At 30.4% G+C, this 60,948-nt stretch overlaps 4 protein-coding genes across 4 annotated transcripts; 3 read left to right on the top strand and 1 right to left on the bottom strand.

Annotated features, from left to right (window-relative positions):
• The first annotated feature begins 12,545 nt into the window (after nucleotides 1-12,545).
• On the top strand, nucleotides 12,546-25,325 carry LOC135957226 (uncharacterized). Its single transcript, XM_065507929.1, has 5 exons — nucleotides 12,546-12,830; nucleotides 13,991-14,107; nucleotides 24,263-24,519; nucleotides 24,590-24,749; nucleotides 24,821-25,325. The coding sequence occupies exons 1-5, from the start codon at nucleotides 12,592-12,594 to the stop codon at nucleotides 24,981-24,983; spliced, it is 936 nt and encodes a 311-aa protein (XP_065364001.1). The 5' UTR covers nucleotides 12,546-12,591; the 3' UTR covers nucleotides 24,984-25,325.
• A 3,285-nt stretch (nucleotides 25,326-28,610) lies between these two features.
• On the bottom strand, nucleotides 28,611-45,647 carry LOC135956988 (type-1 angiotensin II receptor-associated protein). The gene is made up of 4 exons (XM_065507629.1): nucleotides 45,122-45,647; nucleotides 36,779-36,925; nucleotides 29,396-29,465; nucleotides 28,611-29,317 (listed from the first exon to the last, which is right to left on the bottom strand). The coding sequence occupies exons 1-4, from the start codon at nucleotides 45,176-45,178 to the stop codon at nucleotides 29,103-29,105; spliced, it is 489 nt and encodes a 162-aa protein (XP_065363701.1). The 5' UTR covers nucleotides 45,179-45,647; the 3' UTR covers nucleotides 28,611-29,102.
• A 3,338-nt stretch (nucleotides 45,648-48,985) lies between these two features.
• LOC135957238 (uncharacterized) lies at nucleotides 48,986-50,027 on the top strand. The gene is made up of 2 exons (XM_065507943.1): nucleotides 48,986-49,135; nucleotides 49,230-50,027. Exons 1-2 carry the CDS (start codon nucleotides 49,067-49,069, stop codon nucleotides 49,902-49,904), a joined length of 744 nt encoding a protein of 247 aa, XP_065364015.1. The 5' UTR covers nucleotides 48,986-49,066; the 3' UTR covers nucleotides 49,905-50,027.
• Nucleotides 50,028-55,358: 5,331 nt separating this feature from the next.
• MFS10 (major facilitator superfamily transporter 10) lies at nucleotides 55,359-60,668 on the top strand. The gene is made up of 2 exons (XM_065508176.1): nucleotides 55,359-55,945; nucleotides 58,950-60,668. Exons 1-2 carry the CDS (start codon nucleotides 55,669-55,671, stop codon nucleotides 60,497-60,499), a joined length of 1,827 nt encoding a protein of 608 aa, XP_065364248.1. The 5' UTR covers nucleotides 55,359-55,668; the 3' UTR covers nucleotides 60,500-60,668.
• The last annotated feature ends 280 nt before the right edge of the window (nucleotides 60,669-60,948 follow it).

Raw genomic sequence — 60,948 nt, forward strand, 5'->3', positions numbered from 1 at the left:
AGGAAACAATTGTAAATATTGTACTAAAATTCTGAAATTGTTCTGAAATTTTGAAAAACTACATAACGATTTTTTCCATATAGTGCAAAAATCTGACATAATATCATTCGTTATACCTTGCTTCGCCTGTACACACATATTACATACCCAGAATATTCTGTAGGAGAAACCGACACAGAACCAATTAGTATTTGAAATGGGTAACGTACAAGAGTACCCATAAAATAGAATTAGAATTCGTGCCGGATTTTCTTTATTTTTTGGAAAATAAAACAATTTTATTAGTTTGTGAAACAAACTTCTTTCATAACTTTAACATGAGTCATTTTATTTGACTGCCGTTAAGATTTATTGAAGGTAAAACCTTTAAACTTCTGTGATTTTTAAAGTGAGTAACAATTATTGGAGATTGTGTTATAATTGTAAACAAATTAATGGTTTTTATTGTGCAAATATTCAATTATTTGTATAGGTTTAATACATATTTATTATGCGCAACTTTACTCGGCCGCCATTCAAGAAAAATATCTCGCATTTTATGAATAATTTGTGCTACAATTGACATCCGAACAAAGTCGATGTAGGACCACACAGAGTGGTCGCTATTGTAAACATCAGAAAAGACTTACATATTTAAAACGAACTCCGAGAGATGAGTAAAAGATTTGTCTTAAACGAAATTGCTGTCAAATTTTTAAAAATACGTGTCTAAGTCCCCTTTTACAATGCAGAAATTGAAAGCCAGACATTTTTCTCGTTCTCTTTTGAACTTGCCTAAACCTTTTACAATCCCGAAATTAATAGACAGACAGAAATTTTTCGTTTCCTTTTTTCGTTCTTTTCCTCAGTGTGATATTTACATTGTCAAATGCATTTAAACATTGGTGTGAGAAAAATTATATGAAGCAACAACATGAAAACTGTGAAAAGTGGAAAAGAGAATCAACTAATGTCTAGTACAGATAGTCGTGTACTACACACTCTACCTCTTCAACCCCTCGCCTACAAACTTCGTCTGTCTGCCTTTCAATTTCTGCATTGTAAAAGGGGACTAATTAGTGTCATTTACAAATATCTGATTTACTGTGATAGATTTTAAAAATTCCTTAAAATTTTATACCTCAAATGGTTATTACTGTAAATGTAAAACTTTTTCTATAAAGTGGGCAGAATAAGGAAAACATTTTTGCAAAAATGTTTTCAAATATCCACTTTTGATGCTTGTTTTTCATATCGAGGAACTATATTAAATACAAAGATCCCACAGGCCAGCCAAAAAACTATGAAGACCAAGAATTGGACAAATTACTCCATGAAGATTGTTTTCAAATTCAGCAACAGCTCTCAAAATCATTGGGAGCTACTGAATCAGCAATTTCAAAACGTTTGCAAGCAGCAGTATTTATTCCAAAGCAGGAAAATTGGATACCATACAAACTGAAGCTGAGAGACCTTGACAGACGATTTTGCATGTCCGAAATGATGCTTGAACGCTATAAAAGAAAATAATTTCTCACCGAACCATTACTTATGATAAAAAATGGATCCATTACAACAACCCTAAGCGTAAGAGATCGTATGTGAAGCCCGGTCAAACAGCCGAATCGACACCAAATATCCATGACGTAAAAGGGTCTTGTATATTATGAGCTGCTGAAATCTGTCCAGGCAACTTGTACCGAATGCAACTGATTCGTTTTAAGCTAGAATTTACCGAAAAACACCCAGAATATGCGGCCAGACATGAAACCGTAACATTCCTGTTAAAAACTATTTAGAAATAAGTGGTTGGGAACTTTTACCTGACCCGCCTTATAGTCCAGACCGTGCCCCGTCTGATTACTATTTGTTTCGGTCGATGCAGAACGCCTTCTCAGAGTTATGCTCACTTTGTATCCGAAATTGCCTCTTGGCCTCAAAAGATGATCAGTTCTTTTGGCTCAGAATCCATATGTTGCCAGAAAGTTGGGAAAATGTCATAGCTAACAATGGCCAATACTTTTAATAAATTTATGTTGCACAAATGTTTCAAATTAAGTCATACACCCAATAATTATTCTTTATGTTTCTTATTATCTGACAATCTTGCACTTTGTTGACATTCTCGTTATATACAAGTAAATAAACGATCATGTTCGGCCCCTGGAGATTATGAGTGCCGACCACTGTTATATACCACCTCCTGAATATCGACTAAATGAGAATTCCTGGCTTTTTGTCAAATTTTTCAGCTATTTATGAACCGAATGGTATAATTTTTCAATACTGTTAATCAATAATGTATTTCTGATAGATCTATTCCAGCCCATTTTCCGATGTTCCAAAACAAAATACTCCAGATTATGTCTAATATAAGGCAAGACCTTACTTAGAAAGCAAACGAAAAAATTAACTCGATATGGAGGAACAGGTCGTTAGATTCAAACAAAAGTCATGATTATAACCTATAATCCTAATAGATTTACGGACAAATGTTTAAAAGTTATGTTATGGCATAACAAAGTTAGTCACTCGAAGTCGATTGGAATAGGATATCTCTATTTTAAAAACTATAGTCCGACTAAGAAAGAGTTCAAAATAGAGAAAACGAATTTTTTATGAAAATATCGTTCATATATAATTGGAGTTAAGGAACGAACGAAAGCATTCGTTCGTTACCAAGAAACAACAAGTTGAATCTTTGCCAAATCGTTTCACATTTTCTATTGGATTTAAACATCTTTCTGTAGTAAGATCTTATTCTTTTAAATATTTGGATATTGGAAAAAACACAATAAAGATTAAAAGTTCGTAATTTTGGTGAAAAAGTTGGATTTTTGCTCATCTTTCCGCCTTTTATGAACCGATTAAGATTGACTGAATAGCCGTTCATGGACTGATTTTAATAGTAATACTCTCGGAAACTTGCTTAATATACAGTGTTTGACAAAGCAATGGAAACTTTTCCAAATATTTCATTAGTGGCCTAAAATCTGAAATAATTTTTTAAAAAATTTTAACATTTTTGTAGTATTTTATTTGTATACATACTTTTATTAACTTAATTTAACAAAAAACAAAGGACATAATTAATTAAATTCTAAAAATGAGAAAACAAAATTAAGAGATTTCTTTTTTACGGCATTGACAAAACAATGTAAACTTAGGTATTATTTTAACAAATATGGGCTAAACTTTGCAATAACTCCATATATTGTTGGGTTCCCTACACATCGGCGATGCATTGAACCAATTAAAGAGTCAATGGTCTCCTTTGAAATATTTTGTCATTCCCTTCGATAAATCTTCCTTCCTGGTGTAATTTTGAGTCCTTATTTTACGATCTATAATTTCCCATAGATTTTCTATGGGATTGAGATCTGGCGATTGGCCAGGCCAATTCAAAACACGCACCTCGTTGGATTGTAAACACTCGGTTACAACCCTAGAGTTGTGTTTCGGGTCGTTGTCGTGTTGGAATCTCCAAACTAGGGGCATATTTTCCTCAGCGTATGGATACATAACATCGTTTAATATGGTTCTGTTCTACCTACCTGTCATAGTATCTTTTATAATAGGAATTGGGCCCATACCTTGCCCTGAAAAACATTCCCATACCATAATATTGCCACCGCCAAACTTTACAGTCTGATTTGTGTACTTTGGATCTAATCTTTTTCCCTTTGGTCGTCTTACAAATTTTCTACCATCACTGCCTCTTAAATTGTATTTGGATTCGTCGGAAAAGAGGACAGTATTCCATTTCTGTATCGACCAGTTAAATGATCCCTGGCAAATTGTAGACGAGCAGAACGGTTCTTTTTAGAAATGAGTGGTTTTTTCACAGGACGCAACCAAGACCAGCCTCATTTGCCCTGCGACTAACTGTTCGGGTACTTATTTCTAATTTTAGGCTATTAACAACCTCTCGAGGAGTTATTTTTGGGAATTTCTTGAACTCTCTCGCCATTAAATTATCTTGTCTAGGAGTAGTCTTACGAGGTCTTCCACCTAAATGTTGAGTTTTTACAGAACCGGTCTCACGTTTAAAATCGTTAATTATTTTATTTTATAAGTCTTCACAAATCTTAACTTTAGCCATTTTCGTTAACTTTGAAAAAAAGCAATTATGCGAAAAACTTAGAAAAAGAAATTGTGAAAAATTACCAGAATTTAAAAATAAAATAACTGTAAACAGGATGCTTTTTACATCGTTCTTTTAAATATTATTTTCGTTTTACACTTCTTTCTTGCAGAAGTTTAAAAGTTTCCATTGTTTTGTCAGTAGCGAAATAAGTGAATATTTCTAATTTTGTTCCCTTTTTTCAGAATATAATTAATTATGTTGTTTATTTTTCAGTTATTTTATATAAATAAAACTATACAAGTAAAATACTAAAAAAAAAAATTTTATTTTAAAAAAATATTTTAAATTTTGGGCTACATATGGAATATTTCCATTGTTTTGTCAACCACTGTATATTGCTGTATTATAAATGTCCCCTGATTATTTCGGGGTTTCGTTAAGTCGATTTCATCAGGTATACGAATAGACAACGTTAATTTTGCATACTTTATAGGTTCTTAAATTAATATTGTGGAAATCTCAAATGAATTGACAAACTTATCACCAAGGTGAAGCCTAAGAAATCGGAATATATTCACAAATCACTTTTTAGCATCCAGTACTTAATTAATCAGCAGATTCATTTTATATCCGATTTTAATTTACTTATAATATGATTGGTTTTAGCCGACTGTATGAATTTAATTTTATTCTAATGAGTTTTTTAAAAAGTTTTGAACTCTTAAACCTGTTGCACTTAATAATAACTATACTGTCTGTCATTCAATTACAGTGACTAAACAATTCCACATTAATTACTGGCACTTTTGATCTCTATTGTAAAATTGCTATAGAAATGAAAACATTCCATTGTTCTTGTTCTTGTTTTGTTTTTTTGCTAGTGCAATATCTAAGTATTAACAATGTCGTATATAATTTATATTTTTCACTTCTCATCATCGCCTTATTTGTAAAATTTTAAAAATGCACTGGTTTAAAAAAGACGTTTCTCTCGATTAAGATTTTCATCAGTACGTCCATTAAGCATTCATCTTTCTTTCTATGTACCTCCTATTAAAAGCGAAAAAATTATTGTTTCAATTAGAGCATTTTTGTAATGATTTTAAAGATCATTAACCAAGCAGCCAGCCATTGAATCGATCATGTTCGTTTTATCATAGAAAAAAACGAACCAACAAAAAAAAATGGCAAATATCTGTTATTTACAATTTAGCTGCTGCTTCTTCTGCTTAATTCTTCTTCTTTTATTTATTGTTAACAACAACATTGAACCACAATTAAACAAAAAAAAAAGGTTGTGAAAGTTTTTTTGTTTGTAGTTGTTATCAAATAATGATGGCGAAAAAAGAGAATGAGAAAGAAGGTGGTGGTGTGTTGGTGGCAGTATCACTGTATGCTATTGTTTTGGCTGTTGTTGTTAATCAAAACAAATGCTGTTGTTGTTTTTTTTTGTTTGACGTGTTGCTATTTCTTTTGTTTGTTTTTGATTTTTTGAAGCCATCTTTACGATTTTTTTTCTAACCTGACCTATGACAAGCTGTTTTTAAGTGTTTATGGACTTTGTCAACGCAGATTTACATTTATTTGCATTTAAGCTTTTCATTTGTATAAAATATAAAAAACTTTAATTGCAAAATGTGTAATTAATGTATTTGACTTGAGTCACAGCAGCCAATTGCTGCGTTTATAACCTTGATTTAAAATAAAATCATTTGAAAAATATTGCATAAATTAACCGATTATGATCTGATGGTTGTGCCTACTATATAGATATTGAGTAACTAATACATAAAACTTAATTAAAGCTGGATACAAATTATAAATTTGTAAATTTTATAGCACAAACGTGCTTTTTAAAGTTTATCTCAATATAAGTTTTTTAAAATAATATTTTATGATGTTTGTGTTCGGAAAACTAAAGCAAATATTGTGTTTAGCTCAACAAATTTAATTCATTAACATTTCAACAAAATTGTTAACCTCTACAAAATATAAAAAATATGAAATTTTATATTAATTTGTTGTATAAAGTTTCAAAATTATGTTCAAAATTGAACACGTACAAAAAGTTACAAAATTTATGAAAAATGCTTAATTTTTTTCAAATTAACTATTCGAAATTGAGTTCGAATTTTCAAACATACTTTAAAAGTTAACATTTTAATATGTAAATAATTTTAAAGACTATAAATGTTATTATTTGTGTAATAAATTATGAATTTAAAGATATTTCTAAATAAAATAATTTTCTAGTATTTCCTTCTATTGAAAATTAAGTTTGAATTTTCGAATATAAATAAAGTCAAAATTTTATATCTAAAACTGTTTAATTTTATATTAAATTGTAGAGAACTTGTTTTTTATATATTTTAAATTCTACTCAATATTTTAAAAGTTCGAAATATTTGAACCTCGAAAAGAAACATGCAAAATTTATATTATTTAAATATTTGTTTTAATTATAAAATTAAAATTTCCATAATTTCGATTTTTCGAAAATACTTAAAAACACAAAATTTATGTGTAAAAATGCTTTAAAGATCCGAATATTGTTTATTAAATTGTAATTCGATTCAATATTTTGGAAGTTCGATATTCGAATATTGTAAACACCAGTAAAACTTATATGAAATGGGTACTTTTTTAGAATAGAACTGGACAAAATTAATTTCTAGTAATTTTGAAATATTTAAAATTAATTTCGAAATTTGAGATATTTTCGAACATACTTTAAATATCACAATTTAAAGTTTAAATGTGATTTAAAAATAATTTTCTCATATATTTTACATGAAATTATGATTTTTTTTATCATTAAAGAATAGAAAACCATTTTCTGGTATTTTTCGCACTTTCGAAATTAAGTTCGAATTTTCGAATATACATAAAGTCAAAATTTTTTATTCAAAATGATGTAAATATTAGAAAATTTTAGTTTTTTTTTTTAATTAAGCGATAGAGCCCTGGATTTTAAACTTTTCTCAATATTTTGAAAGTTCGAAATATTCGAATATTGTAGAAACTAGCAAACTTTATATAAAATTATTTATTATTATTTAAACTGAAATATAATAATTTTCTAGCATTTTTTCAATGTTCGAAATTAAGTTCGAATTTTCGAACATACTTAAAAACACAAATTTTAAATCTAGAAATGCTTTAAAGATCAAATAATTAAATATTAAATTGTAGAGAACTTGATTTTCTCATTAAATCTTAATTCTACTCAATATTTTGAATATTCGAAAATTCGAACAGTATAAAAACCTGCTAAATTAATATGAAATTTTTTAGAAAACCTACAAATTTTATATGAAATGTTTAACTTTTTATAATTAAAGTAAAAAAAAACATTTTCTGATATTTTTCGCACTTTCGAAATTAAGTTCGAATTTTCGAATATACAAACATGTATAAAACGTCAACATTTTATATTCAAAAAGATTTAAATATTACAAAACTGGTTGTTTTTTAATTAAGCGATAGAGCACTGGATTTTTCGATATATTTTTAAATTTACTTAATATTTTTAAAGTTCAAAATATTCGAATATTGTAAAAACCTGCAAAATTTTTATAAAATGATTTATTTTGTATAATCAAACTGAAATAACACATTTTCTAGCATTTTTCCAATGTTCGAAATTAAGTTCGAATTTACTTAAAAATACAAAATTTTAGGTTCAAAAATGTTTTAAAGATCAGAATATTGATTATTAAATTGTAGAGAACTTGATTTTCTTATTAAATCTTAATTCTACTCAATATTTTGAATGTTCGAAATATTCGAACAATGTTTTTACATTGCAAAATTTTTATGAACTTTTTTGTTTTTTTTTATAATAAAAAAAAAATTTCTAACAATTATCTCCTTTTCGAAATTGAGTTATAATAAAAACACAAATTTTGTTAATTATAAAGCTTAAAGATCAGAAAATTGTTTAATTATAAATAACATGAGTTTTTCGAAAAGATTTTCTGAAAGTAACAAATTCAGAAGTCCACTTCATTAATATAAAGGCTGAATAAATTATTTCACATTATTTTTCATTCTTGAAATAATTTCGCAATATTCGAATAAATAAAATTTGTGCAACATTTCCTTGAATTCAACCTTAGACTTCATACAAATATTAATAATGTTCCACTTTAACCACTAAAAAATTAATTAAAACATAAAATCAACCAATTGTGAAACATAAACTTTATAACTTGCAAAATTAATTTTAAATGTTAAACATAAATTATGATCTTCAGTTTTTGTTTTAGTTTTGTATGAGTGCCAAAATTTAATAACAAACATTCTGTAATTATGAATTTAATCACAAATTACTTGAAAAATTTGCAAAAACACAACTCACTAACCATGACATAAAGTGAAATTTCTTTTTTTTGTTTTGTTTGTTTTATATAAAAAAAATACACAAATTAAACTAACGTTCATAAAAATCCATCATTAATTTCCAGAGTGTTAAACAATTAAGTAAAATGTGTGAATGCTTTAATACACAACTATTTTTTCAAACGACCCAAAAAGTAAAATATACAATTCATTCATTCAGTCAAATCAAATAATGTTGGTTTGTTGACATTTTTTGTGTATGGCCAAATATTTGTCCATACTTTTTATGTTGGTAGATTTTGAAATGTGTCATGTTTAAAAAAAAAAAAATGTTTGATAAATGATGATTATGAAATCACTGTAATAAAACCCTCCAATAAACATACAAACAAACTGACATCAATTTTAGTAAAGTGTTTTTAGAGATAGACAGCTTCCATAACATACGCCTTAATAATGTTAAGAGATCTGTTTTGACGTATGTAGATATACCTATTTAAATAAATCTTTAAAACGAAATGTTTAAGTAAATAAATTCACAAATTTTATTTGCTTCTTAAACATTTTATCTCTTCAATTTTTTATTGTCAAAAAGGGCGTATTTCCTCTATTACTTTTTCATTTTTATTACCTTTTTTTAATTAGACATAGAAATTGTGCAATAAATTTAAAGAAATTAAACAAAATGTTGGATGTTGGAGATATTTATAAAGATCAGTTATTTCAATGTTAAACTTTCTCAGAAATTTAAACTTTAAATTAGTTTTAAATCTTAGATTAATTAAACGCATCATTTGTTTGGATTAATTTCAAGTGAAAGTTTTACTCTTGCTTTTTTTTGTACATAGTTCTAAATAAAGGTTCGAAAGAATTTAACTTTAAAATGCAGGATTTTTTAAAATTGTTTGCTTTTATTTTGAAACATTTGTACAATATAAATTTATTCAAAGTATTGGCCCTTGTTAGCTATGACCTTTTCCCATCTTTCTCGATTCTGAGCCTAAAGAATTGCTCATGCTTTGAGGCCAAGAACGAACCAAGCCAATATCAAATTCTCAGATATAGCGTTCTGCGTCGATCGAGACAAATAGTAGTCGGACGTGGCAAGGTCTGAATTAAAGGGCGGGTGAGGGAAAGCTTCACAACCAGTTCTTTCTTAATAATTGTTAACAAGTATTGCAACATGTGGCCGAGCGTTGTCATGATGGAATATTACGGTTTCATGTCTGGCCGCATATTCTGGACCATTTTCGCTTCAAACGATCGGTTGCGTTCGGTACACGATCCCAGTGGTCTGGCCAAATTTCAGTAGCTCATATTATATAGTACCTTTTTGGTCTCACCAAATACACAGCATTACCTAAGCGACCTGAATATTTGGCTTTGATGTCGATTCTGATAGTTGGCCGGGCTTCACATACGTTCTATTACGCTTCAGGTTATAGTACTAGATCCAGTTTTGATCGCAAGTAATGATTTTTATAGTGTGCAAGCAGCATTTCGGAAATGAAAAATCGTCTTTCAAGGTCTCTCGGCTTTAATTCGTATGGTACCCAATTTCCCTGCTTTTAAATCAATCCTGCTGCTCGTAAACGTAGCTCCAAATGATTTTACAAGCTCTTGTTGAGTTTGACTATCTTCATGGAGTAATGAATTCAATTCTTGGTCTTCAAACTTTTTTAACTGGCGTGGGCGATATTTGTCTTCCGTGTCAAAATCACCACTTCTGAACCGCACAAACCATATATGTATATACACGTTGAAACCGATATAATACACATTTACCATAAGATTTAGTGAGAAATCGGTATGCTTCAGAGGCACTTTTTTCCAAATTAAAGAAGTAAAGCAAAACTTCCCGCATATGACCGCATTGTTGGCACAAAATTCTTCTCTTCTGGGATGAATAATATTGAAAGTTAGCTTCACAGTATCCTGCTGATTGATTCTCATACTCTCGGCTTCAGCAGCCACAGTATCTTCGATACGTACGGTTTGAGTGCTGTTCACTAAATAAGCCAATCTCAAGAATTTTTGCTGATAATAAAGGCGGTAGGTGCTTCAATTCGGCTAAATCGCACAGTTAGGAGACTCAAGTCTCACTTCAGAAACATTTCACTTGGTCCTTCAGTTTGTAATTTCCACAATATTAATTTGTGGCTCTCTATAAAGGTTCTTCCAATAGGAACTTCTCAACTTTGACAGTTGATAGCCAGCCAATTCGACAGATGTAGCTTCAAAAATATAGCCACATCTGTCGAATTGGCTGTCATTTAATCAGTTTGTTTAGCCAAATCAAAAACTTAGGAATTATGCTGTAAATTGTGCAGAGAACATTTAATCTAAACAAAAACTACTTAAAAGACCCTCAAAATTTATATAAAACTAGTTTCTTATTATTTGCTAATTTTTATTTATTTGCTAATAAAATATCTAAATTTGTACTGCATACTTTAGGGAGCTTTTTAATTACAGTTGGCTGGACTCAAAAAAAAAATCCGAGTTTTACCGGGAATTTTTTAAATTTTTATACCCTTCACCATGAGTGGCAAGGGTATATATAATTTTTTCATTCCGTTTGTAATTTCCACATTTTTCATTTGCGACCCCATAAAGTATATATATTCTGGATCGTTATAGATTGCGGAATCGATATAGCCATGTCCGTCTGTGTGTTGAAATCAACTTTCCGAAGCCTCCAAATAACTTACATACACGATTCATACATCAATATCTCCGAAATTCTTCCGGCTCGGTCGCTATTTAAAATCGAGAAAATCGGTCCACAAATGGCTGAGATATTAGGAAAAAACTAGGACAACATCGATTTTTGACCTATTTTTACCTATATCTGGATCATATAAGTCATTAATATAGACAATATGGATATCTAATGATAGATATTTCAAAGACCTTTGCAACGATGTATATAAGACCATAGTAAGTTGGACATACAATGGGTCAAAATCGGAAAAAAATATTTTTTAACTCGAATTTTTTTTTCATAAACATTTTTTTTTTGTCATAAATTCTTTTTCCAAAAAAATTAAAGAAATTTAAAAAAAAAAATGTTGAAAAAACTTTTTTTAAAAAAAAATTTTAAAACATTAAAAAAAATTTTGATTTTGTTTAAATAAAAATATTTAAAAAAAAATATTTTTAAGTATAATTTGGTGAAGGGTATATAAGATTCGGCACAGCCGAATATAGCTCTCTTACTTGTTTTTTTACAAACCATCTCCGGAAAATTTCGAATCGAATAAAAAAAAAATCAGCCAAATCGATCCAGCCTTTCTCACGTGATGCTATTACATACATGGACCATTTCATTTTTATATATGTATGTATATAGTTTGTATAAAATAATTTGCTGGTTCATTTTTGCAATAGTTCGAAATTGAGTTCGAATTTTCGAACATTCTGAAAAATATAAAATTTTATATCTAAAACCATTTGACTATTAGAAAATTGGTAATTTTTTAATTAAATTAAAGGGAATTTGAATTTCGAATATATTTTAAATTCGACTCTGTATCTTGATTTCATAATAGTTGTGAGTACATTGTCGGCGAAGCCTAATTACGATTAATTAACAATTTAGTACTTTTAAAATTCATCATAACCAGCATAGAAAAAATTAACTAACAACAATTTGTTGCCACCAAATTTTGCCAATTAAAATTGCCTGTCAGTTTAAATTACACATGAAATGAAGACAAAATGAGAACATTAACACCTGCTGCAAACAAATATGTAGGTTTTGAAAGCCATACTGATGGGATTGACAACGCCTGTTCCATTGAATTATTAATGGAATAGACAACTAAATAAAACAATCAACTAATAAATCAACAACAAGAATAGTAAAAGTCATTACAAACTTATAAACCAATAAGGAAAGGAATTTCTAAACGAAAATAACACGTGGAAAACAAATCGAACTCATAAACTATAAACCATTTAACAAATATTAAATAATAAAATCATTTTTCACTTTTCGTTATTCCTCTACCTTTACAGTCTTCAGTCAGCAGTAACTAACGTCTGCAGTTAGTAAGAAAATATTGAAAAAAACGCGCTCTATTTTCTTTGAAATGCTTGAAATTTTAGCGTGATTTTTCGTTTTCGAAAAAAAAAAAAAATAAAACAACAAATAATAATTAATTCGAATCGATTTCGGCCATATGATGAAACCACGTTCCGGTGTCAGCACCATGTCTGCGGCTTGGGGTTATAAACGTCACTTACAGTTGTGCTGTGTGGCAGCCAGTAGTGTTTTCATTTTGGGCTTTCTAAGTACGGCCGGTGCTAAGCCCACCCTAACATTTAGTTTTCCACAAAGTCTGCAGGGTTTTCCCACGTTTACATCGTTCACACAGCAAATTATCGAAAATCGGAGTGCGAGACAAATGAAAACGTATAGGTAAGTGTATAGTAAGTAATATGCAATTTATAAAACTGGTTCGATTTGTATACAAATTGTGGAGGTGGAGATTAAGATTTTGGGTTATAGATTAAATAGAAGTTTAATGTTAACTGTAGATAACTTAAAGCTTAAAATTTTGCAAAAATCCATAACCTTTTTCAGAAACTTTTAAACGAATATTTATAGAGCAGGAAGTGAACTTTTAAAATATTGTTTGCTGAAATATTTAATTTGAACTATTCTGAACTTTATGACAGAGTGACAAAATTAGAACAATAATGCTTTTAATAACAATTTTCAATCAATTACACAGGTCAACAGGCTTCAATAACCACTATATAGATTTGATGCATCGTGGTTACCTAAGTACAAAAATGGTCAAATTTTTGAATTCCATGAATAGATTTTTTTTAAATTTTTTTTTTCTATAATTGCGAATTTTTGTATATGTTTCTCCACATAATTTATGATAACTCAAAAAGGGTTAGTCCGACAATACATCAAAATTTTATAGTGGTTTAAAAAGCCTCTAAAATTTGTTCGATTTTGTTGCCCTGTGTTATTTATCACTTTTTTATAATTGTGTCACTGAATATGGGGGTAATAAGTTACAATATGCCAAAGTGGATCAGTGCTATGAATTTTTATATAAAACTAGTTGACCGCCCCGGCTTCGCCCGGTGGCATTTACTAATGTTAGTTCTTCAAGTTTCTCCAACTCACATACACCTGCCTGTTCTTATTTATTTGCAAATAAAATATGTAAATTTGGACTGCATACTTTAGGGGGCTTTTTTTATTACAGTTGACTGGACTCAAAAAAGCCGGTTTTAGCCGGAATTTTTTTTAAAAAAAAAATCGCTCCAGCCGTTCTCACGTGATGCCATTACATACATGGACCATTTCATTTTTATATACATATATAGATATCTGTTTTAATGAATATTAGTTCATTTTCGTTATATTTAATTGAACCAATAGTTTAAAAGTTCTTTATTTATTTTAATATTTTTCAAATCAAACCACTGTCCCTGTTTTAATTATTTAATAAGTATGCAATTGATATGTTGTTTTCAGTATAAATTATTAATAATTTAATTACATTTTATATACCAATTTAATAATAATTTAATGTTTTATTCATAATTTATTTCTAGTGGAAAACGTTTAACAAACGATTCATTGATAATGATTTATTATCATGATTCGACAATTGCGGTTACCGAATTGGGGCCACAGAAGCTTTTGCTGGGGTGTGAACTGATAGAAATTTAGTAAGTATAATTATTGTTATAAATATTTAATTATTTATAAGACAGAATTATTTGACAACAAACAAATGAAAGAAATACATACATACATATGTACATACCTTGTCCACACGTGAATTTGTCTCGTGTGGGCAACTGTTGCCGATGTTATGTTCTTGTTCGCACAACGATGTCTGCCTCATGTGACATATTCGCACAATAAAACCACCATTTTAAACAATTGCAATGAACATTTTTAACATAAACATCGACACGTATCCCCACACAGAAGAACATGAATAAAATTTATATTCCTAATTCTGCCGGCGATTTGATATTGTGGACAAAAGAGGATAGACATCCCTTTTCCTGTAGTGCCTCTAGTTTTCTAAATATTTAAGTTTTTGTGAGACAAATCTGGGTTTCTGATTAAAGATATATAAACATTATTTGAATGAATTTGAGAAATATTTGTTTAAGACATAATTATGTCATGACAAAATTTATATTCTAGACAAAAACTTCACCAAAAGTCTAGAAATGGTAAATTTTTAATTATTTAAAATAAACTGAATATAAATTTAGTTTGACATAATTATGTCAAAGCAAAACATATGTTAATATATAAATATGTCAAGACATAAATAAATTATAAACCATTTTAAGCTTATTAAAAGTAAATAACAATAGTAGAGTAGTATATTTAAAGATATTTTTAGATAAAATTAAAACAAACTATGTTTATGTCAAGACATAAACCAGCAAAGTAATCCAAAAAACTAGTTTTTATATTAATATGTCAAGACATAAATAAATTATACAATATTTTAAGCCACTTTAAGTAAATAACAGTATTCGTTCGTATGTTTAAAATTACTTTTTGATAAAATTAAAACAAAACATATTTATGTCAAGACATAAACCAAACAAGTGGTGTGATAAACTAGCTCAAAGTTCATTAATAATAAACTAAATTTTAATTTAGATTTATATTATTAAACATTTGAAAAAAAAAAAACAAAAAAGTTGTGTTAGACATAAATATGTTAAGACAATATTTATGTCAAGTCTTTAATATGTTAAGACATAAACAAAAATTAACGTATTTTAAAAAAACTTAGTGAAATAATGATGGTAGGATAATTTAAAAATAATTTTTAAGATTAAATTATGTCAAGATATTTTTATGTCAAGACATAAACTAGTGAAAAAACCTGCAAAAAGGTTTGAAATATTTAAAAATATTTATATTATTAATTATTTGAAAAACAAAAAATTATGTTAAGACATAAACAAAACTATTCCATCTTTTAAACATGTTTAGCTAAATATCGATGGCAGGATGTGTTAAAAATAACTATTAAAATAAAATTACAACAAAATATTTTTATATAAGGACATAAATTACTGAGACTTAATGGAAACTGTTTGGTCAGTATCAAATAGAAATATGTTGAAATGTTTAGAAATATTGGAAATATAAACAAAAATATTAAATATCGAAAAAAATCATATTTTTTTTTTAGATATTTTATGGTTTTTTGTTTATATTTCGACTGCATCGGCTTTGATATTTGAGTAAAAAGTATCAAAAGTATTTATTATTAAATTTTATCTTATAATATTTCCATTAAAGTACTTCATTAGTAGTTCAAACATATTGCATTCATTTCTTTGAGAATTCATTCTTTATGGATTTTATTCATTATTGAATCATTCAATTTGCCTGTAATTCAAACTCTTTACAATCTAGCTTTAGCATTAATTTTTTTCCAATTCAAATCTTTTTCATTTAAAAAACAAAACAAATTGAATGAAACAATTATTTTTATTTAAACAAAAAAACTGAATGAATTTTATTATTTAAATAAAATACTTCCCTTTATTCATATATTTGCAATTTCAATTTCTTGTATTTGGATCAATTTGTTTTTATTAATTTGTAAACATTTGTTTGCCAACTTTTGATTTTGAAATTCCCTATTCAATCTTTGGCTTAAAATCAAACATAAATTAATTGTTTGTTTAAAAACTACCTATTCATATGTTGGCAACAACATTATTTGACGTCTAACATTTGAAGTGTTAACAAAAGTAATTTCAAAATATGGTTGAGTTTATTTGTAAGTTCGGTTTTTTTTCTTCTTTTATTTGCTAAAAAAAAAATTGTAGTTGCCATAATTAGGACGTCTTTTAACATACACAATCGCATGAATGAGTTAATTAGGGTGTGTTGACATTATTTTTTAACTAAACCAAAAATTTGGTACATGAATTGTTGGTTTAAATAATTAGTTAACGTTTTTATGGGGAGTATATTGATTTTGTCATTCCGTTTGTAACACATGAAAATATTTGTCACAGAACCCCACTGATGGACAAAATTCACCGCCATTTCCTCTTTAGGATGTGTAAAAGATCGCCACGGTACGTATTTGTAAATTAGGTTAAGTTAAAAAGACTTGTTTTAACTGAAGTATAATTAAATTGAATTATTGTTTTTGTTGAAAAAATAAAATTTTGTGTTTCAATTATATTTATGACGTGGTAGTCCTTTAAACATTCTGAAGGGAAATGGCGGTGACTTTCGTCCATCAGCGTATTCTGGGTCCTCCTTAGATTCTAAGATGATTTATAAACATATGGATAGTAAGCCATTTGCTTGATTCTTCCTCGTTCTCACGACAATTGGAATGAACCGAGAAGCATTCGTCAAAATATTTTCAACACAGTGACAAATTCTTAAAATTCAGTCAAAATCTTTTATTTGAATAGATTTCATAATGGAATTAATTCCTAATAAAATTCATTCAACCTTTGAATTGTTCAGTTTTTGTTATTCAAATCTAATCCAATTTAAATGAAAATATTTTGTTTTTCATTAAACTAGTTTAGTTAACATTTGAAATAGATTTGAATTGAAAAAATTAATGAGTCATTATTTTTTATAGTATATTTATGAATCTAAATTGTTAAGGGTTTGAATTATAGGCAAATTGAATGATTCAATAACGAATGAAATCCATAAAGAATGAATTCTCCACGGTACGTATTTGTAAATTAGGTTAAGTTAAAAAGACTTGTTTTAACTGAAGTATAATTAAATTGAATTATTGTTTTTGTTGAAAAAATAAAATTTTGTGTTTCAATTATATTTATGACGTGGTAGTCCTTTAAACATTCTGAAGGGAAATGGCGGTGACTTTCGTCCATCAGCGTATTCTGGGTCCTCCTTAGATTCTAAGATGATTTATAAACATATGGATAGTAAGCCATTTGCTTGATTCTTCCTCGTTCTCACGACAATTGGAATGAACCGAGAAGCATTCGTCAAAATATTTTCAACACAGTGACAAATTCTTAAAATTCAGTCAAAATCTTTTATTTGAATAGATTTCATAATGGAATTAATTCCTAATAAAATTCATTCAACCTTTGAATTGTTCAGTTTTTGTTATTCAAATCTAATCCAATTTAAATGAAAATATTTTGTTTTTCATTAAACTAGTTTAGTTAACATTTGAAATAGATTTGAATTGAAAAAATTAATGAGTCATTATTTTTTATAGTATATTTATGAATCTAAATTGTTAAGGGTTTGAATTATAGGCAAATTGAATGATTCAATAACGAATGAAATCCATAAAGAATGAATTCTCAATGGTAAAAATTCAATACATTGAAGTACTAAGGATTTAAGCATATGAATTAATTCTTAAAGAAAGATTTAATGAAAAAGTTAGGAGATAAAACACAATTTGATTTTGAAAACTGAATTAAGAATTAATTCTTTTTAAAATTTTTTTTCAACTTCAAAACCCATGCAATCGAAGTATAAACAAAAAAAATAAAATATTTTTTTTTCCAAAATTATAATTTTTAACATTTTTCTATTTGAAACTGTTCAAACAGTTTCCATTAAGTTTCAGTAATTTATGTCCTGATTAGTTCTATATATATTTTTAGAACATCCTGCTATCGATATTTATCTATACTTGTTTAAAATATGGAATAGTTTTTTTATGTCTTAACATAAATTTTTGTTTTTCAATTAATTAATAATATAAGACAAAATAAATATATTTAAACATTTTTACAGGTAGTTTCGGTAATTTATGTCTTGACATAAAAATATCTTGACATATTTAATCTTAAACATTATTTTGAAAACATTCTACCATCACTATTTAATTAAATTTGTTTAAAATATGATAAATTTTGTTTATGTTGTATATCTTGGCATAAATATTATTTTAACATATTCATGTCTTTTAAAATGTTCGTCCGTTTGTCTGACTGTTGAAAAACACGATATTGTCCAAACAAAAAGAGCTAACTGCCAGGTCAAGGTCTCTATGAGGCTCGATATGATAATTTTTGTTTATGTCTTAACATAAATATTATCTTAATAACATATTTATGTCTTTTAAAATGTTCGCCCGTTTGTCTGACTGTTGAAAACGAAAGGAGCTAACTGTCTGGCCAAGGTCTCTATGCGGTCCGATGTTGAACCTGTGGGAATTAACTTCAGAAAACCTTCCCTTTATGTATATTTATATTAATATTAAGGTTGTTAACTTCATTAATTGTATTTCCTGCGATTCTGATCTACAGATTAAGTATTAATTACTTTTAAATCTCTGATTACAAGTTAATTGCTTAAAACTGATTTAATTTAAATTTAATATATAACATTTATTAGGCATTTATCAAGACTTACTGGAAAGTGCCAACTGAATAATTAATTTTTGGCAAACGCTTCAAGTTTCAGTTCAATTTGAATAGATTTTTAATGAATCAAAACAGATTTCAATTAAACTCTATTGTGTGATATTGTATTGTGTTGTCAGTAGATATTTTTTATAAAGATTTAAATTTAAGCGGAAGTGTATTATTTAAATTATAATTTATAAAATCAATTTATTATGGAATAACAAGGTTTGTAAGCAGGGAGTGCTGGATAGAGGGAAAATGCTTAAAGTATTTAAGTTAAATTTTAAAATCATATCAACAAATTGAATAGGAGTAGAAAACATTTAGTTTTTATGTATTGTTTAACCATAGAGAAACAAACATAGAGCGGAAACTAGAAAAAAACTCAAACTAAAATATTGCTTAAAATAATCACACGTACGAGTGATGTTTTCGTTTTCACATAGTTTTATTTACTAATACCTTCCCACCACTTAGGTTTTTGACAACTGAGTTAGGTCTTTGCCAGCAGAGTTTCCACTCTATGTATATTTCTTTATGGTTTTAACTATGACTATAAATTAGCATATGAGTACTTTAACTTTTAGTTTATTCATTAAATATGTACAACATGTTTCAGTTTGACGAAAGTTTTTTATTATAATATTTATAGTAAATGCTTATTATGTTATGTTAATTATATACCTCAACAAATTTCCTATAATTTCATTATTTTGTAGCCAAAGATTCGAAAGAATTAATTCTTAATTCAATTTTTAAAATCAAATTACATTTTATTTCATAACCATTCCCTTAAAGAATTCATTACTAACAGTTATACTGTCGTTTAAAATTATTTTTGTATGAAATCTGTCAGTATAAATATTAGTTAAGACATAACCAGACTTCGTGTTAATGAGGGTTAGACACTTCATACTTATTCAATTCATTCCTTTGAGAATTCATTATTTGAAGAATTAATTTATTGTAAAATCATTTACTAAAATTATTGCCAAATAGCTTTATAAAACTAATTGAATGATTAAATTTTTCTTCAATTCAAGTAGCAATATTTATTGCCGCAATTTCCATTCCAAGGCGAATTTATACAAGGTGGAGTCAGTCAAACAGCTGATTACTTTTTGTTCGCTTTTTGGTTCTAACAGCTGTCAAAGCTTGTTTTTATATTTAAATATCTACATATTCTAATCTTATTAACAAAATATTTTTTTTTTATATAAATAAGTAAAGCCCTCACTATTCATTTATCTACACAATATTAAGTTTTAATACATATGGGGCATTTCATGTCAAGTGAACCAACTTTTGAAATCGATGTCTTCCGATCGGGATGAAATTTGCACCAAGATTAGTTCTATTGGATAGTAACTCAGACTTAATTTTTCAACAAGATCGGTCGAGAACTCTCTGAGTTAAAATGTCACATTTTGACATTTTGGTCAAACAGGGTTTTTTTCTTATCCATGTAACTTATTACCTATTGTTCTTAGCTAAATGTGTCCCAAATAGTTTAGATAGCTCTTTCTTCAATCTTTCGAAAAAAATATTTAAAACAAAAAATAAAACATTTTTAATATTTTTTTTCCGAAATCAGAAACTTTTTTGACTTTTTTTTAAAATGGGCCCTTTTTTATACCCTTCAGCTTCGTGAGAAGGGTATATATAAGTTTGTCATTCCGTTTGTAATTTCTACATTTTTCATTTCCGACCCTATAAAGTATATATATTCTGGATCCTTATAGATAGCGGAGTCGATTAAGCCATGTCCGTCTGTCTGTCTGTCTGTCTGTCTGTCTGTCTGTCTGTCTGTCCGTCTGTCTGTCTGTCTGTTGAAATCAATTTTCTGAAGGCCCCAGATATCTCCGGGATCCAAATCTTCAACAATTCTGTCAGACATACTTTCGAGAATTTTGCTATTTAAAATCAGCAAAATCCGTCCATAAATAACGGAGATATGAGCAAAAATCCGAGACAACCTCTGAAAATTTCATCAAAAAACACAATGTATTGCATGCTTTGACAAAAAAACAACAAAACGTATGCTTGGGTGTGCAAGCTTTGTGTATTTGGTTTTTTTTGTGTTTTGTTTCTTTTGGAGTTGTTGTTGTTTTTTATACAACTAACCGTTTGTTTGGTTGTGTGTTGGTCTTTTTGACAAAAAAGCAACAAAACGTATGTTTTTGGATGTGCATGCTTTGCGTATTTTGTTTTTTGTGTTTTGTTTCTTTTGGCGTTGTTGTTGTTTTTTATACAACTAAACGTTTGTTTGGTTGTGTGTTGGTTTTTTTGACAAAAAATCAACAAATCGTATGTTTGAATGTGCATGCTTTGCGTATTTTGTTTCTTTTGGCGTTGTTGTTGTTTTTTATACAATTAAACGTATGTTTGGATGTGTGTTGGTTTCATTGCCTTGCGTATTTTGTTTTTTCTTTTGGTGTTTTGTTTCGTTTGGCGTTGTTGTTGTTTTTTGTGTTCTTGATAAATTTAGGATGCTGTACGCTGAAAGTGGGCAATGTACATACATATATACTAATTATAAAAAATAATAATGCATCCACAACAAAGGTGAAGGGTATATAAGATTCGGCATAGCCGAATATAGCACTCTTACTTGTTTTTTCTTAAAATAAAGCTTAGATATTTTCCTTGAACACCTATTTGGTCGCTTAGTGGGATGCGAGTGGGATATCTATCAAAATAAATATTTTGTAACTCAAAACATACAATTTTTGACTTTTTTGCAAAATCAAAAACTTTGTTGTTTTTTTTTTCAAAATGGACCCTTTTTTACTTTTTTTTAGCTCAAACAAAAGCTTAGATATTATCCTTGAAGACCCTTTTGGTCGCTTAGTGGAATGCGAGTGGTATATCAACCAAAATAAATATTTTTTAACTCAAGACTTACAATTTTTGACTTTTTTTTGCAAATACGAATTTTTTTCTAAATGGGTCCTTTTTTTAAAAATTTTGTTTAGTCAAAAGAAAGCTTAGGTCCATTCCTTTAAGATATTTTTAGTCCCTTAGTGGGATGCGAGTGGGATATCTATCAAAATAAATATTTTGTAACGCAAGACATACAATTTTTATTTTTTTTTGCAAAATCGAAATTTTTTCCAATATGGGACCCTTTTTAAAAATTTTTTTTTGCTCAAAAGAAAGCTTAGGTCTTTTCCTTTAAGACCTATTTTGTCACTTAGTAAGATGTGAGTGGGATATCTATCAAAATAAAAATGTTGTAACTCAAGACATTCAATTATTGACTTTTTTTTTTTTGAAAATTCGATTTTTTTTTTCAAAATGGGCCCTTTTTTTTAAACATTTTTTTTTTAGTCAAAAGAAAGCTTAGGTCCATTCCTTTAAGATATTTTAGGTCCTTTAGTGGGATACGAGTGGGATATCTATCAAAATAAATATTTTGTAACTCAAGATATACAATTTTTGTTTTATTTGGCAAAATCAAAAACTTTTTTGACTTTTTTTTCAAAATGGGCCCTTTTTGTAATTTTTTTTTTGCTATAAAGAAAGCTTAGGTCTATTCCTTTAAGATGGTTTTGGTCGCTTAGTGGAATGCGAGTGGGATATATATCAAAATAAATGTTTTGTAACTCAAGACATACAATTTTTGTGTTAAAACATTTATTTTGATAGATATCCCACTCGTATCCCACTATGTATTTGTTTAATTTTTCATTTTGGTTTTTTGACATTTGTTAAGACCAATTGTTGTTTTTGTAGAACTGCCACCACCTCGTATGAATTCGCCTGGCTCTACTGATTGATTTAGCAATTACACAGTGCAACACGAAAAAATATAACCATATATGGACATCACTACGTAATAAAACCGTGCCTCCCAGTTTTACCCAAAGTCATACACTTTTTTATGGGTCCCCCAAAGATTTTTGTCCTCAGTGTCATTTACATACAAACCGTTCAAAATCAATGAAAACAATTAACTACCAAAATTTACCTAAGATCTCAATAAACAACTTTCTAGAACATATCAACTTCCTAAGCTTAGGTAGCCGCAAAAGTGAAAAATATCCGGAAAATTTTTTAATTTCATTTGTTTTTTCTTTACTTCATGGTCTTTTATCACGTAGTGGTGTCCATATATATAACCATATTCCATGACTTAAAAAATTACATACAATGTTATTGCTAAGCAATAAGCTGACAGTCAGTTCAGTTGTCATTAATGTAAAATCCTTCAACACAAAATTTTAGAAAACTACACCTGTGTTTTTCATATATTTTTTCGCGTTGGAAATTTTGTATTTGTGCGGAACGTTTTCTTCACCTAACCCTAGGTCTCCACGTAGCAATATTTATTGCCGCAATTATCAAATTTGATTGAGTCCATAAAATTTGCGATGTGTAGACTGCAATTTCCATATGTAGCAATCAATTGCGCAATGATTGCTTTACTGGTTGCCTGAGCAATTATTTCTAAGCAATAAGCTGTCATTAATGTAAAATTTCTTCTTTATGTGATTCAGTGCGATTAATTCATACATATTAAAACAAAGAAATTAGTAAGCAAAATACACATCAGTTTTTCATAAAACTTCTCGCTTTAAAAATTTTGTATTTGTGACGAACGTTTTCTCCACCCAGAGCAATCGCTGTGCTTTTGTTCTGCCGTCGTTATTGCTTGTGTTTAGCAATACAAATTGCTACATGGAGACCTAGGATTACAAAAAGTACATGATTAAAAGCGAATTAAAGAAGACAAATTATTTCAATTCAATTTGGATTGAATTTTAATTAATGAATTTTATTATGAATTAATACATCAATGAATGAATTCTATTCAAATAAAATCCATTAAATAAATCTAAAGAATTTGTTATGTTGGGAAGGGTTTGCTTGAGTTTTTATACCCTTCATTCATCATCAATATCTACGGAATTTTTCCGGCTCGGTTGCTATTTAAAATCGATAAAATCGGTCTACAAATGGCTGAGATATAAGGAAAAAACCAGGACAACCTCGATTTTTACCTATATCTGGATTACTAAGTCATTAATATAGACAATATGGATATGATAGATATTTCAAAGACCTTTGCAATGACGTATATAAGACCATAGTACGTTGGACCAACAATGGGTCAAATTCTGAAAAAAATATTTTTTAACCTGAATTTTTTTTCACCAAAAGTTTTTTTCGCTAAATATTAAAAAAAATTTGAAAAATCAAACAAAATTTTTTTAAAATTTAAAAAAAAAATTTTTATTTAAAAAACACAATTCGAAAACCATTTTTTTCCAAAAAAATGAAAAAAACAACTTTGGAAAAATAAAATAAATTTTGTTTACCTAAAAATTTTTATTTTGAAGTATAATTTGGTGAAGGGTATATAAGATTCGTCACAGCCAAATATAGCTCTTTTACTTGTTTAATTTTGAATTAAGTTTAAATTTAATACTTTAACTCTTTATATTTTCAATTCTTTACTTGCAGCAATGAACAGGAGGGCAAAATGTTACTACGTAATCTTTCCAGATATAATCGCCCTTTGGAAATCAAATTCAATGAAATGCTTAAGTTAATGAATCAATGCGAACGTGTTGATAAACTTACTTATGCCGCCCGTAATACGGGTAAATCATCCGATACAGCGGTCACAGACAGCAATTCACAGAACAGTGTGGCTTTAAATTTAGCAGCGAATATATTTCCAAAGAGTCCACTGTCCATATTGAGTGGTATTATACCAGGTGAGTTCTAAATGTTTTAAATTATATAAAAACAGTTTAAAAACTAATAAAAATCATCTCTCTTCTCCAGGCACTAAATGGTGTGGCACCGGTGATATTGCTGAAACTTACAGTGATTTGGGTACTGAAATGAATATGGATCGCTGCTGTCGTCAACACGATTTGTGTCCGGTTAAAATACGAGCCTATCAAAACAAATACGATTTAAACAATGATTCTCTATATACAAAGTAAGTTTAAAGACCATAAAATAAATTAATAAATAAATATTCTAACAAGGTTTTTTCTTTAATTTTCCCAGATCCCATTGCATTTGCGATGATATGCTATTTTCCTGCTTAAAAATGACCAACACTTCGGCTTCCCAGCTAATGGGTTCGATTTATTTCAATCTGGTGCAAGTGCCCTGTTTGTCGGGCGAAAATAATCGTTATCAATTTAGAGCGGCCAAAGAGGGTTTCTGAGGATTTCAAAAATTCAGTCTCTTTGGATAAATGGGACTTTAATTGTATATAAAATTTATATTTTTTTTTAAAAAACTAGAACATAGTGTTATACTTAATTAAAAAGTATGTAATTTTCCATGTTATTTTTTGTACGTATTGTATTAAAATTCGATAAAAATAGAAAGAAAAATATTTAATAGTTTAAAAATTGTTGGTTTTAAAAAACTCTGAGTGCTCTGTATGATTTTTTTCTTTTTGTATTTTATTAAAAAAAAACAAGAATTTATGTTAAAATGTTTAACAAATAAAATAAATTATTATTTATTATAAAAATAAACAAAATTAAAAAAAAAAATATAATATGATTTGTGCGTAATTTTTCCGGGTTTGCTATAATGAGTGAAGAAATCAAGAGGGTATAATTATAAACATAAATAATGGGGTAATTTATGATGCCTTTTCAATTTGCTTAATAAAATAGATTGAATTTTGTTTAAGCTGTCACATTTTTATTTTTTGACTATTTATTGACTATGACAATGACCGCTATAATATGTTTACGCCTTACCCCGTGTCTATACTTGATACATTTTTGTATCAGATATAGGGAAAATTTTTTTAGTGTTATTGCAAGTAGTTAAGCCAGTAGTCAATGTATCTCTCTAGAAAGTAATTTTCAATAATGTCCGTGGTGTTCTGAGAGATGTTAATTGGTTACATTATACATCCCCTGTAAACTAGCGTGAAGTCAATTGTCACTTAAGTGTCTCTAAGTTATCTAGGGTGTAGTCACTTTAAAATTTTTGTGAGTAATTCGTACAAAATGCTTTTAAGTATACTGACATCCCATGTAACCTAGCGTGAAGTCAATTGTCACTTTAGTGTCTATAAGTAACCTAGAGTGTAGTCACTTTAAACGGTTTATGTGTACTGCACTTTAATAGTTATTTAACCCACCAGAAGGAATCTATTGGAGAGTTTTCGGAGCAAGGTTTGTTTACAAGCAATCGATTATTCGACTGTCTATGATATGTCTTATTAACTGACTATTTAAAGTCAATTAGCACCCGCACATGTTAAAATAACTATTTATGTAGTGAATCAAGTAACCACTAAGGTAACTGACTCTATGTATGTGAATCCAATGCGTTTACTACTTTGGACCAGCTATCAGACAGACTCATTGTAATAACTAGTCCCGTAGCTAGTTATGTAACTAGTTATCACCCTAAATGATTGGTAAAGCCACTAGTTGGGGATAGTCTCCTATAACTGCTGGGATAATACAAATTTAGTGTTCGAAAAATAATTTTTTGGCATCAGCTCTTTACTTCAAAAGGGTTTCAATGTAAAAATTGATAAAAGTTATCAGATTTGACTCTGACATGTCCTAGGATACCATTCCTGTGTCCTTTAATTCTAAATGCCGAATTTTTTCACATTTATTTATTTTTCACATTTATTTTTTCATATTTTATTGTGAAACATTTGTACAATATACATTTATTCAAAGTATTGTACATTGCTATGACCTTTTCCCATCTTTCTGGCAACATGTGGAATATTACGTTTTCATGTCTGTTCGGCTAATGCTCGCTTCAAAGGAATCGGTTGCATTCGGTACAGGCTCCCTGTGATGATCTGGTCAGATTACAGCTTTGCTCCCACCAAATACAGAGAATTTCATAATATGTCATGGATATTTGGCTTTTGTGTCGAATCGGCTGGTTGGCCTGGCTTTATATACGATGTCTTACCCTTCGGGTTACCGTAATGGATCCGTTTTTCATAGCAAGTAATGATAAGGTGCAAAAATGATTTTCTTTTATAGCGTTCAAGCAGCATTTAGGATATGAAAATCGTCTTTCAAGGTCTCTCGGCTTCAATTCGCATGGTACCCAATTCCCCTGCTTTCAGATGAATCCTGCTGCTCGCAAACATTTTGAAATTGCTAATTGAGTAGCTCCGAAGAATTTTGCAAGCTCTTGTTGAGTTTGACAACAATATTCATGGAGTAATACCAGCAATTCTTGGTCATACACAACAACTAGATAGATAACTGAGAGCCAAAAACCTAACTATGTTGTCAAAAACCTAATTCATGAGAATGTATTGCATGTATTTTGTTTTTGTATCACCCGTATGTGTGAAAAGAGAGTCATTCTTTACTCTCTCCTTCCGTTCTATGCGTTTATTCTATGTTCTTGGTCTTCAAACTTTTTGGCTGGCCTGTTCGATCATTGTCTTCCATGTCAAAATCACCACTTCTGAACCGTACAAACCACCTCTCGCACTTAGAAACCGATGGGAAACATTCACCATAAGCTTTGATGAGCAATAGGTTTGCTTCTGCGTCACTTTTTTTAAAATTAAGGAAGTAAAGCAAAACTTCCCGCATATGACGCTTTGTTGTCACAAAATTCGACATTTTCGAAGCAAAAAAAACTTGGTTGTTTAAATCATGATACAATAGTTGTAGAAGGTAGAATCACTAGGGAGAGTTTTCAATATTTATAATTGAGAATTTATTTTTATAGTGAGTGTACCTGATATTGTTGTGTCATGATTTAAACTAAGTGAGAATAAATGACAGATATCCCTCCAAGAACAGTGACAGCCATTTGATGAATCATCTGATGGGTAGTGCTGATGGGTTTATACATCAGTAGTTCCCTTCATTTTATTAAGGCCAATATGACAAAGCTGATGTAAACATTCGTGTACGTGTGACATGTTTTCTCTTTCCAACTTGTGCCATGTTAGTTAGTTTCCATCAGTCATTTCTTGTTGGGATGTACCCTTCAAAATGACATACAATAAGTCAATAACAACATAAATCTCGTTCAAAAGATACGCCATTTATTGTAAATCCTGCATTTTTCAGTCATACTTCGAATGCTTAGAGACACTAACATGACAATTTTTTCATGATAGATTACATGGGATGTATAAAGTAATCAATTGACTTATATCTGTACTACGAAGAGCACATACGTGTTAAATGACCCAACATATATAAATTGGAGTCAGAGAAGTGATCAGTTATTAGTGACAATTACTGTCTATAAGAGATACATTGACTACTTGATTAACAGCTGCAAAAAATAATGAATTTCTGAACGTAAAAACAGTGAAAATAGAATGCTTCAGAAAACCTAAGTGTATCACTAGAATTTTTCATGGTTATCAAAAATTCAATTCAAAAAGATAAACATTCAGGGCCAAATTCAGAAAAATTAAAAGAAAACAATTTAAAAATTTTTGTATGGAAATCACTCAGTTTTTAAATATTTTTTAAGTATTTTTCATACAAATATTTGAAAATTGTTTTCCTTTTCGTGTTTCAGAATCAGGCCCTAAAATATTCAAAATTTCGTGTAAGATTTTCCCACCACAACTGCTCAAACATTCGGCTGCTTCAACTGAGATTTACGTATATTTCCTAGGAGACTAAACCCCATTTTCTCAATCTCTGGTTATAATTTTTCGTAACGATTAAATTTATTTTTGTATGAGAAGTGTCAGAATATCGTCACGATAAAAAAAATAACCAAATTTTGAAAAAGTGTGGCCAATAATTGAAAATTTAGTTAAAGGATTTAATTTTAAACAACAGTTTGAAGTCAATTAATTAATACTCATAAATTATTATAGAATAATTATTTAATTTTATTTCTTTAACAAAAATAAGTAATTACTAAAGAGAAAATTAAAAAAGATTAAATTTAAAATTTAACATGATTTGGAAGAGTTTAAGTTAATTTTAGTTAAGACCACTTTTAAATTACAATACATATTTTAAAAATTACTTGCACACATGTAGAAGTTTCAATACAACTGAATACAATAAATGAAAATTTAAGCAATTATTTATATATAATTACAATTAATACAATAATAATATATTTTAATAAAATATAAAAGTAGTAATTAATTTCTTCATTTTAATAACAACAATCGAAAGATATACAAAAAGAGAAGAAGAAGACACAAGAATTTTATAAATACAAACATATGTACTAAATATTTAGTATAACCAATTTCATTTATTAATTTTAATTTTGTTTTTAAAAAGTCTTTTTTTTTAAATAGTATTTAGTTATTTATTTTCAATAGTTTTCTTTAAAGAAATTTGACTTAGAATATGCTCGCTACATTGGGTCCTGTCGATGTGGTTGGCACGGTTTGTGTGGGTCTATCAATGTCTTGATAGCTACGTTGCTGTGTTGTGCTGGTGGTGGGGAACACTGAACCCGTAGCACCGCTTCGTGTATTAAATTCACGATACAATAAAACCACACTTATGGGTCTCAAAATTAAATTGATAATGGCAAATGCTATGGCCCAGCCATCTAATTGAGAGAAAAAGAGATAGATTTTGTCATTAATAGATAATTATTTTATGGTTAAATGATTAGGGGAAAACTTACTCATTAGATTGGCATGTATTATAATGCTGACTATATCGAAAAATATGCTGCTGGTATCAATAACAAGGGCCTGTAATAGAAAAACAATTATAAATAATAGAATGAAATTTATTATTTAAAGTCAAATAAGTTGAAAGATACAAATTAAAATGCAGTAGATGTATGTATGTAAGTACATATAGTAGTGAGTTGCTTGAGATGCATAAAGAATTAATTGTGTGATTTGAAATATTTGTAATGTTTGTTATAATTTTACTACTTTATAGTACATCTATACAGAGGTATTAGTTTCAATATGATATTTTAAAATGCATTCCTAACAAGTTTTTTTTCTGGTATTTAAAGCAATTTAACCCTATTGTTTTACCCTCCGTCTTGACGAGCCATCAATCAGTTTCTCAACGATCAATTTCTTGTCTGCACATGAATTTGTCGCGTGTGGACAACTTTTGTCGATGTTATGTTCCTGTTCGAACAACGTTCTCGGATTATTTGTTGGCACAACGATGTCTGCCCTCAAATGTAATTTTCATACAAAAATACCATCATTTTGAAAAATTACAAAATAAATTAAGAACATCGTTACGTTTTCCCCAAACGGAGAACATGAACAAATTTATGTCCGTAAAAAAAATAATAATTTTTCTGCCTTTAGATGAAACTTTTATTTTAGTAAAGAAAGGTGCAAATATCACGCTGGAAAGGCCTTTTAAATGCCTTTCATTTAATACATATAATGTGTATGAGCGTCATATGCGGGAAGTTTTGCTCAGCGTGCAAGAAATGGTTTGTCCGGTTCAGAAGTGGTGATTTTGACACGGAAGTCCCAGAATTGAAGGCATTACTCCTTGAAGATTGTTGTCAAACTCAACAATAGCTTGCAAAATCATTGGGAGCTAGTCAAGCAGCAATTTTAAAACGATTGCGAGCAGCAGGGATTTTGAAAGATAATTTTGCATGTCCGAAATGATGTTTGAACGCTATAAAAGAAAATAATTTTTACTTGCGATGAAAAATAGATCCATTGCGATAACCCGAAGCGTAAGAGATCGTATGTGAAGCTCGGCCAACTAGCCGAATCGATACCAAAGCCAAATATCAGTTAGTATTCATCCAAAAGGAGGGAAATTTGGTACCTTACGAATTGAAGCCGCGAGACCTTGAAGGACGATTTTTTACCGAATCATTACTTGCGATGAAAAATGGATCTATTACAATAACCCGAAGCTTTGGAGATCGTATTTCTATCTATTATGAGCTGCTGAAATCTGGACAGACCATCACAGGTAACCTGTACCGAAAGCAACTGATTCGTTTGAAGCGAGCATTGGCTGAAAAACGCCCAGAATATGCGGCCTGGCATGAATCCGTTGCAATACCTTTTAAAAACTATTTAGAATGAAGTGCTTGGGAAGTTTTATCTCACCCGCCTTATAGTCCAGACCTCGTCACATCTGACTACTATTTGTTTCGATCGATGCAGAACGCTTTGTCTGGGATATGCTTCACTTTGGAACACAGTATCCCATATTGGCTTGATTCATTCTTGGCCTCAAAAAATTAGCAAGTTTTTTGGCTCGGAATCCAGTGTTTTTCATACAAATTTGTTCGACTCATTTTTCTTTCGACATCGTGGAAGAGGTAGAAGGATTTTTAGTCAAGCTTAACTCTTTAATACAATTTGTCTTAAAAGTCTGATTCGCCTCTTAAATTTTCTTGTTCAAAACCGAATGAATAAGTTATTAAAATTAGTTTGCTACATTTTAATGAAATTCCATATCGATTTTTGTTTATATTTTTCTTAAAATTTTGCGTGTTTTCACCCTTTTAAGATGGATTAAATGCTAAAGAATAAAATATATAATAATAATTTATACACACACACCATTTCCACTGCAAATTTAAATATGTAAGTAGTCACTGGAGACTTTTCTTGTTATTCTTTCTCTTGCACCAAGGGATTGAAAAAAAGCAGGAGCGCAGACAACTTTAATACATGGCCACAAGATTCGTAAATATATTTTAAGAAATTTGACTTGAATATTTTATGATCTGACAAACTAAAGAGGAGAGACAAAGTGGAAGGCTTCAGTAGCTATTGGATGTATGAGTTCAAATTTGTAGCTTTTAGTTTGAAACATTTGTACAATATTAATTTATTAAAAATATTGGCCATTCCCATCTTTCTGGCAACATAAGGATTCCGTGCCAAAAACGAATCAAGCCAATTTAGGATATTCTGTTCCAAAGTGAAGCGTATCCCAGAGAGAGAGTTCTGCATCGTTCGAAAAAATAGTAGTCGGATGAGACAAGGTCTGGACTATAAAACTTCCCAACCACTTATTTCTAAATTGTTTTTAAAGGTATTGCAACATGTGGCAGAGCGTTGTCATGATGGAATATCACAGTTTCGTGTCTGGCCGCATATTCTGTTAATGCTCTCTTCAAACGAATCAGTTGCGTTCGGTACAGATTCGCTGTGATGGTCTGGCCAGATTACAGCAGCTCATAATAGATAGGACCCTTTTGCTCCCACCTAATAGAGAGTATAACCTTAGCGTCATTCGTCTGGTTGGCCGGGCTTCACGTACGATCTTTTACACTTCAGGTTATCGTAATGGCTCCATTTTTCATCATGGATCCATGATTCGCTGCAAAAATTATTATCTTTTATAGCGTTGAAGCATCAAGTAAAATCGTCTTACAAGCTCTCTCGGCTTCAATTCGTATGGTACCCAATTTCCCAGCTTTTGGATGAATACTGCTGCTCGCGAATGTTTTGAAATTGCTGCTTGAGTAGCTCTCAATGATTTTGCTGAGTTTGACAACAATCTTCATGGAGCAAAGCCTCCAATTCTTGGTCTTCAAACTTTTTTGCCTGGCCTGGGCGATGTTTGTCTTCCGCGTCAAAATACCACTTTTGAATCGCACATTCCATCTCTCGCACGTTGAAACCGATGGAACACATTCACCATAAACTTTGGTGAGCAATCGAAAAATTTATTTCGAATTTTTTAAAGTTTTTTGAGATTTTGTTCTTTATTACAAGGGCTACAGAGAATAAATCAAAATTCCGAACTTTTTGCAAGATATGAGCCTGAGAAAATTATCACTTTTTTTTTGCAAAATTTTTGAGGGACCATAAAAAAGTGCATGACTTTGGGCAAAACTGAGAGACACGGGTCTTTTATCATGTAGTTTTGTTCGTATATGGTTGTGTTGCATTGTGTGATTCAATAAGGAATTAATTCAATAAAGAATGAACTCTCAAAGGAATGATTTCAATACGTTTCGGAGTACTAAAGAATTAAGCCTATGAATTAATTCGTAATGAATTCTTTAATGGAATGGTTAATAATTTGTATGTATCCTAATCCTGGAACTGAGTTACCCTCCCTCAAATAAAACGCCCCTGCTTTCAATAAACCTTATTTCTATAAAGGATGGTAGGTAATTCATGTGCAAAAATAAATTTACTATTCTGACTCATAGTCTGCTTAAATTTACAACATTCATAAAATAATTTATCTTGAATGGCTGCTACACAATTTATTAATAAATTCCAACAATTAATTTTGATGTTGATGACTCTTTCGAAATGGTGTAAAACACTTAAGGAATGAACAAACACAAAAAATATACGAAAGAGCCCAACTCCTTCCCCTTTTTTATAAGAAGAGTAAAACCATGGCGTTTTAAATATATTTTAGTTGTGATTGCGTGAGCTAGTGTTTGGAATTAGTTTATTAGAAACGCCTGGCTCGCTTCTTAAGTTGTGGTAAAATAAATACAAAATATACAACAAAAAAACACGTTAAAGAATTTCATGATTCAGGTCAGAGTGGTCAACGTTAGGTTAGAAATATCTTTAAAAAAAATAAAGAAATAACCAAAAAAAGTAGAAAATGATGGAGGCATATGATTAATTTATTTTATATGGCCCCTCGCTTATAAGGTCAAAGTTGAATAATAAATTCAATATATACACAAACAAACATACCTACCTATGGTAAATGAAAAGTCTAAGAATTATTTACTCGTATACATGTGGAAATAGTTGTTTGATTAGAGCAAAAAAGGGTGTTTGAAAAAAATTCTAAGAACTTTTATTTAATGTCCTTGTTATTAATTCAAATATACTTGTACTTTTATTTATTTTACTTATTTTACACGTGAAATACTAGTAGTAGTAATGAACTGTGTACAGCGAACGTGTAATAAAGTGGTAAATAATGGAATTGGATTTCCGTTATGCCCCCAACAAGTCGTAAATGGTTTTTACAGCTCTTAACGCATTTCTGTTAGAGAGGCAATTAAACAGCTGCAAATAAGTCGGCTAAAATGAACTTTGATTACAAAGTTTATTATTACTTTTAGTTAAAATTTTAACAATTTATTTAACTAAAGTCTGCTAACAAGAATATTTCAATATAATATATTTCAAACATAAATTCAAGAACATCTTTGGGACCATATTTGATATGTTGAGGTATCATTCAGGTTCTTAAAATTGATTTAAATTAAAGGACATAGCTAAATTTACTTCGCTATCTATAAGGATGCCTCACAGACCTTCGAATTAATTAATGCAATTTAAACTTAATCCATTGAAATCATAATTCAAAATTCGTTTCAAAATTTTTAACTTCTATCAAATGCTTTAATTTGAATAGAATTCATTCATTGTTGAATTAATTCATAATAAAATGCCTTTTCTTAATTCAAATCTAATCAAAATTGAAAAAAAATATTTTTCTTCATTCATTCTGTTTTTGTTTCGAAAAATTTAAATAACAAATTTGTATTCCAAATTTTTTTTAAAATTTCTTTTTTAATTTATTAGTGAAAAAAATTTTATAATACAAAATTTTTTTGGTGAAAAAAAAAATCGGGTTAAAAAATTTTTATTTTGGACCAGCTATCACACAGTCTCATTGTAATTAAAAAGGTTCAATTGACCCCCTGACGTAACTACTTATGTAACTATTTGTCACCCTAAGTAATAGTTTAAATCACAATTTCGGGGCAGTCACCAAAAAGTGCTAGAATGTGATGAAAAACGTTTGATGAATTTCGATTGATTTCAAGATTTTAACATTTTGTTGGAATTTGACTTGAATGCGAATTTAATTATGTATTAAACTTGAAAAATATGTGAAAAAAGATGCTTGACACTGTACTCAAGGCTTGAGTTACACTTGAATTCCAGTAAAAATGCTTATTGTGTTATAATTTTCTAGTAAAATAAAGCCCAAGTAACAAATAGCTAAGAAATTAAAAGGAATTTAGGCAAGAAATGTAATGCAAAAGTATCAAAATTAAATTTTAAATTGTGAGCAAAACAAAAATAATAAATACATCACAACTTTTTACGTTTTCAAAACGTTTTGTTTTCGAAATTGGTTTCTGTAGAAGCTAGAGTATCTGGTGGGAATAGAACCCAGCACCCTAAGTATATTGAGAAAATACAAATTGAAATTCAGAATAGCAAATTAATATTAAAAAAAAACACTTGAATTTGAGAAATCAAAATTTAAACAATTTGCTATTCTGTATTTAAATGATCTCAACATTAATTTCGATTTCTTAATTTCAATTGTTTGTTTTCTTAATATTAATTTGCTTTTTATAACCTTCACCTTCGTGAGAAGGGTATATATAAGTTTGACATTCCGTTTGTAATTTCTACATGTTTCATTTCCGACCCTATAAAGTATATATATTCTGGATCCTTATAGATAGCGGAGTCGATTAAGCCATGTCCGTCTGTCTGTCCGTCCGTCTGTCTGTTGAAATCAATTTTCTGAAGACCCCAGCTTCGGGATCCAAATCTTCAATAATTCTGTCAGACATGCTTTCAAGAAGTTTGCTATTTAAAATCAGCAAAATTGGTCCATAAATAACGGAGATATGAACAAAAAACCAAGACAACCTCGATTTTTTACCTATTTTTGATCTATATCTGGATTACTAAGTCATTAATATAGACAATATGTATATCTAATGATAGATATTTCAAAGTCCATTGCAACGATGTAGATAAGGCTATAGTAAGTTGGACCTACAATGGGTCAAAATCGGGAAAAATATTTTTTAACCCGAATTTTTTTTCATCAAAAAATTTTTATTGTCATAAATTTTTTTTAAAAACAAAAATTTAAAAACTAAAAAAAAAATTTTTTTAAAAAAAATTTGGAAAAGACTTTTTTTTAAAAAAAATTAAACAATTTCAAAAAAAAAATTTTGAAAAACAATTAAAAAAAAAATTAAATTTTGTTTACCTAAAAAAATTTATAAAAATATAGCTCTCTTACTTGTTTGTATTACAATTTGTATTTTCTTACGATTAAATTTGGATTTTTAAATTTCAATTTGTATTGTTACGAATTTGCATTAGCGATTTCAATTTAACGGCCTGTAACAACTGCCAGCAACATTCATCATATCTATAAACATGTCCATCAGTAGAAGTTTGTATTTATCAACAATGTTATTAGCATTGTTTGTAAGTATGGCAACACTAAATGTTTAAGCTGCTAACATTAACATTGAAAGCTCTAGAATTCGAATATACTAGTTTTGTCCGTTAACAACAATCGAATGAAGATGGAACTGTGTATAAATAGTGGATGCGGTTAGTCAGTTTCATCATAGGCGCTGTTAGATTTAACATCAACTGTCTTGTACATTACAAAGTGTAATGTAAGTGTGTGTATTATTGAGAATTATAAACGTGTAATTGTATAAAAACACAGAGTTACTATTTAAACTGCTGTTGTGTAAATTTGAATAAATAAAGAGTTGTTACAATTTTTAAACTACTAAACTGCTTTTATTTGCAATCGAAAGTATCCGGTTTATTTAAAGGAAATAAACCACCGTTTTTAAAAGGTAAAAACGTAACAATATAATTTGAATTTCTCATTTTAAATTTTTTTCGCAATATACATTTGTAGTTTCTCAATTCCAACTTGAAATTATAGGTAAGATTTCCAATGAAGTAAATATCTTCACTTTAATATAGCACCATTAGAAAACTATATATTTTTATAAACAGGAAGTAATGCTATTTTACACAACACTTCTGTAGTTTAACACTTCACCATTCTTGTCATCAACAATAAGTTTATTGAACTTCTTTAATTTACGTGACACACACAGTTCATTATTACATTAGAAATATGTACGAGTATGTTTATTTATGCCACACAATCATTTCCACATGCCACATTTGTAAAAAAAATTCCAATTCCATAAGTATCTACGTAGACTTTTAAACCAATAAATATGTATTTAAATATTATTGAATTTAAGTGATGATTTCAATATTCAATTCTACCAATTGTTACACTTTTATTTAAAGTATTCGTATTTAAAACTTACTATGTGTACGGCATCCACGGAATCCTTGCTGTGCATTGTCCAGAACATGGCAATCATAAACAGGAAGTTATAAAATTCATAGGCTCCATGACCCCACATGCCCAGCATGGCATTTGATATGAAAAGAAAATGTACAAAAGCCACCAACTGCAATAAAAATAAAACAGAAATAAGGATTAATTAAACAGAAATAAAAATAAAAGAATTATAATATAATTAAATCAAATCAAAGTAATTAAATCCACCTTCAATTGATTGCCCATTGCAAACATTTCTGACTCTGACATCTCTAGAACAGTAACAACTTGCAAATGTTAGCAAAACAGCCAGTCAAGCCCAACCACCAACCATGTATAAGTGGAAACAAATTCAATACTTGTTGTCGGTTGCTCCAAAGAAGCCATACAAAATCGCCTCCAATACAACAAACACTAAACCCACTACTAAAATCTAAACTTACTAAGCAGGGGATCTTAAAAAACAACTAAATAAATATATAAGTATTTCTGTATAAAAAAGATGCATTTGAGAGTAAAAATGTGATATGAAAATTATGAGACTGACGGAAACTACAGAAAATTAGTACTAAAATACAATTACGTACAGAGGTACTAAAATACAATCTGTGTATTTTTGCATTTGAAATTATTGTATTTAATAAATGTAGCCAGCAGTTCTTGCTGACTGTCCCGAACTAGTGATTTTACCGATCACAACTAGTTAAATGACAATTAGTTACATATCCTAAGCTGGGGCTCAATAGATTACAATGAGACTCTCTGAGAGCTGGTCCAAAGTTGTCAAAGCATTGGATTCACATACCGGTTACATAGAGACAGTTCCTTATTAGCTACCTAAATGGTTACTTAATCAGATACATAACCAGTTATTCTAACATGAACGGGTGCTAATCGACCTCATGACATCTCATAGACAGTACAATAATCGATTGCTTGTAAAAACTCTACAATAGATTAGTTCTGGTGGGTAAAATAACTACTTTCTAAATCGCAGTACAAACTAAACGTTTAAAGTGACTACACTCTAGATTACTTAGAGACACTAAAGTGACAATTGACTTCACGCTAGGTTACATGGGATGTCAGTAAACTTAAGCAAAAAGTAAACAAAATGTATGAGAATTATATCAACACAAGTTGTATAAAACCAAATTTCAAGTGACTACACTCTGGATTACTTAGAGACACTAAAGTGACAAATAACTTCACGCTAGATTACCTGCGATATTTAAAGTAAACAATTAACTTCTCTCTGCACTACAAAGAGCACACACATGTCAAATAACCCAAAATATATAAATTGAAGTCAGCCCAGTGATCAGACATTAGTGGCAATTACTGTCTATAAGGGCTACATTGACTACTTGCTTAACTGCCGGGTATTTTGTCATATTTGCTTGAACATGTTGCGGTTGTGAATTCATTTGCTTCCATCTCAAACACTAACTAGCATTTTGGTTAAATTAGAGATTGGAAATACAAGTATATATTTTATAATTTTAAATTAACCCATTTCAGGGTTTGTTTGTTATGCATCTTTAGTTTGATTTACAATCAGGGCGGGCTCTTTAAATAAATTACTCATTAGACAGCTGGGAAAATAATGAATCATCAAAGAATGATCATCATTAACCAAATTTTGTAAAAGCATTCAATGGAAGGAAATGTGTCCTGTTTATGTTTTTGCAAAAATCGTTGCGATTGTTATTCTATGGACTTGGCAAAATTGCTTTTTTAGCAATATTTTTTTTGGTAAATATGTAGTTAAATTCATTTTAGTTTTGATCTGTTTTAAGAAAACAATTTAAGCATAATATGGCCCAATTTATTGAAGAGGTCTACAGATTCATAACGGTAACGCTAATTTGGATATATCTATATATTTTGGCTTATTTCGGTAAAGATATTTTAGCGGTAGCTGGTATTTCAATAATAACGTTAATTTCGTTTAATTAAAACAACTTCTGTAGACTCCCAGCTGTTATTGGTGACTATTCGGAAGTAGTGATTTTAACTATCTCTTAGGGTGACAACTTTACATAGATAGACAAGCGACTAGTTTACAATGATACTGTCTGATGGCTGGTCCATAGTAGTCAACGCATTGGATTCACATAGAGTCAGTTACCTAACTAGCTACCTAACTGGATTTAGTTTAGTTAGGAAGTGGTTTGCACTATATGCACTTCCACTCGGAGACTATTAGGTCCATTGTGATTACCTTCAAGAGTCCTATAAAAAGGAAACATATGCATTACCTGAAAAGGGGGATATGAAGAAAAGAAAGAAGAAAAAATGTAGTGTCTTAGAGATAGCAAAAGGAGAAACAAAAAGAAAAATCCAAATTTGCGTAAAAAGCAAAGATTGATTACGAATTTGAATTCAGTGTAGAATAGCTTTTAAATAGCCAACCTATTCCCCTGATAAAACCTAGTATATTACTCAATTTGCAGCCAGCAATACTCCTAAGTTTATCTAGAAATCCGTTAACTAGCCATATAAATCTATGACTCTGTAGTCCCCACTAGAATTCTGAGACTACACCTATCCAACCCAATTAGTGTTTCGGTTGCCTGTGCATCCAGTTTTGCTGAAAAGCCCTTGTACATTTGACAATCCGTCCAACTAATACAGGATTGTTTGGTGGAGTCACGGAATCTTTCAAATATTAGCCTGTAGTTGTGACAAATCGGTGGTCTTACTTTCCTAGTACACATGTATGGCCAGTTCATGTGCTACCTTATTTCCGTGTATGTTACAGTGCCCTCGTACCCAACACAATCTGATTGAGTCGTGTACCAATAACTCTTCATGAGCTCTCCTGCAATCTTCCACTAAGTGACGTGTGCTTTTATCAACTATGTGGCTTTCCAGATCCCGAAGATCTCTGCCTGGAAGACGCTGCACTCGTCAGAGATTCTATATGAGCGTTTAATCATATAACCATCGGCCCTTGTGCCAGAATCCGTCTTGGATCCATCAGTAAAAACTGCACCCCCATCGAACCGTTGATCGGATCCAAGTCATTGATCCCTACTGGGGTTGAGACACCGAAGTTAAATGTCGCGATCATATGATCAGAGATTCCCGTGGGAATAATGTCCTGACCGATAAGACCTGTCTCATATAATATCCTAGTGTGACCTACGCACAATGGTTTCACTAACGAGGACTCAAATAGCCTAAGTAAATTCCTTGCCGCCATACTCTTAACATAATTCTGTATGGGTAGTAAGTTTAACATTATAAGGAGTGCTGCCAATGGCACTTGTTATACACAGACATGCACACCTTTCAGCTACCCTAGGAGAATCATACCGCACAGCTCCTTATTATCACTTGTAGCAAAATATTTAGAATCCGTCCTGTTACCCACCATGAAAGAGCATTTCACGCTCGCCCAATATCAACATGGATTGACAAAGATAACCTCCCAGATCGCAAATGGCCTCAATCAGCAACGGCAGTGTCAACGCACCATCATCGCCGCACTGGATTTATCCAAGGCATTCGATACGATCGATGATTACTCGATGCTGATGATATCAAATGCTGGATAGCCAACTATCTATGTGGAAGACATGTGTTTGTCGAGTTCAGAGGTCAGAAATCAAAATACCGCAAGATAAAAATGGGCGTACCACAAGGAGAAGTACTATCACCAAATGCTCTTCAACATATATCTTGCCAAGCTTCCTGAACCCCCTCCCCAAATGTCTCTAAGCAAACTAAGGTTATCTGCTTCGAAATCCTCGGTGTCCCTTTTCACCTCTTGGACTAAGGAAGTAACATCTCAGTCGAAGGTCGAACTATCCCCATGGTTCAAAACCCGAAAATTTTAGGGGTAGTCTTCGACAGCCTCCTTCACTTTTCAGGTCACGCAACTTACATAACTAGACAAATGCTTTAAAGTCTTGCACTGAATTAAATACAATTTTATATAAAAGAATTAGTTGTTGGATAAAATATTCTATAAAAACCACTATGGATAAGATAAGAAATAAACAAAATATAATAAGTTAAATTAAATTAAAAAATATGTATGTATGTCTGTATTTTGGTTGATGAGCCCGTATCATAAAATTTGTTATGTGCCATGTGTTAAAATATGTTTCAAATAACCCCCACGTATTTATTTTGGAAAAAAATTATCTAAAATTATAATTTTTTTAATAAATAAATCACTGCGTAAAAACCAAGGCGAATTCATTATAAGATGAAAGCGATTCTAAAACATTTTACAAATCCGCATGCAATTTGTTTTTTGTTTATGTTGGCTGAAAGTGTCAAAAAACACTAGTGAATTTGACAGCTTGAGCCTTTAAACATGTGAAGAAACAAATAATCAGCACCACCTTATAATGAATACACCTTGGTAAATACTTTTTGATCCAATTACAATGTGTGGATCATATTATTAGCATTAAAATATATAAATAAACAAATTAAAATAAATATTGAATATTATGAAACATTGTTGATTTTATAATAATTTTTATTCATTTGTTTAGCTAACAATTCATGTTGCATTTGTTAAAAATAAACATTAAACAATTTCACTTCCTTGGATTTCTTCCAAATAAGAATTATAATAATAAGTTTTATATTTGTATTTAATTTAAATATTTAATATGAATGAGAGTGAGAGTTTTCGAAGTAATTTTAGAAAATCCAAAAGACTATATTGAGAAATGTTTATATTTTACTATTTGATCGTTATTGATACCCTTTATGATTAAACAAATAATAATCAAAATGTTAGCAGAAAGAGTATCACAAAAAACAAAATAGAGAAAATGTCATAGTGGTTGTGGTTTGCTTAACACAACCATAGAAAATTGGTTGTAGAACGTCAAAATAACCATACGTTTCGTTATCACTTTTTTGACAACTGTCATTTGTTGCATATCTGTAATAATCCGTGAAGAGTATATTGAAAGTTATGATAAATGTGATACTGAAACAGATGAACAACATGATCTTCAAATTTATAAAGGGCCTTTCATTAAGGGTTTCATATCTTTAAATTTAAAGAAAACAAAGTGCGTGTGAGATATCATCAACATTATCTATTCGTTTGGTGGTGTGCATTCGAAATGTCAAATTTTCCACGACTCTGGCGCATAAATCAGGCTGAAATTAACCGATGGCATGGGTTATGTTGGCTTGAGGCCTACTGTTGTTTGTGGCTTATTCGCATAGACCAGCGACTTACGAAATTCCTTCAAGAAATAAGTTAATGGGGTTAAATCGCTCGATCTCAGTGGCCAGTTCACAACACCTCCACGTGATATGAGCATGCCCTCAAATTGCTCGTGCAGAATTTCCAATATGGCATTAGCTGTGTGGCACGCATCGTCGGTCTGTTGAAACCACATGTCAAACAGTGACTTCTTCGGTATGCATTGGGCCTCATCGTAAAATGGGCGAAGTACACGGAACGTTGCCCGAACAGAACGACCGTGTTACTTTTTTGGAAAGGGGATAGGTTTTTTTCCCTTCATTTTCTATTCATGCAAAGCATTGTGTTAGAACTAGGAAAATAGGTTATGGGAGCGAGGAAAGAGGTAGTAGTGTTTGTGGACATTCCTACATTGAAAATGACCGGAAACACTTCAGCGGGAAGTTTGTTACACATACGTACAGTACGGCTAAAGAATGTATTTTCCCTGTAGTGTGTTGTGCGGTCCACTGACCAAGGGACCACGTAATACACGGGAGGAAAACGTATCAGGAACAAGTTCCCTAATTTCATCAGAACCCATTCAATAGTAAGACCGATAGAACAGTGAAACGGAGCCCACAATCCAGCGAATCAATAGAGTTGGATACCCTACTGTCACCAATAATCACCTGTCCTGAAGTACTGGCCCATACATGGGAGTTGTATTCCATTTTCGGTCAGATATAGGTGGTGTAAATAGTGAGGAGAACAGATGGAGTCAAGTAATTCCTATACCGTTTCAGAAATCCGAGACCTGCGGACATCACATTGTATTCTCATGCCCAGAACATCAAGAGCGTCTGATTCAACAATATTTACACTATCTATAAATACAGATGAAGCGACATGGTCTGTCGTTCGTTTTTGTGTCAACATGCAACACTGCGAGCGTTGAAAGCGGCCCTATTCACACGACCCCATTCAGAGATTATACCGAGAAGGTCCCGATTAAGGGAATCATTCATGTTTTGCCTCATAGCCTCAAACTCCGACAGCCTTGGTCTGTAATTGAATGAATATGAACGGCAAATGTTGCTGTCTGTCATCTGCAAAAGAATACATAGGGTTGGAAGTTTGACGTAGAAGGTCGTTTAGAAAAATTAGGAATACTAAAGGAGAAAAAACGGAACCCCTGAACTTATCTAGAACTCGTTTGATGAGATCCCATCTATAACAACTCGTATAGTGCGATCTCTGATAAAGCTCGATATAAATCGAGAGAAGTTAATACCGACACCAAAAGCAATAGGTTTTGATAAGTGCACTCTATCGAACGCCTTGGAACTATCTAGAGCCACCACTTTTTTCCGGCAAAACGGTGAATGGAACGACATAATTTTTCCAATAGGGAGGCTAGCAAGTCTCCCGTAGAGCGTCTTCTATGGAAGCCATACTGGCGGTCGTTAAGTAAATTGTTAGACTCCAATTATTTAACCAGATGGTAGTTTACCATACTTTCCATAACTTCGGAAAGTGCAGGGTTATTAGACTCTCCCTTTTAGGAATTGGCGAGGCATTAGCAACCTTCCAACATACAGGAAATACGCCGGCAAGGTATGAAATTCTGAAAAGGTTAGCTAACGTCGAAGAGCACTGCTTCAACACCAGCGCTGGTATGCGTTTCAATGCTATCCGCCGAAGGAGAGCGCTGTGATAAATACTAGGTATTGGTAAACTAATAACTATCACAAACTTATGTTGATTGGCAGCGGCTGAGAATCGAACCAAGGCCGTAAATACCATATCATGCTTAATGGGCAAAAGCGCTAACCAATTTAGCCACAGCACGTGTTGTTGAACGCTATATCCGTCCATTGTGATTTGGCAAAATAAATTGAATAAATTACAGCCAATTTACATATGTCAACTATCAACTGTCAAAGTTCGGAAGTCCCTAATGGAAGACCCTTTATAACTCCCATTATCACAATGTATAGTTATGGTATAACCTAAAGTTATACTTAAGGCTTTAACAGACAGTTTAACTATAAGTTAACATATAACCAGACACCGTATTTGTAAACGTATTTCCAAAACTTTAGAGCCGAGGCGGCAAGAGTTAAAATTTAATTTACTAAAACTATCGAGTTAGACTATTTTATCAAGTGTCACAATAATCCAACCTGCACTCCTCGAAACTTGTACAAAATAATGCCACCCTAATAATCATCTCTAATGCAGCCACAAATTTATCAGGATTAAACCCGACAAAGTAATGAAAAGTCTTAAGCTACGTATAAATGACAGGTTGTGAGATTGTCGGAAACATGCTCAGAAAATAGTTAACACAACCATGAAAATTATGTTGAAACAAATGGTTGCTAACCATTTATTGAACATTTTCTGACAACTTTGTAAGAATTTGACAATCGTGTATACGTAGCTTTATTTATACATGATTTATGGACTTTAAATGGATATTTTGTAAATATTTTTATTTTCGTTGAAAACAAATTAAATTCCATTCCGTTTGGCGAACAAATAAAATATTTATTTTTAAAAATAAAACTTTTTTTAACAGAACAACAACACATGAGAACTTAGACATTTGGACAACAGGCACAATTTTCCCAGAAATTAAAAATTTAGCACAAACAAGAAGAGAAGAACACAATTTTCAAATAAAAATGAACACAATTTAAAACGCCATCGGAAATGGCTTGTGGCGGTGGTGTAACAATCTAAAATAAACCCCCCAAAAACATTAAACAAAAAGAGGTCAAATCAAATTCAAAAATAACTGATTGCAATTGCAGCTAGTCACTGAACGACACTGCCCCATAACTACATATAAACGATCAGCGAACAAGTGCAAATAAATACTTAAATAAATAAATAATTTCAAATGGGAAAGAGAGAGCAAGGAAGAGTGCAAATAATTTAATGAATTACTGATCTTCTAACTGACTCAATGACTGACTAATTGTTTATTATGACTGATTAATTTTACAAATTGTTAAATTAATATGCTGCATACCTACATATAAAACGCCCCCTGGTATTGATAACACCATTCAAAGTAAATTATAGCTTTGTGCAATTAAATATTATTACACATATTTTGATTAAGAAATTTTAAGATTTTCAATTAATATTTACCTTAATGCGCACAACGGGAGATCCCATTAATTCGTTGATACTCTCCATGATTGTCATACTTTTAAAACAACAATGACACAATGACTGACTGGTGTTTGAGTTTTTGTTTTAAATTTTCAAGTTGTTGTTGTTGTTGTAGTGATGATGTTATTTTTTATTTATTAGGTTGTTATTGCTTTTTTAAATTTCTATTTTTTTATTTGAATTATTTCTCTCGTAATCGTTGTTTTAAAATATCACCAAACTAATTTTAGTAACTAACAGCTGGTTGTTATTTTACAAAATTTTTTCGAATTTTTTCTATTTTCTCTCTTTTTTAATTTTAGCCTCAAACAATTAACAACAAATTACTAATAAATTTGCACAATATGTTTCAATTTGTACTTAATTCTTTTTTTATATTGTTTTGTTTTGGGTTTAGAAAAATTTAAATGCACATCAAGTGAACAAATATGACGATACCGCGTTACTCTGTTAAATTTGAACAATTAAATATAGTGAAGAGCTCACAACAAACACACACTTGTTGGTAGGCCGTTAAATGAGAACTAACTAAACTGAACCGATTTGAATTGAACTGACTGAAAAGTAAACACACCACAAGTAAAGACATAAAAACAAAAAAAAAAAACAAAACACAGTGAACGAACGAAAATAGAACGAACACAAAACAAAATAGTCTAAAAATGTCGTAATCACAACTGTCTAAAATGTATAATATTTATACGGAGTTTGTGTGTTTTTTTTTTTAGCTCGTCACAACAAGTAGTCCATTTATACGTGGGGTCAGGGTGAGGTATTAACTCCCAGTAAGCAGTCTTTAAAAGAGAGAATTAGTATTTCATTAAGTGAGTATTAAAAACTAGTGGAATGAAATAAGTAAACACAGCGCTAGTAGTGTGTTTTTTTATTCATAAAAACTGTAAACATTTCATAATCTTTGTTAAACATGTGACTGGGAAGATTTTAAACGGGAAATGAAATTAAACTGTTATTATAATTAGAGGCATCTGGCAGCATTGTTATTAAAACTAAAACTGCTATAAACAGTGTGACCAGATGCTAAAAAATTATACAGCAAAACGTTGGAATAAATCCAAAGACGCTATATTGTTTTATCATTCCGTTTGTAACATATCAAAATATTGATCGTAGAGCCATTCTAAGACGTTATAAAATTCTAAGGCGATCTAACTATGTCCGCCCGTCAGTTGTTGACACGAAAGAGCCACGAGAAAACGACGTACGGGGATAAAATATTGTTGATCAGAAACGTTTAGTATTGAAAATATGTTAAAGTTTTAATATTATCTTCTGAGAAAACGATGGATATGTTAATTCTAATTTCATGAGATTACTAGTTGTTTAACCTGGCAATCTTTGGAGCCTCCATCATGCGACTTGCAAGCAAATCTCTCTAGTAGCAATTCTATTAAAAACCAACTAAATTGCATAGTGTGAAAGGGGTCTAAGTTTTAACCTTTTCAAAACGCTGGTTTATTTCCTTTAAATAAACCGGATACTTTTGATTGCAAATTACAGCCGTTTAGTAGTTCAAAAATTGTAACAACTCTTTACTTATTTAAAATGTATAACAACAACAGAATTAAATAGTCGCTCAGTGTTTTTTTTAATGTATACGAATTCACTGGAAAATACAGCACACTTTAAGGCACTCAGTTGATGTTTATTCAAATAGCGTCTCTGACAAACTAAACTCACTACTGCAACCATGGCCACTATTTATACATACGCCATCTCTGGTGAACTTTCTACAATGTTCTTTAACTGTCAAAACTCGTATATTTCGAATTCGAATATACGAGTCGCAGCAAACATTCAGCGTTGCCATACTTACGAACAATGATCAACTCAAAGCTTTTATTCAATGTTAATAATGCCCACAGATATGTTACAGTTTGAGAGGCACTGCTATTTGAAAGCATTATGCAACTTTAAATCAGACGTTCAAAACGTTATATTTGAATTCAAGTACAATTTCGTAACAATATTTTAATACTTTAAAAATATCCCTTAACTTTTTTGAAGCAACATTTTTTTAATTAATAATTTACAATTGCTGATAGAGGACAATTTTTCGATGTCGAAATAACTTAGTCTATGTTTCTGACCAAAAATCGATTTTTCATATGAAATAACCAAAAATCTAAAATCCTTAATAACTTTGTAAACAAGCGTTTAATCAAGAAAAAGAGCTCGATATGTGATCACTCATATTTATGATCAAAAATTTATTTTTCATATGAAATATCTCAAAAATCTAAATTCCTGAATATATTTGTAAATAAGCGTTTAATCGAGAATAGCAGCTCGATCTGTGTTCATTCATATTCATAACCAAAAATAGACTTTTCAAATGAAAACACTCAAAAATCTAAAATTTTAAATAACTTTATCAACAAGCATTTAATCGAGTAACTTTGTGGCTCGTTCTGTCATCGTTCATATTTTTTACCAAAAATCTATTTTTTATATGAAAAAACTCAAACTTAGTAACTTTGTAAGCAAGCGTTTAATCGAAAAAAAGGAGTACGATCTGTGATCACTCATATTTCTAACAAAAAGTCCATTTATAAGACCATTTATTCATCAAAAAGATAATTTTTAATGTCATAACAACAACATGTTTCATATCCCCAAAGAATAGGTAATAAAGTTCAATATTAATTTTTGAAGAATTGTTTGAAGAAAATTTAAATCCTAAAATAACGTTATAACGTTTAAGAAGCATAACTTGAATCTGGCAACACCTACTTAGTGGCAGAGTTGCATGATAAATGTCAGTGTAATTTTAGAAATGGCGGCTACATTTGTGTTAATAAGAAAAATTAATTAATTTATAAAATAAATATTAAATAAAGTGAATATAATATTAAAAAATGTGTAAATTGTTACTTTAAGTGTTACAAAATGTAAATTTCACAAAAAACAAAGGTATGTTGCTTGTATAAAATAAAGAAATTGTTAAAATAAAATTGTTCATTATGCATTAAACACATTCAAGACAGCAGGCTACCAACTTCAATCTGTCAAAAATAAAATGCACACGTTTATATGGAGACGATTATTTTAACGACAGCACAGCTACACGGCCACACGACTACTCATGCCGATGTAGCCGAATTAGGCTAATTTCTATTTTTGTCAACTACAAAACAGAAATAGTGTTGCTAATATAATAAAAAAAATGTAAATCAAATTAGTGCTTAAAAAAATATATTTGTTTACTTAATTAAGAGAAGTTTCTGATAACCATATTGAAATAAATTAATAACAAGTACATAATTGATTATAACCATATATATATTTTTACTCAAAATAATTGTTTCAATCTTAATTACTTTGGAATTTTGTACGGTTATTTTTTATTAAAGTGGCACCACTGAATTATAAATCAGCTGTTTAATTGTAGCTGTCGTCTTTAAAATAATTCAGTAGCTGACACACGACTACAACTGTAACCAGCAGAATTTGTGTTCGTGTAGTCGTGTAGCCTGTTGTCTTGAATGTGTTTAATGCATTAGAATTAGTTTTTCTCAATATGGCTGTGTTCATGACAACAGCTGTTTTAATAATACTCAAGTTAATAATTTTGAATCCCCAAAGGGATTCCATACAATTTCCAGGAAATAAACAAATCACAGGTGTTTTATTATTATTAAATAATTATACCAAAAGGAATATTATGAATCTATTGGTTTTAATATATTTATTTTTATTTGATACATATTTTTATAAATGTTTTTTTTGGATTGAAAGCTACTGAAAAATTCAGTTGAAAACTTTTCCCCTTCATTTATATTATTTTGGAAACTTGTCAACCCATTGGTAGTTGTCAGACTTTGTTACCTTTATTTACATTTTGTGATAATTTTTAAAACTGCCCAATTTGTGTATTTTTTTGCATTTATTATTAACTAAAATATGTCTACAGTGTTAATTACTCAGGAAATGTTCAACAACATGAATTTCGATGCTAAAACTGAAAAGAATGTAAGTGTTTTAAAAGCAATTGTGAAAATTATATTGTTTAAAATTGAAAACTAACCTCAATGTGTCATTATTGTTATCAAAACAATAAAACTAGGCAACAACAGCAACAAGTAACAATGAAAGTGCCGATAAAAAACCCTCGGTTTTGATAGTATTTGCCAACAGTGATATAAATGCGGCTCTTTACCATTTAAACAAATCTCTGGAGTCACCCTTTAACCCTACAGCAATTGCCACAGTTTTGGTGCAAGAAGCAATTAAAGATGATTTTGTTAGTAAACTGCAGCAACAGCTTAAAACTTATCCCGCCGAAGCTGTAAAAAATAATGTAAACTTTGTAAAGGCCTTGGCTACAGCAACTAAACTTAATGCTAAAACTATTGGAGTACCAAAACAGGAACCTAATGAATACTCTCCCACTTTGGTATGTGATTTTACTCACGAACAATTGGGTGCCTCTACCCCCTCAGGAATTGTTACTTTACATACCTACCGTACAGCCAAAGAAGCAGTGGCTTTAGTCAACAAGGAATCTTTGAAATTTAACTCAGTTTCCATTTGGCATGAAAATCATAGTTATGCTTATGAATTGATTGCAGCTCTTACATCGTCAGCGTTCTTTATTAATTGTTATCAAGTGTCTTTGGCCGTTTTGGGGGATAGTAAAAATCATGTAGTCTTGGATAAATCTTATCATTATGAAACTTTGCTACATGATGGAGTACAAAAGAGTATTGTATTCCCTGTAGGCAGTATATTTGCCAATTAAACTGCTGCCATAAGTATAACTAAAAGTGTAACGAAATTATGAGATTTTATGTGTATTTTTAAAATACTTTTTTTTAAAAATAAAATTGTGAATAAAATTTAATATAAAATTGAAATTAAAAAATGCATCAGTATTTTTATTTGTATCTATCAATTTATGTATGTCTCCACCAGTTTAAATGTTCTTTGGTCAATTGTATACGAGCAGTTCGGGTTTTTACCAGTACTTTTTGCCCTGAGGCTAAAAGTTCGAGAAATAATTTCCAATTTTAGATTATTCATAACCTCCCGTGGAACAGGTGGACTAATGAATCCATCTTTGACATTGCGAATCTACTTATGGAATTCCTTCGTGACCGAATAAGGCTAATTGTTTCCTTTATTATAGGATGCTGTATAATTGGAACACATGCTAAGAGACTGGGCCTACGGTATAACGATTACTGTAGAAGAAGATGAGGAGACTGTGTCCCACCTATTCTGCCATTGCATGGCTGTAACAAACTTGAGGGATCGTATCCTAGCAACCCCATTCCTATCGTGTTTATATGATCTATCAAGGACGAATCTAAGACGCATACATTCCTTCATGTATCAATATGTAAAGTTAAATTTATTTTATTTTTTTTTTCTTTTTTATATAAAAACTTTTCGCTAAATTTTCCTGGATCCGCGCCTACATTAATTCCACTGTACAAGGTAATTATGACCTCTTTAAATTTAGGAGCTAAAAAGTAACATTTTCATTTTAAATTCATAATGCAAATGCAAGTTTCTGAAGAATTTTTCTACCTTTTTATACCCTTCACCTTCGTGAGAAGGGTATATATGTATAAGTTTGTCATTCCGTTTGTAATTTCTAAATTTTTCATTTCCGACCCTATAAAGTATATACACATCTGCTCAAAATAATAGATACACCAAAATTTATTTTTTAAAAACGAAAAAAAATAATGGTATATTGTAAAATTATAAAAAAAATTCAGTCGAATTTTATTTATAGTTAAAAGGAGAGTAAAAAACAAAAACAAAATATTTCATAATTAATAATAAATATTATAAAGTAAATTAAATTTCTTAAATTTCGAAAAATTTGGTGCTCATAATAATAGATACATTTTTAAAAATTCTTATTAAACAAAAGCTAATAAATTTTATCTTAAAAAAATTAGTTTATTATTAAAGTAAAGGTAGTATCCAGTATATCCACCTTTGTTTTGTAAAACTTTCTCCACTCTTCTGGGCATACTGGATATCAAGTTCTGACACTTCTCCAATGGAATCTCGTACCATATTTTTTGCGTTTTCTCCCATAAATCGTCTTTATTTTTGAAAACTTCCTTCGAAAACCTTATCTTTAATTCACTCCACAAGTTTTCTATTGGGTTTAAATCAGGGGATTGGCTGGGCCAGCTTAAAACAGGTACGTTATTCTCCAAGAACCAGTTTTTAACTAATCTTGAACTATGTTTTGGGTCGTTGTCCTGCTGGAATGTCCATATTAATGGCATATTTTCCGATGCATATGGAAGCATTACGTTTTCCAATATGTCTCTATAACCACTAGCATTCATGGTGTCTTCTATTCGGAATATCGGACCAACACCATTCCATGAAAAGCAACCCCAAACCATTATGTTTCCCCCGCCATGTTTTACCGTCCTTTTTGGAAATTTAACGTGGAATTCTTTTTCTTTTGGTCGGCGTACATTTCTTTGGCAGTCGTTTCCAAACAAATTTATTTTTGTTTCGTCGCTCCATAAAATATTTCTCCATTTTTTTTCGCCTTCACACCCGGACCATTGTAAGTGCTCTTTAGCAAATTCTAATCTTGTCTTGATATTTTTTTGGCGCATTAGTGGCACTTTTCTGGCAATTCTTCCCGTCAATTTAGCTTGTAAAAGACGACGACGAACTGTTTGTGGACTGATTTCGTTACATAGCTCCGCAGAAATAGCTTTCGATGATATGAAAGGGTCTTTTTTAACCATAAGGACGATCCGCCTATCTGTTTCTGGACTGGTTTTCTTTGGTCTACCGCGAGTTTCTCTTTTTTGTTTTTTAGATAAAGCATTTTGGACAAAATGTAAAGATCTTCCTATGCTCTTTGCTATTTCCCGTAATGATTTTCCTTGATTTCTCATCGTTTGAACAATTTTTTTCTCATCTTCGGTACAATGATGATTTCGTCCCATTTTCTTCAAAAGAGTCCTATTTTTTATAAAATTGTTGCTAAAATTTAAATTATACTTACTGTTTCACGTAAATAGGAACAAAAAATTGCACAAAAAAAAAATTGTATATAAACAAATTACAAATTACTGATGTGTATCTATTTTTATGAGCAAATAATTTTTTGTAATTCAAATAAATTCGTTTTTAAAAATCAACATGAAAGCAAATAGTTGCCAGATTTTTGACTGACATGACATTGCCAGATAGAAATTTTAATAATATGATGTATTCTTAACGCTTGCGAGGAAATTTTCAATGTTACCGCCATTTAAATTTTTTCCAATTAGGTGTATCTATTATTTTGAGCAGATGTGTATATTCTGGATCCTTATAGATAGCGAAGTCGATTACGCCATGTCCGTCTGTCTGTTGAAATCAATTTTCTGAAGACCCCAGATATCTTCGGGATCCAAATCTTCAATAATTCTGTTCGACATGCTATTTCAAATCAGCAAAATCGGTCCATAAATAACGGCGATATGAGCAAAAAACCGGGACAACCTCGATTTTTGACCTATTTTTGATCTATATCTGGATTACTAAGTCATTAATATAGACAATATGGATATCTAATGATAGATATTTCAAAGTCCATTGCAACGATGTAGATGTAAGTTTGTTTTTTGATTTTTTTTTGAAAAACAATTAAAATAAAAATTAAATTTTGTTTACCTAAAAATATTTATTTTAAAGTATAATTTGGTGAAGGGTATATAAGATTCGGCACAGCCGAATATTGCTCTCTTACTTGTTTAATTTTCTATTTTCTAATATTCGATTTTAAAATCGATGTCTTCCGATCGGGATGCACCAAGGATAGACCTATTGGATAGTAATTCAGACACAATTTTTCAACAAGATCGGTCAAGAACTCTCGGTGTTAGAGGGGTTCAAAATTTTACATTTTGGCCAAACATGTGATTTTTCTCATCCATGTAACTTATTACCAACTTAGTCCCAACTAGTTTAGATAGCTATTTCTTCAATCTTTCGAAAAAAAATATTTAAAAAAAAACTTTGACTTTTTTTTCAAAATGGACCCTTTTTTTTAAAAATAAAGGTTAGAAATTTTCCTTGGGGACCTATTTGGTCGCTTAGTGGGATGCGATTTCGATATCTATCAAAAAAATGTTTTGTAACTCAAAACATGCAATTTTTGACTTTTTTGCAAAATCAAAAACTTTGTTGACTTTTTTTTCGAAATGGGTCCTGTTTTAAATTTTTTTTGCTCAATAGAAAGCTCAGATATTTTCCTTGAAGACCATTTTTAGTCGCTTAGTGGGATGCAAGTGGGATATCTATCAAAATAAATGTTTTGCAACTCAAAATATGCAATTTTTGACTTTTTTTTTGCAAAATCTAATTTTTTTTTTTGAATTGAATTGTTGAAATTGATCTATAATTATTTTATTATTTGGCCTGAAAGAGCTTTATTAATTTACAAGGTAAATTTTATCGAACTTTTTTCGAAAAAATTTAATAACTTTGGCAAGTATAAACCAATTTTAACAACTAATATCTCGTTTTTGTCTATATAAAACTGTCTTTAAAACACTGTGCCAAAAAATAGGGTTTCATAGAAAAAAAATTAAAATAATTATTGTTGAATTTGAAAAATTACGAAAAAAATAAAAAGGAAAGCGAAACTATTTATAAAAACTTAAACAATTTCTTGGAATATAGATTTTATGCATACATTTTATGAAAGCTTAATTCTTTACCTATCCCTAATTGTTTAAAATTTTGAAATCGGTCTAAAAATTTGTGAATCAAAATAACTCAAAAAAAAAAAACTGGGGGTGTTTCAAAATCTTTGAAAACGTTTTTAGTATGTCCTCACCTAGGCCTACAACCTCCATTAGGTAATTTTCAAGTGACAAAAAGTGTTATTTTGTAGCAGAATGTTGTCGATCAATTCTACAGTTTTTGTGCACTCCTGAAGAAGTTTAAAATTGTTTTTTCAAAAGTTCATAAATGTATGTATATTGTACAAAATAAAAGCTAAACATTTTAAAAAATAACGCGTTTATAAGTCATAGCCGCAATAATAAAATTAATTCGATAGTGATTTCCGTATAAATTTAATTATGTTTAGTAAAGACACAAACCTATATTTTACATTGGTTGAAATCTTATTTTAATTACGATTATGATTTTACAATTCCAGAATTCAGTTTATAGTATTTTAATATGTAACTACAATTTCCATTAACATTTTAAAATTTTTATAATAAGAACCGATTCCCAACAAATTGTATAAAAACCTTTTTCAAAAACTAAATTTTTGGAGTTTTCTTAATTATTTTAATTATCTCAAGATAAGACTGGAACATTTTCTAGTAGCTTTTATCATAAAATATCTTTCACGTGAACATTTTATTTCTTTCAAAACATCAACTGTTTCCTAAAAACAAAACACTGTTTTCAACATGAGATAAAAATTTGCAACTGATAAATGTTTTGAAAAAAATAATTTATTCAAAAAATTAATAGAGTTCATGATAACGAAACCATTGAAAATAATTATCTTTGGAGGCGTATAACTTAGTATTATGTGATTTTTTTAATGAATTATGAATTTTATATGAAAATTTTATACTCGAAATTTGTTTTATTACAAAAATGTTCTCTCTTTATCATGTATTTTTTACAGCAGAGTCTTATAAGAATTCAGTCTTATTTGAGATAAAAGATATAAATAGGTGGGTGTTTAAGTTGATATGTACCTATGTCTAGTTGCTTGAAATAACTTGATTTTATGGAAAATATTTCGAAATGAGTTTTGAAACGATTGAATTGTTTAACATAATGCCTTAAAGTTTAAACAATTACTTAGTCATTCTTTTTTTTTATTATTAATGTATTTATTTCCTCGTAATAATGCATTGTTTTGTTTTTGTGTTTATTTTGTTTTGCTAGATGTTTTTTGCCACCACCAACCATCCAGCACACACCACTTCCCCTCTGACCTTTTCTCTAATCTAACCTATACTGGTGGTGTACCTGCTCTGCTCTGCTGTGTTGTGCTCTTCTCTTCTTCGCTTTTATTATTGCCCCACACCTTTACTCGGAAAGAGTAAAAACTATAACATTTTGTTATATTTTTCAAACATTAATAACAAAAAAAAGTTGTGTCGTGGCTTTCTCAAGTTTCTAATAAATATTTAGTTGCTATTGTTGGTTGGCTGTGGCTGTATTACGTCTGGATGAGGAGATTTTGTCTCTCCCAAAAAAGTATTCTATGGTTTAGTGGCATAATTTTGTAAATTTGTGTTTTATTTCTAAACAATCACTCTTAATGTTAAGACAGACATTCTATTAAATACGAATAAGGTTTGCTGCTGCTACTTAATATGTATTTTTTGCTTTAACAAATGTTTAAATAAAAAAAATCAAACACAATAAATAATTAAAAACAGTTTTTACCACATAATAAATAACTAAACAAAAATCGTTAACGAAAAGCAAAGCAGGAATTTCGTTAATCAAAAGGAAATAAAAGGAAATGCTCAACTTTAAGTATAAGAAAAATGTCATCAAAACAAAATAGAGAAACAGCAGCAGCAGAACCAACAGTAACAGACATATGGGAACCAGATGTTGAGGACTCTAAAGATTTCACCAATAGCTATGCAGAACAACGCAATGAGTTCCATGATGATGAACGTATACAATTTCAGCGAGAAATAATGGCTGCTGGCAATGACGCTCGTTTTAGGGCTGACGACGATGAAGAGGAGGAAGAGGATTGTTTATATGAGGAAGCTGGCTTATTGGATACACGCACTTTATTGGCCAATAATCAGGGTAAGCTATTTACATACATATGTATGTAGTTTGTTTGTATAGTTGTGTGTGAAATAATAGCAGTGGTAAACAATTGCAAAATCAATGCTATCATTAAAATTATTTATTTCATTTTATGTTTGTGAAAGTGTTGAACCAACCAAGTTATTTTGGAGTGATTCATAAACCATGAAATAACCTTTTGCTATTAATTGGTTTCTTTTTCTTTTATTTGTTGTTTGTTAACTTTATAAGTTTATGTGATTGTGTGCAGAAGTTCTACAGTTTGTTCTAAAATTAAAGGGAAAGCTAAATTTTGAAATCAAAAATTCTTTGATATTTATTTTTTGGTATAACGATAATTTACATTCTCTGTTTAAACCTAGCTTAAACATAGTGTTTATTTAGTTTATAATCTAGGTTTAACTGAGCATCATTGACCAGTTAAACCCAAGTAAGAACTGTCAAAACACAAACACTTGACATAATAAAATAAACAATTCAACACAGCAGTTCTTTGTTTTGATTTCTTTTATTAACATAATTTTTAATCTTAATTTTTGTTTACTTTAATTTCTTTTACAACGTAAAAAATTTACAAAAATGTGATATGCGCAGTTGTTTTTTTTTATAAAATTTAAAGCATTGCCATATTTATAATAGAGTTTCGAGTTCGGTTTTTCAAGGCCTAAAACCGAAACCGACAATTATTCTTCGGTTTTAACTTTTAATCTATTTACAGTAGAAAAATTCAAAATTTAGAAATGGAAAACAAACTTGTTCGTCCAATGATTTATTCAATTTCTCTAAAAACAAATCGATGTAAAAATATTCATTATTTTTAATAAAAAATTTGATTTATAAACATTTGATAAATTAAAAATTGTTTATGAATATCCGATAAAAGTATGGAGTACTAGCTGACCAAGTTAGTTAAAAAATTAATAAAAACTCGGAGTCAATAATTACTACTACTACTGCTAGCTTCACATTTTGGTAGCAGTAGTTGTAGTAGTACTAATAAAAGAAAAATTTAAAAGTAGCAGAGTAATTTAGTTTTGATGTAGCAGTCATTAGTTTTTTAAAAATTTAGTAGTAATAGAAGTAGCAGTTGAGGTAGTAGAAGAAGTAGCAGTTGAAGTAGCAGCTAAGTAGCAGTTGAGGTAGCAATAAAATAAGTCAAAAATAAAAATCTTCAGCCAAAAAATTATATTATGTGTTGTTGTTGTGAATGTATATTTGTGTATGTTGATCGTGTTGTAAACAAAAGTTCGGCTTTTTTGTTATACACACAGAAAACACGATCTTTCTGTTAGCAACACGAACATCTGAGACGAATAAAATCGAATAATTCTTTCAAACTCTCTCAAAACAAAAACAACACCCAGTGTTTAATTCTGTCCATTTTGGTGTTATGACTGAAGATTTTCTTTTTTGACTACTTTTATTGCTACCTTAACTGCTGCATCAACTGCTACTTTACTGCTACCTTAAAAATTAAAACTCGATATAGAGCAGTAGCAATGATTTGTATTTTTATGCTACTACTCCATTTACAATTCATGTTTTATTACTACTGCTCTGTTAAGAGTTTTATATTTTGAAGGTAGCAGTAGTTTTAAAAAAACAAGAAAACGAAAAAAGACAAATGCTACTGCTACTGCTACCGCTACATACACTTTTTTGAAGCAGTAGTTGTAGCAACAGTTAAAAATTTGTTAGTTATCGTAGCTTTTTAAACACTGATTATATGTTCAATATTATAGAAAATTCAAAACGTACCATTTTAAAGAACGAAAAAGTACTCCTTAGTTTGGTTTAGTTCTCCTTTTTCGTATCATAATACCATTGAGCCCCATATTCTTGATTATTTCATTACTGAGAAGTATATGTATTTGCTGTGCCAAATTTTATATACCCTTCACCAAAGTATACTTTAAAATATTTTTTTTAAGAAAAATTTAAGAAAAAACCAGGACAGCCTCGATTTTAGACCTATTTTTGATCTATATCTGGATTATAAAGTCATTTATATAGACAATATGGATATCTAATGATACATTTTCCAAAGACCTTTGCAACGGCGAATATAAGCAATAGTAAGTCGGACCTAAAATGGGTCAAAATCGGGAAAAATATTTTGTAACCCGAATTTTTTTTTTCACCAAAAATTTTTTTTTATAAAATATGTTTTACTAATGAATTAAAAAAAAATTTTGGCATTAAATTTTGTTACTATTTAATTAAAAAAAATATATTGTTTTTCAGCCCAATTATGAATACTAAATTCCGCGGTAGTTTTTTCCCATTGAATTTAAATAGGAAAAATGGGAAAATAGAAAAAACTCCTGGGGAATTTTTATTCATAATATAAAAAATGTTTAACAATTTTTTTTTTTTTTAATTTTTATTTTGAATTTTAATTTGGTGAAGGATATATGTATAAGATTCGAAACAGCCTAATATAACTCTTACGTGTTCGTGAATTCCTTTTGGTGTCGTTAATAACTTCTCTCGAATTATATCGATTTTTCTCAGAGATCGCACTATACGATTTGTTATAGATGGGATTGTATCAAGTTCATGATAAATTCAGGGCTCCGTTCTTTCTCCTGCTTTATTCCTTATTTTTCTAAACAACAGATGACAGCAAAATATGCCATTCATATTTATTCAATTATACACCAAGTCTGTCGTAGATTGCGGCAATGAGGGAAAACATGAATGATTCGGGACCTTGTGACAATCTCTCAATGGTGTCGCTCGCAAGACTCAAAAACGAACGGCGGACCATGTCGTTTCTGTTAATATTGAGTTTTTTCTTGATGAAAAGCACGTTATCTGTGATCACTCTAATTTTCAATAAAATCAAGTTTTCATCAGGAAAATTTAACACATTAATTCAACCACAAACTTATTATTTCCATTTATATTCAATTGCAACACACTGCTATTATTTGAAATAAAACTATAAATCTTGTACAATAAAAATTCTGAATCTCATTTAGTAAATCTTTCCAAACAGATGGTGATGATGATGACTGCATTAATACCCGCACAATATTCGGTCTAATGGGATTCCTAGGATTTGCCGTGGTCTATGCCATGCGTGTAAATCTTTCTGTGGCCATAGTGGCCATGGTCAATCAAACAGCCATACCTCATGACAATGACAACAACAACTCCTCGGATATAGTGGACGACACGTGTCCCATAGATGATGTAACTAAAAATAAAACTTCCCTAATACATCAAGGTGATTTTGTATGGGACGAAGCAACTCAGGGCCTGGTGTTGGGCTCCTTCTTTTATGGCTATGTTTTAACACAAGTCCCTGGTGGACGTATGGCCGAATTAATGGGTGGCAAACTTATCTACGGTTATGGTGTACTTATAACGGCTCTCTTTACTCTGCTTACGCCCATAGCTGCCTACTGGGATTTGCCGTTTTTAATTTTAGTGCGTGTTTTAGAGGGCATGGGAGAAGGTGTTACATATCCGGCCATGCATGCCATGTTGGCCCATTGGATACCACCCTTGGAACGTAATAAGTTTGCGGCTGTTGTTTATGCGGGCTCCAATATAGGCACCGTTATCTCTATGCCGCTTACCGGATGGCTGTGTTCGTTGGATTTCATGGGAGGCTGGCCATTGGCTTTTTATCTGTTTGGCATAGTAGGCATAATATGGTTTATCTTCTGGATGTTTTTGGTGTACGATAAACCCTCTCTACATCCACGCATAACCACTAAGGAAAGGCTGTACATAGAAAGAAGCATACGGGTGGCCCAACAATCCAGCGGTAATCGTTTGGCGGCTGAATTCCACAGTGTCAATGATCACGATGATGACTATAGAATAGAGAGCTCTGCGGCAGAACATAATCGTATACCCTGGTGCTCCATAATGACCTCCATACCTCTGTGGGCCATCTTAATAACCCAGTGTGGACAAAGTTGGGCTTTTTACACCCAGCTTACCGAATTGCCCACTTACATGAGCAATATTTTACACTTTGACATACAATCCAATGCCGTGCTTAATGGTATTCCCTATTTGACTTCCTGGCTGGTGGGTATTGGTTGTTCGGCCCTGGCCGATTGGCTGCTGGAGAAACGCTACATCACCACTTTAAACTCCTATAAACTATGGAATTCTATAGCTTCCATTATACCGTCGTTGGCCTTAATAGGTGTAGGCTATGTGGGCTGCAGCTGGCAGTGGGTGACGTTTATGCTGGCCGGTGTGGGTTCATTTGCTGGTGCCGTTTATGCGGGCAATCAAATGAATCATATTTCCCTGAGTCCCCAATATGCGGGCACCATGTATGGCATAACGAATTCGGCAGCCAATATTTGTGGATTTTTGGCTCCCTATGTCATTGGCACCATCATCAATCACAATGAAACTTTGGTGCAGTGGCGTAAAGTATTTTGGCTGGCTGGTGGTTTAAATATTGGTGGAAATCTCATTTATTTGCTGTTTAGCAGTGCTGAAGAGCAAACATGGTCTCGTCCTCGGCCGTTAAGAGTTGGTGCTTATGCTGGTGCCGAGGAAGGACATTTAACAACGTGATACATTCTTGTGATGATGCTAATGATGCTGATGATGTTGTGAACTAACGTAGTGTGTACCTTATATACATATATTACTTTTTTCAAAGAAAGAACGTGTGATACATTTTATTCCGGTCTGGCTTTGATAGCAATAGTGACTGGGGTAAGAAAAACAAGTAAAAAACAAACATACTTGATAGTATTTTAATGTAATATTACTTAGTTAAATGGTTTTAATAATACAATTAGGTGTTCCTATGATTAAAGAAGACGATGAATCTTTTTTTTCTATTATTACAACAAAACGAAGTTTTATTTGTCGTACTTACTTGAAGGTAAAATAGAAATTGCATGATTGAATATGCAACGAAATATTTAATATTACGTTTTTTTTTGGAAAATCGATCTTTTATTATATGAGATCACTGATATTTTCTATTAAAAATCTATCTTATATGAGGAAAATGT

Source organism: Calliphora vicina, chromosome 4 (genome assembly GCF_958450345.1).
Source record: "Calliphora vicina chromosome 4, idCalVici1.1, whole genome shotgun sequence".
NCBI classification, from domain to species: Eukaryota; Metazoa; Arthropoda; class Insecta; order Diptera; family Calliphoridae; genus Calliphora; species Calliphora vicina.

Excerpts from the sequence above, each read along its gene's own strand:
- LOC135957226 (XM_065507929.1), top strand. The coding sequence starts at position 12,592 with ATGATGAAACCACGTTCCGGTGTCAGCACCATGTCTGCGGCTTGGGGT. Across the intron at positions 12,831-13,990 it reads AGACAAATGAAAACGTATAG|TGGAAAACGTTTAACAAACG; the intron begins GTAAGTGTATAG and ends ATTTATTTCTAG. Across the intron at positions 24,520-24,589 it reads ATTGAGTGGTATTATACCAG|GCACTAAATGGTGTGGCACC; the intron begins GTGAGTTCTAAA and ends TCTCTTCTCCAG.
- LOC135956988 (XM_065507629.1), bottom strand. The coding sequence starts at position 45,178 with ATGACAATCATGGAGAGTATCAACGAATTAATGGGATCTCCCGTTGTG. Across the intron at positions 36,926-45,121 it reads CTCCCGTTGTGCGCATTAAG|TTGGTGGCTTTTGTACATTT; the intron begins GTAAATATTAAT and ends TTTTTATTGCAG. Across the intron at positions 29,318-29,395 it reads AATACATGCCAATCTAATGA|ATGGCTGGGCCATAGCATTT; the intron begins GTAAGTTTTCCC and ends TCTCTCAATTAG.
- LOC135957238 (XM_065507943.1), top strand. The coding sequence starts at position 49,067 with ATGTCTACAGTGTTAATTACTCAGGAAATGTTCAACAACATGAATTTC. Across the intron at positions 49,136-49,229 it reads ATGCTAAAACTGAAAAGAAT|GCAACAACAGCAACAAGTAA; the intron begins GTAAGTGTTTTA and ends CAATAAAACTAG.
- MFS10 (XM_065508176.1), top strand. The coding sequence starts at position 55,669 with ATGTCATCAAAACAAAATAGAGAAACAGCAGCAGCAGAACCAACAGTA. Across the intron at positions 55,946-58,949 it reads TTTATTGGCCAATAATCAGG|ATGGTGATGATGATGACTGC; the intron begins GTAAGCTATTTA and ends CTTTCCAAACAG.